The 67,119-nt window shown below is 34.2% G+C and overlaps 2 protein-coding genes and 1 long non-coding RNA gene across 3 annotated transcripts; all 3 read right to left on the reverse strand.

Moving 5' to 3' along the window:
- Window positions 1-1,537: 1,537 nt before the first annotated feature.
- Window positions 1,538-22,340, reverse strand: LOC128553154 (sushi, von Willebrand factor type A, EGF and pentraxin domain-containing protein 1-like; the record flags this gene model as incomplete). Its single annotated transcript, XM_053534274.1, has 10 exons — window positions 22,193-22,340; window positions 16,344-16,490; window positions 13,875-14,125; window positions 12,246-12,345; window positions 11,636-11,803; window positions 11,120-11,293; window positions 10,537-10,704; window positions 9,756-9,929; window positions 9,176-9,343; window positions 1,538-1,628 (listed from the first exon to the last, which is right to left on the reverse strand). Coding segments are annotated over exons 1-10 (1,502 nt in total), but the record flags the coding sequence as incomplete, so codon positions are not given.
- A 4,726-nt stretch (window positions 22,341-27,066) lies between these two features.
- LOC128553156 (uncharacterized) lies at window positions 27,067-29,218 on the reverse strand. The gene is made up of 3 exons (XR_008369277.1): window positions 28,190-29,218; window positions 27,834-27,936; window positions 27,067-27,629 (listed from the first exon to the last, which is right to left on the reverse strand). It is a non-coding gene; the product is annotated as an uncharacterized LOC128553156 (long non-coding RNA).
- A 14,350-nt stretch (window positions 29,219-43,568) lies between these two features.
- On the reverse strand, window positions 43,569-48,783 carry LOC128553155 (uncharacterized). Its single transcript, XM_053534275.1, has 2 exons — window positions 48,577-48,783; window positions 43,569-45,756 (listed from the first exon to the last, which is right to left on the reverse strand). The coding sequence occupies exons 1-2, from the start codon at window positions 48,762-48,764 to the stop codon at window positions 45,321-45,323; spliced, it is 624 nt and encodes a 207-aa protein (XP_053390250.1). The 5' UTR covers window positions 48,765-48,783; the 3' UTR covers window positions 43,569-45,320.
- Between the last annotated feature and the right edge of the window lie 18,336 nt (window positions 48,784-67,119).

The raw sequence follows: 67,119 nt of genomic DNA on the forward strand, positions 1-67,119 counted from the left end.
GATCACATTTGATACGGGGTCACTTAAGACTGGTAAATGACTGGTATAATTATTGATTTGAGGCCAGTACGTCAATCGTCCAATGCAGTGACCAAATAATTTCTGTTTCTAGTGCTGTTACTGAATGCACCAAGGGGGGCATTTCGTAATAACGAGTTCTTGTTATATTACTTATTACGATAAACTGTATATCATAGATGAAATAATTGAATATTACCGGTATGCTAACTTAACAAAGCACGATTTGTGTCATCAGACTTTCACTTAGAAAAAGATGCAAAGTGTTTGACAAAGTGTTGAGAGTAGAATATGACCGCAGTCCTAAGAATTACCTTACTTAGATGCAAATAGTGGTTGCTCAATTAGGGAGTTGTATTCAAACTTAACGATAATTGGAAAGGACCTTCTCTACAATTGATGTAAATAAATGAAAACGTTTGGGCAAATGTTGTCACTACTGGTTCGAGTCGTAATTTCGGCCACTTTTTGCGGTTTTTCATAAATATTTCTTTCGTTTTACAATCGATTTGTACAAAATTTTTACCATATGTGCTTTGATACAAGCAACATTAATTATTATCATTAACGGCCGTTTACATATGGTAAACAATACAACCGTGCTTAAAATAACAGACAGGTTTAGCCTCCACATTTTACCTTCTAGAGGTTGTAAATATTCGGCCACTTTTTAAACATTAAGTTGGTTGTATTTTCAACATTTTCTTGGAAATGAATCGATGCTACAGCCAAAATTGTTCCTTTCTCAACAAACTGCAATCAATTTCCAATAGCATACCTCGTGGGAAATATTTGCCAACAGAGATTTAAAAAGCACCTGTCACACCAGCATGACGTAGTTTAATTTTTACGTCACTGTTTATCATACATTCCAGCATAAAACTGCTGTTCTAGTCACTTTTCGTTTAGATTTGAATTAACCCTTGCCGGGACTCAGCACAAACGAGCGCGTGCAATGACGTCACGCGACCCGCGAGACAAACTATTTGCTATTTAGAGTACACAACTTTAGGGAAGGACAATTTTTTTTCTACTCACCTCAACTTGTTGTTTTTTGCCGACTTTGTTGCTAACGCAAGTGCTTGTGATGCGTTCTCAAGCATCTGGCTCGAAAACAAGCTTTAAAGTGGGTGGCCGAATATTTACGACCTGGCCGAATTTACGACTCGAACCAGTACTTGTTGATGTAAAAACGCTAAAAGCATTAATTTACGTCAGTTGGGACCTTTGGAGTTTTCCAGATAAAATATTACATCAAGAAATAAAAGAATATGCTGAACATTGATTACATTACGTATATCTAATTTTAGAACAATCGAATTCTAACGTATTGACGAACCAATAGATTTTAAACGACTTGACTGAGAAATATTGATTTATTGTTGTTTCTGCTAAAATGTTGAAAATGTCAGCTTAACTGAAGATGTTAAAATGTGTTAAAGTACAAAATATAGCCTGTGAAAGGTTTTAAACAATAATAAAATATGATAGCGTATACTAAGTAAACATGACAACCTACCTCAAAATATTTACTGTTAGCAGGACAGCAAGAACAACTACAATGAGTGGAATCGTAACATAAACAGCAACCATGGCGCTGGTTTCTGAGTCTGTAAAATGAAAATCAAAAGCAAACTGGTTTGATATAAAATAACTTATCAGTTTATTTTTTACCTTCTTCTGAAATACAGTGAGCAGAGAATAGTTGTGTCTTTCTTTTTTCACGATTTCCCGCTTAGCGATTTGCATTATTAAGGCTTTGCGATTAATACATGGTTATTTACTTAGACATAGTACTGTTTTTTTAATGTGTGCGTTGCAAAAGTCATAAAATTATCAAATATCAGTAGTATGTTTATTTAGGTATATCTCTTATCTAGTACTGACACTGTTCTTTTTAATGTGTACGTTGCACAAGTCATAAAATTAACAAATATCAGTAGCATGTCTATTTAGGTGTATCTCTTATCTAGTACTGATACTATTATTTAAAAGCATGTAGATTAATAACATTTGAAAATTTCTTTGTGAGAATTTTATATATACTTATTTAAAAGCTAAAAGAAATCTTCCATATTCATTTATTTAAATGAACTCGCGCAAAAATAAACGACCATTCTTTATTTGTTCATTTTCATTCCAGGGTTTTTATATAGATACTTTTTAACATTTAATTGATCAGGTGGGATAACTGAATCTTAACGTCGTTTTATTCATGTTTTTTTTTTATTTCTTTCGACATCTTGTTGTGATAATAAATACCAGTTAAATTTGCCCCTAGTTCTAGTGAGCGTTTCAGTATAACTTCTCACTGAATTTATGTACCTTTCCGAGATAATATTTGGTATGCTTCTTTCATTTAAACACAATGGCTACAGTAAGGTCATAAATGATGTTAGCCCGCCCGCTTAGCTCAGTAGATAGAGTGCAGATCTAAGGATCGCGGGGTCGTGGGTTCGATCCCCGGGCGAGGCGTATGTTCTCCATGACAATTTGAAATAAGCATTGTGTCTGACGTAATTCATATAGGGAAATTGGCAGTTACTTGCAGGTTTGTACTGGTACAGGGTTAGGTTAACTGCCTGCCGTTGCATAACTGAAATAATGCTGAAACACGGCGTTAAACCCGAATCAAACAAACAAAAATAATGATGTTAAACATACCTACGGGATATTGTTTCCACCATCGACTTTTCGACCAGACAGATACGCAAAATCTTGAAATTAAGCATTAACTTTTCGCGTTAAAAATTTACCGCGGAAAGTCGAAAACTTGAAGCTTTTGACGTGACAATTGTTATGCAAACGTCAAGTTTACGATCTAGAATCAAGCGCGAAAAGTAGAAATTTAAAAGCCTTAACTTCAACTTCTCACACAAAGATGTCCCGCCAAAAGTAGAAATCTTGAAATTTTTGACCAGAGAATTGTCATGCAAACATCAACTTGTCGACCCATAATCTAGCGCACGATGTTGAAATTAATTGGCCTCTTCAACTTTTCCACCAAGACTTTGGCCGATATTTTCGTGATATTATCGCTTAAATTTCGACTTTTCGCTCTAGGACTAATTTACCGGGTTTGATGTCACTACACTACAACCGGGATTATGGCTAATTCCCGGACACTGGACCCGGACCCGGAACCTACGAATGGTCACGGAAATACAAGATTCTATACGGAAACGTTTGGCTTTTTAGGTGGGCCTGAAACTACATTTTCGGATAATAGGCACTTAAAAAGGCTGTCAATGGGATTGTCAAGGGAAGTGTTCAAACACCACAGACGTACTGAATTTTATATTATTATAATAATAATGTTTGTTCGTTGAGATAAAAACCTACCTAAACTTCATTTAAGGTATTGGACCCTTAATAGTAATGTTTAAAAAATGGCATTTGCTTGGTATATTTTTAAAGTTGACCATGTTTCGCACTGTGTTGCAAATTTTAAATAATTTTTACCGTGCCGTTTTTTTGTAAATTTTGTATAATTTATGGTATTTCCTCAAGCTCAAGTGGAGACAAATTTCAATGTGATGGCCATTATCTAAAACGTTTTTAGAGAATTCATTACAGCATTATTTTTTATTAAAGAAACATCAAACTACTGTTTAACAATAATAAAATACAAAATAAAACTGTAAATATCATTTTTTCTAGGGTGCGTCAAGTAAACAGATTTGATGAGACAGATTCTAACTCCAACATTGAAAAATTAAGGTCGAATCCTGTGGGTCTGTTTTGATTTTTGCTCACTTCATTCAAAAATAATCTTGGGGCATAAGCAAAACCTACCTGCATTTCTTCCATAATATGTAGTCTAAAGAATGAAGGCAAAATAGAAAACTTTTACCGCATGTTACTCAGTATTTTTAAAGATTTCTAACTCTACCCCTCCTGATTCAGAGGTAATTCCACATTGAACAGCAAGAAATCGCTTATAAAATAAAATGTTTCCACTTTTGTACAATACATCCATAATAAGTATTGAAAGAAGTAAACACTTACTAGAAAAAAACGAAACTATGGAGAAAAAAATTTGGTCCCAGTTTGAACCTACGCGCCCCCCCCCCCCCACCCCCACCTACTGAAAATTGCAGTCAAAGTAGGTTTAAGGTAGGAATTGAATACTCCTCAAAAAGGAGGTACTCTAATACGGGTCCAGTACCTTAAATCCAAGCATCACTTTTGCATTATACATTTCTGTTTTATGTTGATGTGTCAGAATTTGATAAGTTGAAAATACACAGCAAAAGTGTCAACGTACACTAACTAACTAACCTTAACCCTAACCCTAGACCGAAAAGTCGGAATTTAAGCAATAATATCGCGAAATTATAGGCCAAAGAACTGGCACGAAAAGTAGAAGTTAAGACTTAAATATACTTTTCGAACTACAAATTCAGTCGAAAAGTTGACGTTTGTACGACAATTGTCGCGTTACAAACATCGACTTTTGAACTTTTCGAGGAAATATCGTAGCATGAGAAGTTAAATTTAGCTCTCTTAATTTCTACTTTTCGCGCTTGATTCTAGGTCGAAAAGTTAACGTTGACACGACAATTGTCGGGTCAAAAACTTCAAGATTTCGACTTTTCGCGGTAAATTTATAGCACGAAACTTTGAAATTAGATGCTTAATTTCAAGTTTTCGCGTATCTGTCTAGTCGAAAAGTCGATGGTGGAAACAGGATTCCGTACATACCTAAGGACAGAAATGTCTTTTAAGTTAATGGCAGATATATTTAATCGAATGCATGTCGGGAAATCTTGTGGGCCATTTATAAAGGGGCATAATAATTATTCATATAATATTTCTGCCAGAGTAATGAATCATGTATAGGCTAATATAAGATATTGTAATTTATCATATGATGCGAGAAATGATGTACTGCAACTATTTCAAGTTTGAACCAAAATTAATATGTTTTTTTAACTTCATGAATATTTTTAACAGAACTGAATTGTACCATATTATTATTCATATGTATCAGAAAAAATCATTGGAAGCATTGAATGTAACCGAGAAAGTTGACAGCAGCTCGATTTTGTTGAGCTTTAATTAACGACAGGTTATAAGTTATGCAAGCCAATTCCGTCTTGCTTCATAGTTCCGGCCTATTAGAACTTTACAAAAAGGACATAGTCTGAAAGGACCTGAAGTACATTCAATACTGAGAGGTTGGGAATTGAAGATAACAAATTCACAGGTCACTGCTGAGACACATTTGCAGGATGGCTCAGTAAAGGAATTCGATTTGCAAAAATAATATAAAGCTTCAGCCTGTGAATAAAGTTGTTTTGTTATTAAAAGCAAAGTTAATGCAGGGAATTAGGGAATTAACTAATTGAATCACATGCTTAAAACTGAAATGTTTCGGGATATGGCAAAGATTTATACTGTTGATATCGCAAGTTGGTTGCCTTGTCCAGTTCCTATGGAACGCCGCAGCTGTCTTATGTCGGGACATTTCATGTTATCATATCAGAGTGTAGTCTTAACTTGTCAAAACAGTGTCTTATTATGTTACAAAACAATGTTATCATGTCAAAGTATGGTGTTAACTTATCAAAGCAGTGTCTTATTACTTTTATGTTAACTAGTCATGTTATCTTCTCAAAGTGTGATGTTACCCTGTCAAAACATTTTGACATAATAACATGACTAGTTAACATAATAAGATATTATTTGGACAAGTTAACATCACTCTTTGACATGATAGCTTAGCATATCAACATAATAAGACACAGTTTTGACAAGTTAACACAACACTTTGACAAGATAACATAGCTTTTTAACATAACAGCACGCTCGGTAGACAAGATCACATGGTATTTTTACATAATAACATAGCATTTAACATAATAAGACACAGTTTTGACAAGTTAACACAAAACTATGACAAGAAAACATAGCTTTTTAACATAATAGCACGTTCGGTAGACAAGATCACATGGTATTTTGACATAATAACATAGCATTTAACATAATAAGACACTGTTTTGACAAGTAAACACAACACTTTGACAAGATACCATGCCTAATTAATATAATAAGACACTATCTGGACAAGTTAACATCACACTTTGATATAATAATAAAACGTATTAACATAATAAAACACTGTTTTGACAAGTTAACACCGCACTTTGACAAGATAACATGGCTTTTTAACATAATAACCCGCTCGGTAGACAAGATCACACGGTACCTTGACATGATAACATAACGTTTTATAATAACACGCTCTGTAGACAAGATCACATGGTACTTGGACATAACAATATAGCATTTAACATAGTAAGACACTGTTTCGACAAGTTAACACCACATTTTGACATGATAACATCGCACTTTCACATGATAACATAGCATTTTAACATAATAAGACACTGTTTTGACAGGTTAACACAACACTTTGACAAGATAACATAGCTTTTTAACATAATAGCTCGTTCGGTAGACAAAATCACACGGTACTTTAACAAAATAACCAATATTTTTAAAATAACAACACGCTCTGTAGACAAGATCACACGATACTTTAACAAGATATCATAGCTTTTTAACATAATAACACACTCTGCAAACAAGATCATACTTTGACATAATAACATGGCAAGTGAACATAATAAGACACTTTTTGGACAAGTTAACATCAGAACTTGACATAATAACATAGCTTTTCAACATAATAAAACGCTGCTTCGACAAGTTAACACCACGCATTGACAAGATAACATGACTTGTCAGTATAATAAAACACTGTTTCGACAAGTTTACACCATAATTTTACATAATAACAGAACTTTTTAACATAATAAGACACTGTTTAGACAAGTTAACATCACGCTCTGACATGATAACATGAAATGTCCCGACATAAGACAGGTGCGGCGTTCCATAAGTTCCTGTCATCCTGACAAGTCATACAGATCAGCTCACGCGGAAAACCCATTCTACTCGATCCTCGGAGGATGGCCAAAACGAGTACCAAGGCTCCGACTCGAAGTTTCTTCGAGTCAGCCATTTTCCGTCAAGGAATTTTGCTATCTGACTCCGAATATTTATGTGAAGTCACTCGAAGGAAATCCTCGAAGTGACTCGAGATGAAATTCAATTAGCGGAATACACACCTATATTGGTTTCTTTTGTTTCCGAGTCACTTGACGGAATTCCTTCATGTGAGTCCGAGACGAATAATTAGTTACCTATACAAATTTAAATGGGCCTTCGAGTAACTTCGAGGATAGATTTCAAAGATAAGCGAAATAACACAGAATTTGTAAATAAAAATAATACTGAAGTATTTTTTATCGTACTTTAAATAAACCAAATTTTTCTGTTTACTTATGGTATTTTATCACTTTTTGAGTGGATACGGCAATAGTATTTTTATCCTATTTATAATTCCTTCCAAATGAATAAAAGAAATACCATTTTCATAATGAAAATTAATCATTTCTCCTAGTTAGGCAGTTATTTGAAACTGTGTTTAGTTTTATATAATTCTTAATACTTAACATTTTACTTTTCTAGCGGGCGTATTCTAAAAGTTTATCTAGTTATAAATTATTCATAATTTAGTACATTTTCACGACTTTATTTCTAAAATAAATTCGCAAAGTCAGAAATTATTTTTATATCAAAATTTAACAAAGCAGTTTCCTTTAACGGCGCTCATTTGGAACTTTGTTAAATTATATATGATTAATAATTTAGTCCATTCTACATAAATTTACTTCTAAATCTAATTTGCATGTATTTTGAATATCATACTAAACAATTTACTTTTAGCGTGTGTTATTTTAACGTTTATCTATTTATAAATTATTCTTAATTTAGTGCATAAATTATTACAGGACTTTTTTCCTAAATTTAATTTGCAATGTCAGAAATTATCTAAATATCAAAATTTAACAAATCACTTGCCTTTAACTGCGGTGATTTGAAAGTTTGTTTAATTTCGTATGATTAATAATTTAGTTTTTATACACAAATATACTTCTTAATCTAATACGCATGGTCAGAAACTATTTCAATATAAAAAAAAATCACAACAGTTTCATACATTCAATTAAAAGAACAAGCTAATTATACAAAAACAAGCCGTCCAAGTAATGAAATACTGCCTCGAAGTTTCGTCGAATCATCTCGCGGCACTCGAAATGACCGATTTATTGTTTATTACAGACTCGGAGTCGCGCGGAGTGGCCATAAAATACCGGAAATCATTATAGTGTTACCTGTATAATTTCGACTCGGAGTTCCGTCAAGTAATTTCTCGGAGTGACTCGACGAAATTCCGCTTAAGTAATAAAACTATAACAGTCGGTACTCCGAGTCAGAATTAGGCAGTACTCGGAGGAATTCCTCGCTATGCAAGATTTTTCCTTCGAGGAAAAACGGAAAGTGGGTTTTCCGCGTGAGCTGATCTGTATATGCATTGCCAGTCAATGTAAAGCCTTCTGCACAGTCCACTATCAGCGACATGTTATATGAAGTGCCTTCAACTTTTGTTACAACAATTTCACTGAAAGGTTGGTGTCCCGCAGTTTGAAAAAGGACTATGCTTCGTTATACTCTAGTTTATATCTATATACATTATGAACTTCATACACGTAGCGATGTGAATCATTAACAAACAATTGATCGCATTTCATGGTTTGCTTTAGATATGTTCAACTTGTTAACGACCAATTTTCCCCCGGAGTAACTCAAACAGTATGACAAGAGATTATAACAAGTCTTTCAAATGTCGTTGCAGATGATGACATGAAGTGTTCGTTTTTACTGCGAATTAAAGAGCTGTTATAAGTATATTTCTCAATGTATGAGACATCACAAGGGAGGTTGATAAAGGGGGTATACAATTTTGCAGAAGTCGGCCGTAGACTAATCGGTTTCCGGATGATAATCCCAGAACGCATAGGCCTAGGATCTTGAAAAATAAAACAGATTCCATATTATAACTCAAAAATGCTTTGGCCCATGGTCTTGGCATAATGTTTGGGAATGACCAGTAAATGACTGGTATGGAATTTTAGGTCAGTATGTCAAAGGTCAAGGTCACGTTGATCCATAACAGTAGAACATACGGAAGCCACATAGCGATCTTTTTACGATTTAATTCAGCAAAATGAATATAAATACCTACCTATCGGGTCACATACTGGGTTGTCAGTCCATGTAGAATTTGCTTGGCAAAGAATAAGAGATCTTCCAGTGATTTTGTAACCAGGAATGCATGTTACTTTGACAACCGAACCGTACTGAATGTTTGTGCTATTAACTATTCCATATTCTGGACTCGGGTCGCTGCAATCTGAAATATAATGTGAAAATTATTTCAGGACCATAGTACGTAACCAAGAAAGTTGACAGCAGCTCGATTTTGTTAAGCCTTTTCACTATCGGTAATAACATATGCAATCCAATTCCGTCTAGCTTCATTGCATCCGCTTAAAAGGAACTATTTTACAAAAAAAGATATATTCTGAAAAGTCCGTAAGTAAATTCAGCACTGGTTGCGAATTGAAAATTACGGATTAACAGGTCACTGCATACACGTATTTGCAGGACGACTCAGTAAAGGAATTGGATTTGCAACAATTATGTAAAGCTACTGCCTGTGACTAAAGTTGTTTTGTATGGTCAAAGTAAAGTTCATGTAAGGAATTAATAAACTGAACCTCATGTTGAAACTGAAACTTTCGGAAAATGGCAAATATTTATACTGTTGATATGGCAAGTTGGTTGAGTTCTCCAGTTCCCGTCATCCTTACAAGTTATATATGCATTGCCAATCAATGTAAAGCCTTCTGAACAGCCTAATACCAGCAACATGTTATATGTAGTGCCTTCAAACTTTTGTACAATTATTTCACTGTTAAAAGTTGGTATTCCGCAGTCTGAAAAAAAATGATTGTGCATCTTTGCACTCTAGTATATATCTATATACATTATGAACTGCTTACATATAGCGATGTGAGTCATTATCAAACAATTGATCACATTTCATGGTTTGCTTTAGATATGCTCAACTTGTTAACGACCAATTTTCCCCCCGGAGTAACTCAAACAGTATGACAAGAGATTAAAGCAAGTCTTTCAAATGTCGTTGCAGATGATGACATGAAGTGTTTGTTTTACTGCAATTTAAAAAGCTGTTATAAGTATATTTCTAAATGTATGAGACATCACAAGGGAGGTTGATAAAGGGGGTATACAATTTTACAGAAGTCGGTCGTAGAACAATTGGTTTCCGGATGATGATTCCAGAATGCATAGGCCTAAGATCTTGAAAAATAAAACAGATTCCATATTATAACTCAACAATGCTTTGACCCATGATCTTGGCATGATGTTTGGGATAGACCAGTAAATGACTGGTATGGAATTTTAGGTCAGTATGTCAAAGGTCAAGGTCACGTTGATCATAACAGTAGAACATACGGAGGCCACACAGCGATTTTTTACGATTTAATTTTAATTAGCAAAATGAATATAAATACCTACCTATCGGGTCACATACTGGGTTGTCAGTCCATGAAGAATTTGCTTGGCAAAGAATAAGAGATCTTCCAGTGATTTGGTAACCAGGAATGCATGTTACTTTGACAACCGAACCGTACTGAAGGCTTGTGCTATTAACAATTCCGTATTCTGGACTCGGGTCGCTGCAATCTGAAATATAATGTGAAAATAATTTCAGGACCATAGAACGTAACCAAAAAAGTTGACAGCAGCTCGATTTTGTTGAGCCTTTCGACTATCGGTAATTAAATATGCAATCCAATTCCGTCTAGCTACATTGTATCCGCTTAAGAGAAACTCTTTTACAAAAAAGATATATTCTGAAAAGTCCGGAAATAAATTCAGCACTGAAAGGTTTGGAATTTTAGATTACGTATTTACAGGTCACTGTATACACGTATTTGCAGGACGACTCAGTAATGAAATTGGATTTGCAACAATTATGTAAAGCTACTGCCTGTGACTAAAGTTGTTTTGTATGCTCAAAGCAAAGTTCATGTAAGGAATTAATAAACTGAATCACATGTTGAAACTGAAAGTTTCGGAAAATGGCAAAGATTTATACTGTTGATATCGCAAGTTGGCTGCGTTGTCCAGTTCCCGTCATCCTTACAAGTTATATATGCATTGCCAATCAATGTAAAGCCTTCTGAACAGTCCAATACCAACGACATGTTATATGTAGTGCCTTCAAACTTTTGTACAATTATTTCACTGTAAAAGGTTGGTATCCCGCAGTCTGAAAACATGATTGTGCATCTTTGTACTCTAGTATATATCTATATACATTATGAACTGCTTACATATGGCAATGTGAACAAATAACAAACAATTGATTACGGTTGTTTTAGATATGTTCAACTTGTTAACAACCAATTTTCCCCCGGAATGACTCAGACAGTTTGACAAGGGGTTATTGCAAATCTTTCAAATGTCGTTGCAGACGATGACACGAAATGTCCTTTTTTACTGCTAATTACGCACCTGTTTTAAGTCTATTACCAAATGTATGAGATATAACGAAAGCCACTGTAATTAATTTTACCTTATAAATCCTATAAAGTAACCAACTACACCTTACCTACTTGATGACAAACTGGTCTGTCACTCCATGTACCATTTGCCTGGCAAACAATCGATGGATTTCCTGTGATCTTATAACCAGTTTGACATGCTATTTGTACGTTTGATCCTATTGCGATATCTTTTGAGTCAGCAAAACCAAATTCAGGGACTGGATCGCCACAATCTACAGATATTTTCATAAAAATATAATTGATTTTTATACCATTTTAATAAATTTAGGTAACGAAGACGGAAAGAGGTCTAATATTTGAAGATAAAGATATTTGAAGTCGCAAAATGAAAAATATATGTAAAATGTGAAGGTATGGTATTCTTCAGCAATTTTCAGGTGTTATCCTAAGTAACATACGAAGGTGCGGTTAATTCACGCTCGTACTCCATTGAAAACGTAACCTGACAGCAACTACGCATGTCAATAATATGCAAAACATATCGCATTTGTAACTATAATACATAATAATGTGTTTACTATATTTCTTCTAGTATACAACCTCTTTATTCAATGAATGTATTTTGTACAAACACACCCTTGTTAGTAAGTTATAAAGGTATTTTAAATGTATCGGACAAGGCAAATGTTAATTGACATAAAATTGTTTACTGACCTGCTAGACATCTATTACTGGAAAACATCACTATATCGTCAATCGCTATATCACCTAGGTCATGATCTCCGCTTCTTTTTACTCTTCCAATAATAACTATCTGAATTTAAAAAACAGTAGAAAGCAATTACTAGGTCAGGTTGAATCCAAACTACAAATTTATTTATTTATTTATTGGTTTTAACGTAGCATCGACTCAATTTTAGGTCATATTGCAACTTTCCAGCTTAGATCGTGGAGGAAGACCCCAGGTGCATCGAGTGAGGCTCAAACCAACATCGATGAGCGGCAAGTGATAATGAAGTCATCGACCTTAACCACTCGGCCTAGGAGGCCCGAAAATACAAATCTACAAATGTATTGATATCAGATCTAAGAAGAACGATTCTGCACTTATTTTGTTATGTCTTGCAAAACCTACATGCGCTATGTTTGTTTGCATAGTGCTGGTGTAAAAGTAATGTATTGCAAAGATCTCACCAGAAACTATTCCCCCATTGTATTATCAATAACATGTTGTGATCAAGAAAGGTCATATATGTCATATATGTCTAGTATTTCAAAATGGTCAGGGTGTTTTAACAATTAACTATATATAATGTCTACTCGCAACATTTTAGATAGTTAAAATATAATTATTTTGTAAGAATAACAGATGGTAAGCATTTTGCATTATTACGCATTTGGTTGTATTATCGCATCAATGATGGTACAGGTACATACGCATTGTGCAGAACCACTAAACTTTGCAGAAAACCAAATATCATACCGTTTGACTGTGGATGCAAAATGATTATGGTTTTACATTATCCACGTATTGCAGCGAATAAACGTTAGGTTTCTACTTCATATATTCATAAAGATAAGCGTCAGTGAGATTTCTGCGGTCTTAAAATGGCTGTCCGTATTAGATTTTTATTCTTATTTCATATGCGTCTCAGGTGTTGCTTCAGTATATTTCTTTGCTTAAAACATTCTTTGAAAAAACAAGGACAAATATCAAACAGTGAATTCCATGTTCCAACAACGCAGCCTCCCGAAAACGAACCCCAAAGCATGCAGACGTACACACCACAACAAACACACATACCTACATAGAAAGATAACACACGAGGAAAAAACGAACAAATAAGGGAACACAGTAGGGCATCGCCTTGGAACGGTCAGTTGCAAAAACACCACTGGGGATCTGTTTATGGTGCGCACTCAACCTTATTCTTAACCCCTCAATGTTCCAAAGACACGGGGCAGTGTAAATAAAAGTAATCCCCGCTAGGTGAATCTCCAACACACGTTATCGAAACAAAAAGGCATGGCATATAAAACACAAACATATTCCTGTATAAATATATAAAAAGCAAACAACCTTAAGAACCAAAAAGCCATATTTTATTGTATATTAGTTCTGTGCAAAATGTACGTCAAAGTCATCCAGTTATCTTTCAGTGAAACCCACTATGTTCATTTGTAATAAATAAGACCATGTTTCATGTCAGTGCGTCTTCCATTGTTACATGTGAGCGTTAACATTTTGTTAAAAGTAGGTTTTGCAAAGTTCATGTGACTAAACAAAGTTTATATATAGTCTCTAATATATCCCTGTTAGGTATTGAATATAAACACAATTACCTCGAACGGTTCGTCAGTATCAATGAATGTTTGTTGTAAAATCCATTTTTGTCCCTGTTCTCCAGAAACCCTGGATACTCGGTTTCTATCTCCTCCTACTTGTGTAAATAATACGAGTACTCTTACATGTTCACCGTACATGTAGTACCAGAGCGAGAAGCAGTATTGTCCAGGACTCGTCTTTGGGCTAATAAGTATGGCATTTTTATTCCTTTCTTCTTTACTCGTGTCAATATAGACGTAAAATCCCTCTGAAAAAATCATATAGAAGTTCTATCAGCGAAAATCTTCTAAGAATAAGGTGATAAATTACCATATCTACATCATTTAAAATGTTTAATTTCTCACATCGAGGTTAAAACAAATACACAGTGGATGGCAAATACTTCTATTCTAAGAAAGACAAATTAGAATATTAGACAGACTGGTCTTTTTTATATACTGGATCAATTGATAATGCAACTCGCCTTTTTCACCAAAAATATTTAGAATTAGTCGAATCATGTATCACTTCTAGTATAGTAACAATACGGCCTAACGATAAACCATGGTACAACTCTTAAATTCGCCGTACCTCGAGACAACGCGGCCGTTTAAAACAAACCGCATTAAGATCTGGTAAAAATTCCGACTGGTTAAAGTTCAAAACAATACGAAATAAAGTTAATAATATGATAAAGTACTCAAAGGAAATATTCTTTAACAATTTAGAATTCTCGATGAATGAAATCAGTTCTTCTAATCCTCGGCAATACTGGAAATTGGTAAGAATGTTAGTAAAGGAAAACTCGAGCAATATTGACTACATTCCGCCACTTTTAAATGACAATATTATACTAGCTCCAACGAAGATAAAGCAAACCTTCTTAATAACTATTTCGTCTCTATTTCAACGCTTGATAACACACAAACTGGTCTTCCAGAATTCAGTCTTAAAACCAATAGCATTCTCAACAGCATTGTAATAGCAGAACAAGATATAACGGACATTTTATCGAATTCAGCTATTAATAAGGCTAGCGGCCCTGATGAAATAAGCCACCAAATGTTAAGACAGACGTCAAAGTCAGTACGTTTCCCGTTAAAAGTATTATTTAATCGATCACTATCTGAACAAAGTTATTCGAATCCATGGAAACTGGCAAATGTTATGTCAGTCTTTAAATAGGGCGAAAAATCTTCGCCTTCCAACTATAGATTTATTTCCCTAATAAGCTGTTTAGGTAAAGTAATGGAAAGAATATCATGTTCAAGAATATATATAATCATCTCCATTCCATCAACCTTATATACAAACATCAGTCTGGCTTCCTACCTGGCCATTCCACAGTCCACCAACTTATTGATATCTATAATCAAAAATGTAAATCCATTGACGAAACCAACCGGCATGTATGGTATATTGTGACATATCTAAGGCATTTGATAGAGTTTGGCTAAGGAGTTAATATTCAAACTTAGACAGTATAGTATTCCGGGCAATATTCTCAGCTGGATTGATAACTACTTAAAAGGCCGTTCTCAAAAAGTATTCGTCAGACAATCATTTTCCGATACAAAAAAATGCTTGGTCCCTTACTAATTTTAGTTTACGTTAATGATATTGCTGAGCCACTTATAAGTACTACATGTACTCGTCTATTTGCCGACGACAGCTCCCTTGCAGTTTCTACCAACGACATTCCTCTCGTGGAAGAAATGTTAAATTCTGATCTCGAAAAAATGGCAAATGGCATGACCATATCAATAATATTTTGGCATAAGCATCGAAAGTGCTCATATCTATGCATCAATTAAAATATCAACTGAAACGCGTTACACTTAATCAAATTTATATTGCTTACTTAAGACCTCTTATTGAATACGCATCTGTTGTTTGGGACAGTTGCACGGAATATAAAAAGAACTCTCTAGACAAAATTCAATATGAAGCTGCCAGAATAGTGACAGGTCTCACGCGTTCCGTATCAATAGAACGTCTTACACAAGAAATAGGTTGGGTCTCCTTGTCAGATCGTAGAAAAATTCAAAAACTGAATCTGATTTATAAATATCAGAATGATCTCTTGCCAGAATACCTAGGGAAATTTTTCTCAACTCTGTTGAAGATTCGAATACAACTTAAGAAACAACTCTGACTTCGACACGCTATCAAAACGTACTGAAATGTACTCTAAATCTGTCGTCCCGTCATCACTGAATCTATGGAATGAACTCGATAATAGTATCCGTGAATCACAAGCGCTTGCTTCTTTTAAATCCTAGTTAAAAATATGTTCAAACCACCAATCGTACCTAAATACTTTTAATTACATGTAATAAATATAAATTTATTATCAAACACCTCTTACACCAAACCATAAACCAAAGATCGCAATATATCAATTGATATTAAATTTTCAACAGAATTAACTCTTAGCTAGCCCTTTCGCATTTGACTCCTTAAAATATTTATCCGCATTTGATTACCTCCTGATGTGTGATCAGAGTCTGGTCCCGTGTCAGGAGTTGGGGTTTTTCCTGACCAAATAGTCCAGTTAAAGTCATCATGTGTGTCCTGTCTCCAGTTACAAAGCCCATCATCGAAATTACAATCAAGTGAGTCTGTACCAATAACTAAATATTAAAACAAAACAATAAAACTAGAATGCATCATGTAAAAGCAAATGATTGTAGGTTACAATTATATATATTTCCCAGAACACATAGTCCGCAGTAGAGCGGGAACATCCTAAGTAAATTAGAAGTTATGTCAGCATGGGAAATCTGTCAGTTTTCAAGCGCATATAAACAGAGAAAATATGAGGTTTCTAAAGAGTACACTAGATCTGCCATATAACAGGATTTAGAAATATGAAGTTTTCTAACAGATGATAAGTGTATTCTTATACATGCATCAATACTTACAAATTCTATTATCATACTATTTAAAAAGACAGATCTATAGTCAATTAATTGTCGAAAACATATGTATACATTGAAACCTGTGCTAAAGATTACACCTGAAGACAGATAACTCGAGTCTGAATTAGTCTAGTTAACTTTTTTATAAATCTGTGCAAAGAGAACGCTTATTACATTAGAAAAATATATAGATTTGACTGGACACCCTACATATGATTCTGAACTGGGGAATTTTCATATTATTAGCTATGGACAGTGTATTTTAAGCCAATTTCAGTTGTGTTACTGCTCAGCAATCAGAGTTCCTACGTTTTGTACCAGTATTGAATAAAGCATTATCTAATAGTCTTAAATTAAAATTAAAGTATCTTAAATCAACTGTGAAGTATGAATGACATATGACTTAAAGTAATTTAAAGCCCGTGAACTTTTGAGTGATGCGATTTATCCAACAGGCGACTATTGAGTGATAATAAATAAATTTATGTCAAGCGGTCGTTCGTGAGTAATAAAGATTGATCAAGTTTATAGCATTAAAACTTTATTACTATGTTTTGATATTAATTTAAAAATCACATTTAGAAAACAATTTTATGTGGAAAATGGGTAACAGAGCTGCTACACATATAGCAAGATCCATTTAAGATTATAAGTCGAAGAATATAAACTGAAACTGGCATAAAAGACTAGAAAAGAAAGGGTCACATACCTTCGTGATAGACATGTTTCATGTCACATTTGGTCACATTAGAAAAGCTCTAACATTAAAATGAAATGACCTAGTTCTACACTACTCAAACTGAAATTGTCAAATACAACTTTCTCACTTATTTTTTATCAAAATGACTTAGGTACATCCGTAATGGAGTTTAAACAAAACTAACCCTTACACATACCAATCTTGTCATTCTCAAGTGTAACTTGAACTGTCACAGGAGTGACTTATACCCCCACAATACGGTCTTGTCACAGAAGAATGGCAACCATAAGAAATTTTAAAAATACTTAGAATAATCTAAAAAGTAAAAAACTTAATATTAAAAAAAAATGTTTTTACTCGTCTTTGGAGTATTTCATCCTGGGCTTCTGTACGGTGGCATAGAGGTGACATCCGCAACACATTATTTATATTGTGGCCACAACTTAGTAAATTGTGGCCACAAGTTACTAAGTTGTTTCCACAACTTAGTAAATCGTGGCCACAATTTAGTAACTTGTGGCCACAGCTACGTAAATTGTGGCCACAAGTTAGTAAATTATGGCCACAACTTAGTAAAGCGTGGCCTCAACGTAGTAATTTGTGGCCACAATTTGATAAGTTGTGGCCACAATATATTAACTCGTGACCACGACCTTTATCAGCCAATCGAAACTATAAAACGATGGATAGACGGACGGAAAAATGAATAGATTGGATGGTACCTACGTACCTATATAAAAATTTATTTGTAAGCACTTCCGGTCGTCTATAATCCATTCCTGTCTTACCCTTTGCAGAGACGTAGACATTTTTATGCGACCATTTCGTATGGTTGCTGATTTCTGCCATTTTGCGATATCCCCTGCGAACCTTTCGAGCGAAAACACGAGATTTAACGAGTTAAAATGCTGGGACGCAGGCTGAAAACTCCCTATTGAGCGGGGAAGCGGAGCGAAAACACGATAATTACCGGGATCACGGGGTGAGAATTAGTAGCTGGTATGTCACGAGCGGGGAGCGAAAACAAGAGAATTAGCGCTGCTTAAACGAAGTGTTTCCGAACCGCGCCCCGACATCCAGTTACCAAATTTCACCCCGCGATCTTGTTAATCATCATGTATCTGCTCCTTGCCCCACTAAATAGCGAGTTATCACCCCGAACACCCGCCATTTAAACTTGTAAATTTCACGTGTTTTCGCTGGGCGCGGTCACCAGGCGAAAACTCGTTATTAAACGTCTAAGCAGTACTAATTATCGTATTTTTGCCCCGCGCCCAAGACCAAGACCAGTTACTAAATCGCCCTTGCGGGGTTTCGGCCTGCCTGCGTTCTCAACATTTTAACTTGCTAATTATCGTGTTTTCGCTCGACGGGGCCGCGGGGTGAAAATGTAATTTAATTGGGCTAAAACGCGAATTGTAATTTGTAATTATCGTGTTTTCGCTCCGCGTCCCTGCTAAAATAGAGTTTTCAACCTGCGTCCCGACATTTTAACATGTTAAATCTCGTGTTTTCGCTCGACAGGGTTGGTTGCGGGTAGATAACGCAAAATGGCAGAAATCAGCAACCATACGAAAATGAACGCACAAAAATGTCTACGTCACTGCAAAGTGTGATACAGGAATTGAAGATAGATAGACAGACGGAAGTACAGACAAATAAAGTTTTAGGTAGGTACGTAGGTACCATCCAATCTGTTCATCTGCCCGTCCGTCTATCCATTTTTTTATCATTTCGATTGGCGAATATAAGTCGTGGTCACTAAGTTACTAAATTTTGACCACGATTTACTAAGTTGAGGCCACAACTTCGTAAATTGTGGCCTCAAGTTACTAAATTGTGGCCACAATTTACTAAGTTGTGGCCACAATATAAATAAAGTGTTGCGGATGTCATCCCTCTGCCACCGTACTTCTGCGGCACATATAAGTAATACAAGTATATGTGCCCAGGATGAAAGGTGAGGTAAATATAAAAGCCTCTAATATTAGAGATACACTTAAATTAATACAAAAAAGTGTCTTACCGACGCATGTTACCACAGAAAAATGCATTCACTTTTTACATAGGACTAATAATAACTGTACGCCCTATGATGCCTTAAATTTGGAAAAACCAAAAATCTTAAAACAGAAATTCTAAAAATAGACTAATTCTTGGAACTGAAGGGGAAGTAACTCAGTACAAAAGTTTGAAAAGGTTACTTCCCTTTGGCTCTAAGCCAATCAGAATGATATAGTGAAACTTTTTCCTGTCACTTGAGTTTTCCGCGCTTTTAGAATCGGGCGAAATCAACATCCGTATAAGCTTTTCTTTTCAAAACCATACTAAATATAAATATTCTTTCTTGAAATTTGGCACACATACATAGAATTATATTCTTAATAAAAGGTTCAAAGGATTTTAAAAAATATTCATTACTTTAAATTTTATGATTGCGCATTTCAGTAATACCGGTGAAAATGCATCAAAAGTAACCTTAAATTCTAAGTAAAAGGGGTATAATTCATGAAAATTAGGGACAGACCTTGTGTCACATGATATGGATGATACGTTTGAATCAAATCCATTTAGTAATTACTGAGATATAAATTTCGGAACGCGATGCGACGTGACAAAACTGACTCCTATATACATATACCCCACCCCGCCACCTATAAAGAAAAAAACATGTTTGTAGGGGTATAAAAAGTGTGTGCTGTCCGTTACTATACGCCTAACCAAATGATTCCCTTGCTGGTTCCTTTACCATGTTTAGACACATAAAAACTTTTTCATCATAGTCTTCATTTATGCAGTTTTTTTTTCAAGAAAGGAAAGGCACGTCGTTCATTTTATTTGACTTGTTTTCGAAAAATCTAAAGTAATTTCCGTTAGTTAAGTGTTTCTGAGATAAAAATCGGATTTTTAGCTCCAAACGGACGGATAAAATAGTAACAGTTGCCCAAATATAAGGCTAAAATTAAAAAAAATATATATATATCAAATATTCGCGCTTATATGTTCTTATATCATTTGCAATAGATGTATAATTATCAAGACAAACTGTTGTGTTGTCCGGAAAAAGTCATATTTAGCTCTGACATATGTCAATGTAAAATCTAACATTATAATGATGTTACCTGGTACTTCTAATCAAACTAAAATTGAGTTTTACTTCAATACTGACAATCTTCTTTAGTTTCCTTATCAAAATGTCAAAATACACCTAAAATGAAATGTAGACGAAACCGATCTTAATTTTTATCTATATGTCCATCTTTAAGAGAAACAATTGTGTCATTTATAATAAATAAAATAACCGAAAAACAATGAAATCTTGAGACGAAAATGTTATGCCACTGTTGTATTTATCTAGACATAGTAAATGTGTATATATCTAAAGACCTTTACAAAAGATTTCTTTAAACGTGGTATTTTCTACTGATTTTTGCTGCCGGTATAAAATTTAAAATGGGTGAATAAACTACTCTGGTTTCCTCTTCAAAATGCCAATTTTCACTAGGAAAACTGACTGTCCGTATTGTTTTTCTTCTCGAAGGAAGTCTGGCTCGAAGAAAAGTTGGTCTTTTCGCTCTGTACATGTGTTTATGACTAAAAGAACTAAAAGAATAACTTCACTAAAACCTTTTAAATATTGTCTTGTGTATTATTTGTTAAGCATATCTATTTTATTTATAACATCCGAAAAAGGCACTGTAGACATTAAACTAGAACGATCTGAAAAACAGATGATTTCTGTGTGAAACTTGAGGTTTAAATACGGTTTACTTTATCAAGAAGGAAGTAGCACGATGCTTGATATTTTATACGTGTTTATCATAACGAAAATCATAAACAACCGCGTAAACAGTGACCCTATTAAGGGACATCCCTATAGTCACTACATTGATTGTATTGAACATTTTGCAAGTTGCGCGATATACTATATCATTAATGTTACCGTTCTCATTCAAATAGCATACTGTGAAAATTATAGGAGCATTGAATATTTCGCAAAACCGTGTTGACGGTAGTGCGAGCAAAATAATTTGTTAATATATTTTGCATATATCTAGCACATCGACGTTTGTCTTTTTTTCGATTTTAGAACGCTATTTTTTATATAAAAATGTCTAAGATTGCCCACATATCAAAGACTACCAAATATATTCCTGCAATGGATGTATATGTTTATATTATATGAGGCGAGACGTACGTGATTATAGTGAGAAACGTGTCTGTTTTTACCATTTTCGCAAGTTTGAGGTGAATGTACCTTGATGGTTTACCGTTCCAGTTTTGACTGCCTTCACTACATATTTCAACCTCGGCCATCTCTACGAGGTTCAAAAATTTGAATCATGCACTCATTAATTTACATTGTACCTAGTTGAATATAAATGCCTTTAAACTCCTACTCAGTTTTATTCAGAGATACAAAACTGTTTCCTGAATTAAATGCAGAAACAAATTCCATCGTTGGAAGAAAATTCAATGTGTTTGTTAAATCAAAATGGTTCAAGGTCAGAACGTCAATTCAAAATAATTAATAAATATACAGATATAAATATAAAATTATGTTTCAGAATGAAACATATCATGTGAAATTACTACAGATTCATCATTCTAAAGTTTTGTACAAATCTGAACACTAAATAGCGAACAATTACCATTAAGCTGAATATTAAAATAATCACCAAATTGTGAAATATTTGTGAAAGATCGAACTTACCTAGTAATTCATTACAGGTAAATAACAAAATCACAAATTTCATACGCTCTAGATTTTCCATATCACAATTTGCATAAGGAAGTGAAAATATAGCTATCGCATTGTCATATATTTCAATTGACTGCTTTACGGCGTTTTAAATTGTTATTCTTTTATATGGTCGACCTAACTCGAAAGAAAATGTTTAGTTTCGTGCTTGATTTAGTCGAGTTTATTTTGTTCGGGTAGTCAGGTATTAACGTACAACATAACGTATTTTTCGCATTAACAGATTGTATTTAATAAAGCCCACGACAAGGTTGTAGACAGAGATTTAAACAAAAAGGTTCGAATATGTCACTGATTTTTTTCTTACATTTTTATTTTCAAATTATTTCATTTACTGCAATTTTATTAGTTTTAATCGTTATACAATTTCATTTATAAATATTTATTTATAACACGTCTGTTCCACTTCGTACTACAATGATAATTCTCGAGACACTCGTATCTGTCTCTGAATCATCGTCGTCTTCCAAGTCTATTAGTCGGGTGATGTTTGGCCGCGGAATATAGTCTGCAGCAATATCCGTAACACATTTGTTTTCTCTCTATGTATTTTATCACTCAGCTACGTTGACTGACTGTTAAACATCTCTTTGCTTCATGTAGATCAATTGATACGTTGATGGTTTATCTATTTTGTTTGCCATTCATTGATCTAAATGAAGCATAAGGATTTCAACATTTTTGTAACTCGTCAAACTCAAAACCGATCAATTTCTAGCTTTCATATCAATAACAAATTTTCTCCGAGGTAAAGCAATGGTTATCATTATGTTTAATAGATCTATTTCCGTGTGGCTTCAAAACTAATCGAAGTCAGTTAATTCTATTTTAATTTTTGTTTCAAAACTATTTAGATTTAGTCTATATTTTCTGATGAAATATTTTGAAATATTGAGGAAATTTAATTAATATTTTCATTGAGATTATTTTCCACTGCAGTAAAACACATTTTTCTATATTTTCACTGCAGTGAGACGTATTTACTGTATTTTTACCGGTTTTTCGGAACTGTTTTATTATTCTTGGGCAGCTAATAAAATCTGGAAAGTAGATCCCTCGGAAGCACCGAGAACAAGGCAAACAGTGAAAATTGCAGACTCGGTTTGATTGAGTCTGTTCATGAGCAGTAATGGAAAATGCAACACTGCCCATGCCCCATAGCACCGGCTTAACCCTTATCCAGCTGAATTTCTCAAATGGACTGGCCTATAATTTAATTTGGGTAGTACCATTAAAATTTGAAAGGACGTTCACAGAAAATTTACAGACTGAATAGAGAACAGTGCAGACCATGATCAAGCCTGCACGCAAGTGCAGACTGATCTTGGTCTGCACTGGTCGCAAAGGCAGAATCACTTGCTGCAAGCAGGCTAAAGGTTAATTTGGCATCCTTTGCAGTGAAAAAAAATATATATATGGATAGTTAAGCAAACTATTTCAAGTCAAAGCATGAATTTGCAATAATCACAACAACCTAAGGTACATTTTAAACTGTATATATACGAGTACACCGTTATAAAGGCTCATAGTGCCTTTACTTAAAATGTGACTGCCATATTTTCAGTAATGAAGATAAAATACATTAATTTCTTGTTAAATCCTATTTCTGATAATTACTCTCTTTAACATTTGTCAAATGTTTGAATAATGCTTAATACACGAGAATGTTTTGTAGAATCTATTGTTTCTTATTACCTCCCTTTATGACTCTAACTTGATAAGTGCAATATTAAAAGTAGTGCTTTTTTATCCATGTAAGTACGCATAACATCTAATTGGAAAGCTGATTCGTCCGTTTTAAGAAAATAAAATAAAGCATTATGGACCTATATCCTTCCACAAAGGGACATTACCGATCATTTGAAACGCCAGAAAATAAAATCGCAACAAATAAATCGAAATTATCGGGACTTACAACACTTTCATTTCTGATATCTTTGCGGATGCTAAAAGAGGGAAAGTTTTTCCCGCTGAATTCCAAAATAAGACTAAATTTCGGCTCTACGGAAAATGTATTGTTGTTTTAAATTTAAACAAGACGTCTCTTATCATTTGTGTAGAACTCTATATAATAAACTCAAAATTAAAGTTTTCACCATGAATAAGGTTTTATGTTTTCATCTCGTCGTGTGAAAAAAAAAGTTCATTGGTGGCTAGGTCACTCAAGCATATTTCATTTTTATACCATTCGATGAAAATAAAAAAACATATTCATGGCAAAGAATTTGAATATCCTCTTTTCATTTCATTTATTTTTTCTTGCCTACCTAGCAGAGAAAGCATGCCACCTTGGCCAGGTCCATAAACTTGAATATTCGCCTCGTCTGCATTCAGTGACTGTTAATTACTGACCTCGTTATGCCACTGTATTACATGTAAAGCACACAATATTTACACCATTCACCATCGACACGTTGTACCCAATACACGTGCATACAACGTATAATATTTACCTGGAATTTTATTCTTATAGATACTTATGCACAAATGGTAGGGTAGGAAAAAGAAGTGTGAAAGCGAATGGAAAAAGTGGTTATATAAGAACCGTTGTCAATGAAAATTTTCAGGAATCGTGTAATGCATATTGGCAGAGTGAACTATCATATATGACAGTAACAAGGTGAGCGGAGAAATTCAAATGTTGGGCTGACTCAGTAAAAGATGCCCCAAATCAGGGCGACATTCCAAAAACAACGTCTGCAAAATGTCATGAATAAAGTTGTTGATGTAACACGGGTTACAGTTGTTGAAACAGTAAGGATTGTTTGTATACCACCCATAAGTGCTTTTTGCACTTGAAGGCGTAAAGTAAAAAAAGACACATTTCTACAAGATATGATTCTTCATTTATTGACAGACGAGCAAAAGCAAATAGGCTCCGTACCGCTAAACAATTATGAAACTGTAGCCTACATTTGATAAAAAAACAATTTTCTAGTTTTGTTACTGGGGATTAAATATGGATTTACAAACTCGTAAAGTAAACAAAAATCTGGGCAGCGACATTTCGTCGTAGTATTGCAAAAAGAACCACAAGTTTGAACAAAGTAATTTACGTGGCATTTTAGGCATACATGATTCAGCTCATCAAGTAGTGGGCACAAAGGAAAATCAGTAAATGGAAAATTTAACTGGAGTCGCATGCTTAAGAAACCTCACAAATAGTACGTTAAGCGCCATCCAAGACAGGACATTAAAACTATCTCTGTTGAATGGCAACGCCCCTTCCTTAGAGTCATATCATATGTACCTTAGTCACCAGACATGTTGTCATGCGACTAAATTTTTATTCTTTGAGTAGAATATAATTTATCTGGTAGACACTTTGTCTGATGGCAATCGATATGATCTGCTCTTCACCAGTGTATCGATAACATTACATATGAAAAACCACATGCTCTTAAACAACACACGCATCTGTACAATTAACATAACAACGCATTCCTGTGCAACTGCTTGTAGTAGCATAAACTCGTTCCTGTATAGATGTAATGTTTATGTAGTTGTTTTACGCATCAATCTATTTTCTCCAAAATGAAATAGTCATGATTATCATCCGTGTTATATTCCGTGTAATCATCTTGTAATGCGAACTGAAAATGGATTTGATTCAAACTTAAAATAGATGTTCCACCTCATCACCCACATCATGTGACACAAGGTGCATAACTCTGACACCAATTTTTTATGAATTATGCCCCTTTTTACTTAGAATTTAAGGTTGATTTTGATGTATTTTCACTATATCTCAGTTACTACTGAATGGATTTGATTCAAACTGTAAATAGATGTTCCACTTCATCACCCACATCATGTGCCCACATCATGTGACACAAGGTGCATAACTCTGACACCAAGTTTTCATGAATTATGTCCCCTTTTACTTAGAATTTAAGGTTAATTTTGTTGTATTTTCACTATATCTCAGTTATTACTAAATGGATTTGATTCAAACTTAAAATAGTTGTTCCACTCATCACCCAGATCATGTGACATAAGGTGCATAACTCTGACATAATTTTTTATGAATTATGTCCCCTTTTACTTTAAATTTAGGTTGATTTTGATGTATTTTCACTCTATCTCAGTTATTACAAAATGAATTTGATGCAAACTTAAAATAGATGTTCCACCCCATCACCCACATCATGTGACACAAGGTGCATAACTCTGACACCAATTTTTCATGAATTATGCCCCTTTTTACTTAGAATTTAAGGTAAATTTTGATGTATTTTCACTATATCTCAGTTACTACTGAATGGATTTGATTCAGACTTAAAATAGATGTTCCACCTCATCACCCACATCATGTGACACAAGGTGCATAACTCTGACACTATTTTTTTCTTGAATTGTGTCCCCTTTTACCTAGAATTTAATGTTAATTTTGATGTATTTTCACTATATCTCATTCTGATTGACTTAGAGCCAAAGGGAAGTAACCTTTTTTTAACTTTTGTACTGAGTTTCTTCCCCTTAAATTCCAAGAATTAGTCTATTTTTAGAAATCCTATTTTTAGATTTTCAATATTTTAGGTATTTTATAACTTTTTTATTATAAGTCCTATGTAAAAAGTAAATACATTTTTCTGTGGTAACATGGGTCGGTAAGACACTTTTTTGTATTCACTTTTAGTGTATCTCTAATATTAGAGATTTAATATATTTACTAGTATTACTATACTAGTATTATACTAGTATTACTTATATGTGGAAGCCCAGGATGAAGTACTCCAAAGACTAAGTATTTTTAAGATTTCTTATGGTTGCCATTCTTCTGTGACAAGACCGTATGGTGGTGGTATGAGTCACTCCTGTGACAGTTCTAGTTCTATGTCGTTGCTCCTTTTTACTTTTTTCAGATGAGAATAAGTGTCTGTTTTCTTAACATGAGATTTTCCACCGGCGACAATACTGTCGTATGCAGACTCGTTGTCGATCTCTATATCCTCTTGCTTTAATGCTTCTTTGTCTGAATTCAATTGTGATGTCTGCAATTTGTTATAGGTGTCATCACATTCATGATGTTGTGCAGACAGAAAAGCTTGGTTTTGAGTTGTGTTATTTGCAGCATATAAATTAGTTATATTTGAATCGCTATATGATTTAGTTGCCGTGGCTACAGGACTAGAGTATAAATGCGAATAAGAACTGTCCATAAAGGAATCAGTTACGTTCTTCATATGATTATAAACATGCATATCTTCACACAATACATATTCTTGTTGATCAGTGTGACTGTGAATATTATCTGTATCATCTTTACAAAACACGTTTTCTAAAATCACTTCCGTCGGTATAATCACTTTCGTGTGGTAGCGTAGCGTCAGGTGAGAGTTGGACAGGTAAGTCATCATCACTGATACTTTCTTTTTGCCTTCTCCATCTGCCAACATGTAAACTAAGAATTTAAACGTACATCGAATAACATTTAGACATTCAATTTTTATATGTTTTGCTTATTCAAACCAACCAAAATTATATTTTCAACACAGTAGATTATTGCAAACAGTTTAAGTATGATTTTAGTTTTACTTTGATGACCTCAAATTACAACAAAAAGAATACGAATGCGAACGACGTATCTTACCTCCGTATCAAAATACACAGAATAATTATTATCAGAATTGCCAAAATGATGATGGTATCTATTATTGGAATGTAGACTACTCTATGTGAGCTCTTCTTCATTTCTGGAAAGAAAATCAGTTTTCATTAGACATACGACTTAAACACAGAAACGTTGTTACGACGATTTTAACGCTAATATCGTGTAATATACAACAGTAATATTAAATTACCATAACCAAGTTGCTACTTCAATAAGTCTTTGCTTTTTAAAGCTCAATTCTCAAGATCAAAAGCCTTGACTTTAATATATGATTTTTTCCTATTTAAAATTCAATGTTCTGTCTTCATAAAGTTTCTACTGTTATACACTTGTACCTGATTCTTTGGTCCGTACTTATGTGGTATTTGGCATATCGGTCGTTATATTGGCATTGTCCGTCTCTCGTATTGATGTTACAGTTACATCCAATTTTGTATTCAATAACTGTGTGGTGTTCAAATAAATATCCTTCGTAGTATTGAAATGTTCCGCTTCAGTTACTGGCTTAACAGTTGAACCCGAGTTTGTATTAAAACGTTCTGCCGTCGTTAAAGCGTAGTATTCCGTCTCAGTTACTGGCTTAGCAGTTGAACTAGTGTCTGTATTCCATACTCGTGTGGTGTTTATCTTATTGGCTGTATCTGAGTGCTCCGCCTTAGTTATTGGGTTAATAGTTGAACTTGAGTTTGTATTCAATACCGATGTGATGTTGAAGATTTCGGTCGTTTTATCGGAGTGGCCCATGTTAGTTATTGGCTTAACAGTTAAACTTGAGTTATTCAATACCGATGTGGTGATGAAGAGTTCGGTCGTTTTATCGGAGTGACCCATCTCAGTTATTGGCTTAACAGTTGAACTCGAGTTTGATTTCCATAGCAATGTGGTCGTTGTATCGGAATGGTCCGCCACAGTTATTGGCTTAACAGTTGAACTCGAGCTCGAATTCTATAGCAGTTTTGTGTTTAAAATTTCGGTCGATGTATCGGAGTGTTCCGCAATAGTTACTGACTCAGTAGTTAAACCGGAGTTTGTTTTCCAAGTTCCTGTGAAATTTGAAACGTCAGTCAATGTTGCATTATTTAAGTGTCCTGTCTCACTTGTTGACTTTCCAGTTGAACTGTGTCTTATTGTTGGTGAACTTATTTTATGTGTTAGCGTTGATGACAGGTTTCCTCCTGGCACTGCCGTAGGCATTACAAACGTAGTTACAGTTTTGTTTGTTGCAATCGTTGTGTCATTCGTTTGACTGGTAGTTGAATAAATTATTGTAGATAGTCTTGCTTCACCTGTCTTTGCCGTTGTTTCTAATGTAAAATTTCTATTAGGTGTCTGTGTTTGACATGATGATAGTGTCACAATTCTAATTGCTGTGTCTAAAAAGTAAAACAAGTTAGTACTAAACGTGCTTTTATCAGAACAAATATATAAAGATAAACTGTCATTTATAATATGAGAAACAGATCCATTTACATATTACAGTAAATTATATTACAGTTATCTAAGAATAAAACATTTATACCGGCACAAACTATCATACATATAATGTGATTTTAAATTAAATTACTGGAATTTAAAGTGAACAAATATTGCCACATATCGAATTCGCTTACCGGTGTGGCACAATTCAGCTTGCAATAAAAAACATCATCGATTTGCAATGTCACCTTGGTAGCCATTTCCGGAGACGCCCTCAATAATGATCTGTTTTGGACTTAAAAATGATGAAAGTTTAAGAAATTTTGGAAAACATTTATAAATGCTGCATTTGGATAAGCCATCAAATTAATATGTACTCAGGATTGTGAATACCAAATAAATCATTTCACTATACCATGCATTTCCAATACCTTGAATAGAGTCAATCAAACAAGGCTGTAGCATTTTCATTTTTGCCGTGTTGGGCGACCTTTTTTGTCGTGTTGGGCGACCTGTGCAGTTTCCACGTTTTTCATCTTAACATTTATATCTATCGTCCTCCCGTTAATGTACTTTTTAACACCAAAAACACAATTTTGAAGCAGGTATGAAGAAACATGAAGTTGAAGATATAACTAGTTAAATAATACAACAAGTGCAATAACAGAAGCATATTCAATAGAAGTATTGCCTGTGGGTGATAAACACTGTATGTTTTACATGGATCGCAGACACTAAAACTATTTATTGATGATATGAAAATAATAATCGCAAGCTCTGGAAACAAAAATGGCTCATCGGCGAGAGTTAAATTTGAACTTTATTCATTTGTTTGCAATAGACTAATGCAACTTAAGATATATCAATGATACAATTTATGCCAATTTCAAAACAATACTGAAACATTTAAACATTATCATTATTTCATTAATGATTTTAAAACGTGACGCACAAGGTGGAAATTTAAAGCAAAAGAAACCTGATATTCAAAAGCAGAATGAACGCTTATTTCAGAGTTTCTCCAATCCATACTTTCCGTATCATTTTCTTTGGAAAACAGAAGTGTTTCCGCACAAGCATCTGTCTTTATATACACATTTAGTTTGTTTATATGAAGTCCGTACGTACAATACCAGAATGTCAGACAATATGGACCAGGTTCCTGCATCGGACTGATAAGTCTCGCTTTATGTCCATACTCCTGTGGATAGCTTGTATCAATGTATATGTAATAACCATCTAAAATGAAACGTTTGTATCATAAGATTAGTGCATGAACTAATGGTATTGATATAGTCTCTAATTTTAGGGTATTTGTAATTTCAATATTTGACTTCAAAAGTGTCAAAACTAGACTTTACCGACGGACTTTTCAAAGGTTTTGCTAGCAGGGCTTTCTTGGTCCTTTCAATTGACATGTCGTTACTACTTTTTTTATTGTTCCTACAGCAATGATATAAGCCACTATCAAAATTATTACATTAATTCCAAACCATAAACTATAATACAAAACATGGAGTAGAGGACCGACGGACTTTTCAAAGGTTTTGCTAGCAGGGCTTTCTTGGTCCTTTCAATTGGCATGTCGTTGTATTTAATATTTTTATTGTTCCTACAGCAATGATATAAGCCACTATCAAAATTATTACATTCACTCCAAACCATAAACTATAATACAAAATTAGAGGACAGTAAAGTATTTTATCATCTGATAAGGATTTAAGTCAAGAAAGTCCTTATCAAATGTGTTTAACTTGGCTACCTGTGTACGTAGAGCTGCCATTTCAAGTTAATGTCACATCCAATAACAGCATTCGTAAAACAGCACTTCCTGTTTTAATGGCATTGCATATTCAGACTGTGTTTAGCCTATATATATATTTATAAGTAGGTAGTATTTTAAACCTAGCTAACCGTATTGTTATACACATAAATATGTTTTATTTTAACAGATAGGGTGCAGTAATTGTTATATATTCAAGTACATTTGCATGATATTTAGGAATAACATATCTTTAAATATATATCAATATTGACCTTGATCTCCTGTAGTATGATCTGCTAACGGCCCTGTATAAGGTGTTTGCGTTTCACCTGCCTGTCTTGACCAGTTAAAATTGTCTTTTCTGTCTTGGTTCCAGTTACAGTATCCAGTCTCAAAAGTGCAGTCTACATCAAATACAATATAGTTATTATTTCGAAAAATATTCATTTCAACTGACTTCTATAACATTCTTAAAGAATTAAAGGGCGATATTTGACATTTTTCAATAACGAGTAGTACCATAATTTGTTAATGTAGACCACATTGTTATTAACATAGATTTAAAAAAGGGGAAACACTCTTTTCCACATGAAATATTCCATACAGTAGGTACACACCACTTAAATATACTGACTAAAGATTATGGTTAGGTTAACTTAGACCCCTAAAATTTAATTGTGTCATACTTACTGTATGGCCTGTACCTGTATGTAAAAGTGACACTCTCTTAAAAAGATATAAGTACAGAAGTATTTCACACTAAAAAGTAAATAACACGACCAACTTGAGCAACACGTATTCACCAATTGTTCAAATACATTTACAAATAACCGAACATTTAAGTTGTCTTTGAAAAAACAAATCTCCTTTTAAGAGTTTGTAAGAAGTCCATTTAGTCCATATGTCAAATATAGTTGGTTTATCCATATAAAGAGCTGATGAATTGTTTTCATACCTGCAGAACACATTCCTGCATTCAAAGAAATATCACCCTTAACACCGCTACCTACCATTCCTTCAAAGACAATCTTTATAGTAAGGAAATGAAACGTTCGTTATATTTTTACATTTGCTAGACTATATTCAGTTTCCGAAAGTTGGCACTTGTTCTTCCGTATGATGCTTTTATATACCATGCTGTTTTCTCCTTTTACGTTCTTGTTTTTGAAAATGAAGAGTAGAAAATTATAATTACCAATAACATAATAGTGAAATAGGCTGACGGTAAGTAGTTTTAGTAAGAGTTATCCTTTAGGATCAGGGGTACAACACAGTGTTGATGTATGTTTACAGATACGTGTGTGTGTTCGGGTTTAACGTCTTTTTTCAACACTTTTTCAGTCATATAAACGACGGTGTCTACTTGTAGCAGTAAGCAGAATGCCCAACTTTATAGTGCTTCCTCATTGAATATTACGCCGTAGACACGTGGCATGATACCCCGCCCAGTCACATTATACTGACACAGGGCTGACCAGTCCTAGCACTATCCCCTTAATGCTGAGTACCATTTTTTACGTCTTTGGTATGACGCGGCCGGGGATCCAACCCCCGACCTCCCGCACTCGAAGCGGACGCACTACCACTAGGCTACCGAGGTGGTTTGTTTATAGATATATAAATTTACATTGGAATTGGCTGCCAAACAACTTTGTATAGATAGATAATCATATTTTATCCTTGAGTGAAACTTCGTCTCAGATGTCGAAAATTATACTAATGGGATAAAATCGTACCATTTAGCATCGCAATATTTTTCATTCAGTGTCTATGTTAAGAATGATAATGCTAGTGACACTATAGATCATTATAAATGTTATTTACAGAACGCGATTGTAAGCACTCCTATTCTGTTTGCATCTGGAGTAGCTTTAAAGTGTTTTGTTTTACCTCCCGAAAGATTCTAGCATTTTCACTTGACAAAGGGTGACCTCGTGGTGACCCCTACATTTCTATGGAGGGTCAGTAGATTTTCAAGTCGTTCAAGGATACAAATAAGTGGCCAATAACACTAATCAATTATAGGATTTGTTAGTAGCTCTTCACGTAAATATGTGGGGGCAGTATGATAAATTTGGGATCTCGGCTAACGCCCTCTCCCCCATTTAATTATCCCACATATTTGCATGTAGGGTCACTTACAAACCCAAATATTAATAATATCATGGTGTAGTTTGGTTCACATAAACTAAATTGACTCATACTTTTATTTTCCTGTAAACATTTCCTTATCTAGACCAGGGCAATATTATTCATCTTCTGTTGAAATTTCATAGTTATTAACTTTTAAAACATTACCAGTTTTTTTAATGATAGTCTTCGTTCTGCTTTGTAGACGTTATAGAAATGTGAAGACATCATTTATTATTCAATATGTGAATATACGAACAGATTAGATGAATAAGAGTAAATATTTACTCAGTCATGTGTAAATTAACAAAAATCAAAAGGGATCATCTACTGACTGAGGCTGATGGTCCTGTCTAGATGGTTCTGAAATTATTGAGGTGACACGGTTTTCAGAGTTCAAGACCTATTGCATAGATCTTTGACTTAATGTCCTCAAAAACAACAGCGGTCATCTTCTCCCTAACCCATATACCCTTGCAAGTTTGAAGGTTGTAGGAGAAATACAAACATTAGTAATTATTAATCGGAAACCGTTTTCAATGATCAGACCTCTGTGACTTTGACCTTAGACTTATTGACCACCAATATGTCGCCTATAATTTCTCGTAATAACGAGATAATTTCTCGTTAGACGAAATGTTTTGTCGACATATTTTCACGGTAGTTTATGCAAGATCTTTTCTCGCTGTCTCAAAATGATGTGATCTTTCTTCGTTTCTAGTAAAGCAAGAAGTTACGAGATAATATATTCAATAAATATTTTTCAATTGATTCATCTTTCGTAGAAATAGCTTCACATAATGCACATTATATATAAAGCTAAAAATCTATTGCTTTGGGAAAAGAGTTAAGATTATGAGAGCTCAATGCCAAATTGGGCCAAATAATGCAAATACATATCTTTCGGAAGTTATTGACTTAGTAGGATTTTCATGGATGTGAATGAATCATAGTGTAGGTGAATGTCGATTAATTTTCGATTTACTTTTAGATGTGTCGTCTTTAAACTGTAATAACGTCATTTATTACACTCACTGTTTCTGTTTTATTTCTGGAAAATCGTACATATAGCAATTTGTAATTGAGGAAGCAACACATACCTGGTAATCAACTGGTGCAAGCTATGATTCTTGGCGAAGAGCGGTATATCAACACTCGTGTTTGTCCTCATATAAACATGCAAACTACCAATGTTTTGTCCATACATACTATACCAGAATATAAGGCAGAAGGGACCGGATTCTTGCGCTGGACTGATTAGCCTAGCTTTTTCTTCATATCCTCGCGTGTCACTTGCTTCTATGTAGATATAATGACCATCTGATGAAAGAATATTTAAACAATTTAAAGTTGATACACCCAAAATCGTTTTGATGATAACATTTCATTTTATGTTCTTTTACAAGAACTTATCAAATATTTATAACAAAGCTAGTAGTAGAAAATATTTGCAATTTTCTGAAAAGAAAACTCTGTATCAGAATCTTAGCCTTACTTAATTTACTATACACTCAACAAAAATGTTGTTGAACAGCAATAAGGAATTCGAAAAATGTACTTCATGATTTCGTGACGTTTATCAATCCTTCTTTAATGGTAAGAAAATGAAGAAATGAATTAAAAAATAATCAGGTTTATATTCTAAACATATTACAATGACCCTTAATTAGTTTTGTTGAGTAATAAAAGTTGAAAATATCTCCGAGTCAACAATTACATGGATTAATATGTCAGTAATCTAGTGTAAAGAAATGCTCATAATTGGCACAAAGGATATTTAGGAGTATTTGACTACCAGTACGTAAAATGAAAATCTTACTTTCGGTTGTATGATCTAATTCAGGTCCGGTGTAACCGGACGGTGTTCTTCTTTTTTGTCAGGTCCAGGTAAGGTTGCATGTTTCGTCAATGCTCCAATTACAAAAATCATCGTCAAAATCGCAATCTAGACACAGCAACACTGTAATAAATTGAGTGAACAAACGTATAGTATTGTTATATCACAGGGATTGCCAACAAAAGACATTTGATTAATTAACGTCCTTTTTATAACTGTAACCGAATAATTTCGATTTTTTTTTTAAATAATAATAACAAAAACAAATGAATAAAGTACTGCCACTGAATAGGGGTCCCCTTCTGGAAGGTAACTGATTACCCCAACTTACAATATCGTGCTATAGGTACAAAATGTTATTACACGAAATGTACGGACTGAAATTTGTTTAGATAAAAATCTAACGTTTTTGATGGCTCACAACATCTATGAATATCAAAACGTTTTTAATGACATTTCATTTTTAAATAAGAGGAAGAATATTATAGAATAAAAAACATATTAAAAGGAAACATTTCTGAAGAATAATACACCAACATTTCTTTTATGTTATCTATATGGCACGTGAACTTGTTACGTCGAACATCTATTCAAAGATGAAAAAGCTAGAGACAGGCAAGAAAAGTGAACTAAAATATTTTAAATCTACTGGTCTGATTTCTTTATTATGGTAAACATTTATGTTGTTTTTTTTCTCTAAAAAATCCGTTAATGGATAAATGAGTTATAGACTGGGTAGGTGAAAGACCCTATTGACCTTTGACCTCCAATATGACGTTTGAGCTAGGGGTCAGGGTTTTGCGTATGACAAGTAGTCTTATCATGGGGAATATTTTTGCCAAATATTGTTAAAATCGCTTGATTGAAGACATGGTTATGTACCGGACGCAAAAGTGAGGACGACATAATGACGATAATAAGATAGACAGACGGACGGAAAAGCGCTGTCTTTGAGTCCCCGAAATTGCTTTTCAACCATTAGCGGACTAATGATAACAGAACACTCAACTATCAAGATGAATTTCAGTTAAAATGAATAACAATAATTGTTTTTATACAAACAAGATACCGCATGCATTGGTGTCTATATAATCGACATTCCCGTTCTAGTGTTGGGCAGTTTCACCAATGTGATAGAGTGTGTTTGTCTGTTTTTCTATGTTAGTTAGTTGGGTGTAGTTGTGCGTTTATCTTTTGTACATGAATGTCTGCGCTATTGTGTTTAACGTTGTAATGTAACTGTGATAAAGGAACGTAGCATTCCCTTTGTATATTCATCCTTGTTCTAACTTCCCCTTCAACCCTCACCCCATTTTACCCCCTTATCACTTCCTCCCCCTCTATCTATATTTGGTATAATTTATATGTACTTGTTAGATTTTTGAAGCAACCCGTCTGTAATATTTTTCCGTTACAGCTTCTTTTTGTTGTGGGTCTACATTGCAAATGCGTGGCTCTGAGACTGTGTTTTTATTGCTCAGTGCTTCCGAGAAATATACCCTTACCTATTATCTTTTGAATACACATGAGAAACATGCAATTGGTCAGTTTAATTATAGACTTTTCAACAGGAAAATGTTTGGCAGGAATTTCCAAACGCATGGACTTGCATTTGTTACACCAACAAAGATAATAGCAATTGTTAGTTCAAAAAATGAAGCATCACGAAAACGAAGCTTTAAAGCATTCTGTGTACAGATGAGAAAATGAGTCATCTAAACAAAATACACTTACAAGGTAAAGAACTCGAGAACGAGAACAAAACAAACAAAATAAGAAAAACAGCTGGCGTGACCTAAAACGTTGAAATTCAACTCTATGGCATAGGTAAGTCTTATTAGCAGAATAAACTTAAAGAATAAGTTGTATTACATATTAGACATAACAAATCACATTTTCCAAAACAAAACAAAAAAAAAAAGAGTTTTATTTGACGACATTTTTCGTATCAATGTTTATTCATAAGAAGGCGTGAGCGTAGACGATAATTACTTTATTGAAAAGTTACCTTTTTGCTAATGACTGATAATAGCACTTATGTAAGACTTACCTTTGAAGTCATAGAAAACTAAAAAAGATATAATCCCATATCTGATAATGTTCCAATTTTCCATGTCCCATGTCGTATATACGTAAAGTTTCATTCGTCACTATTAGGAAGTAAACCTTCATTTAATCCTACTCCAAATAATACTCCAAAGAGCACTCGTCCAAAGAAACGCTTCAACGATTAAGCTACCAAATAAATATATTTATAAAACACCTCAGGTAAAGATGTTAAAAGAGAGTCATTCGATGAATTATTAGATTATCAAAATAAATAATTACCGATTTCCTGATTTATAAATCTGATTTGTTACGTAACAGGTACATGAAACATGCCTTGCAGGTCCTGTCTTTTTTCTTTTTCTTTTTTTTTTTTTTGAATTGTGTCACATTAATGTGTTCTTTATGATTATAAAGGCACAATGTTTTTGGCCTTAATCTTAAAAGATGCATTTAAGTGCGCTTGGCAATTGTCAAACTCTAACCCTATAACTTTAGGGTTGCACATATATAAAGCTGATTTACCATTCTCATATTTCGAAGATGATTAAATCTTACACGAGGTTAATTTCTTTTCTGTAGAAACTAAGCTCGGATTTCATTACTCACAATCCAACGAGTGTGGTACCGCTTAGTTGTGCATTAAGAGAGAAACACAATTTATTAAAAAAGGTCGGTTTCAGATGTGAGGTAATAGGTGATCTATCAACGATATAATCAAGGCCTTCGAGTGGTTTGTCGTCTAATTTGTCACGATTCAGAGCTCAGGTGCACTGGAAGTTAAAAACGAGAGCGTCAGCCCGAGTGGTGACGGCCGAGAGTTTTAATATCTAAGCACCTGAACAATTAACCGTGGTAAATTTGACGACAAACCACAAGGAGACCTTGATTGTTTTCATTCTTACAGTCATGTTCCTATATTATCAAATATTTTTTTATAATAAATATGGTGGACTTCATTTATCTGAATAGTAAAGAACCGGAGGTCATGCGGCAATTTGTCGTCATAATTTACGCCAGAATGCTCTCTTACCGGTCCGAGCATCAACCATTGCTTATCGCTTTTCTGAAATAAAAAGGTAAACGTATTTTCTTTGTTTTGTGTTTAATGTCGTTTTTCAACAGTATTTTAGTTAAGTAACTTAACCAGAATTCCTGGATTCTGTAGCAGTACAAACCTGTTCTCAGCAAGTAACTGCAAACTTCTCTACATGAATCAGACGTGGAGGACGGATGATTTCGGATACCATATCAAATCGTCACAGACATCATATTTCTCGACCAGGGATCGAACTCACGGCGCTACGATCCATAGATTTGTGTAAAAAAATGGAGGCTTTAATCGATTCTCCTAGCTCAATGTACTCGGCCGGATCTAACATATTACAAAAGTACCTGATCAGTTTATTCATGATAATGATATTTCAACTACAATAATTTGATCAGATTGAAGAATTATATTCCCATAATCATATGAAGTTATGCTACTTTTTCTAATTTCAAAATATGTTTTATCGTTGATATGCTCCTGTTTAGGACAGCGTAAGCATAAACGTATGTCTAAATGTAACTTTTTACTGATTAAAATGTTTCGATGATTTTACTAGTGTTAGATAACATTATAATTAAAACTTACCTTTTAAGCAGCGGTAAACTAAAATAAATGATATCCAGTATTTATTAATGACAGAATATTTCATTTTTTGCCCTTATTTAACTTTTACTTAATTCTTTAAGGAAGTAAAAATCTTTGCCCAAAAGAAACGCTTTAGTGATTTAACTACCAGCTTGAATCATTTAATCATACGTTATCATACACCTAAGGCATCTTTAAAAGATATGAAAATGCGAGCTATCCATCCGGTGCCACCCCATACATTTTGTGTTACTAAAATGAATAATTTCTTCGTTTTACTTAATAAATGTTCACTATTTTACTTAAGCTATTGTATCTGTACCTAGCATTTATTATTTCTTAAATAGTATGTGTGTAAAAATAATGAAAGGTTTTAACAGTTGCACCTATTTAAAGAAATGCATTCAAATATAAAGAACTAACTGAGTTTCTGTATTGATATTCATTATGATATACGGGCATCCTGATTTAAATAGAAAGGCAGCTTTCAAGAACAAAGCTTTGAATTCATGTCGTTAGACGTTCCTTAACTCTGTTTCAATATAACAGGTGAAATTTGACAATGTTTTCTCCCTTAGATTTAAAGACTATGATATTTATGATGTGCTACCTGTGTATTTTACTGTATGCAGAGATTTGAAAATGTCTCGTGTATTCCACAATATAACGGAGGTTAAAGTGCACGGGTACAGTTCATTCACGAAATTATTTCATCCATATTCAATGTAGTTTTGGAGGGGGCGGGATTGCGCTAAGTTTTTCATATTGCAAAAGAAACAATTATATGCTGTAACAAGTTCTTGTTTCATATAGAATATGTATTAAACTTTAATTTGTATAAAATAACCAATTTAAAGCATCGAACATTGCTATCTTGATAATAACACTGTTGTTTCATCATATCTATCATTAGACCTACGGTTCTATCACAAAGTACACTGGGGTACAGCCAATAGCTTCCTCATATCCGTCGGCACGAGTTCCTCGTGCTAATGGGTCTAATGGATTTCTCCTTTGTTATATTTACATATATATGTCCGGGTGAAACTGAGCTATTTTCGTTCCCTTTTTCTTGATTCAAATGCGCATATTCCAGTGTTTTATAGGCATAGGGTATTGTCCGTCTGCTTCAGCATGGTCATAATTATGGCCGGTACTGTTTCTCTCACTGGATATAAATTCATGTTCATTTGCCTTTGTAACATTAACATAGCTATGCCGTTGGGCGTTATTTCTCTTTTTATGTTCTTTTGTTTCATTTAGATGATAATATTCATCTGCTGTATTAACATCTGGATCCTGTCCTCTTGCTACAGCACGGTCGTTAACTGAACTTTGAACTTCGGAATGTCTAGGTACATTCTCATAAATTTTTGCATTTAACACTTGCTTTGAGTCACTGTCATTGAACACGCCACCTGCCTCATTATAAGATTTTTTCTTTTGACTTTCAAGATCAGAATATGCACTACATATCATTAATTGTAAATCCGTCAGGGTCATTCGTCACATATGAATAGGATGCAGTGTTTAAGCCTATTGTGCTAATCACTAAATGATTATTTGCACATCCATCTTCTGGTATATCTTCCGTCTGTACATTGGTGTTTTTTGTAATTATTCATATTAGGTGACAGTTGTACAATTTTACTCGAGGAAGTTGTACTATACTGCCCGCTACGAGGAGTGGCTTTATCGCCAATTGGTTTACTTCTATTTTCAAAAATGTGAGTACAGTACGCATGTTTTCTATTCCTGGAACTGAACGCTTGTTTCTTCGCGAATCGCTTCCGCTATTACATATGGCGTCTGATTCGGTTCTGATTCTGAGTTTTCTTTTTTTGTCTAATCCTCCATGACCATGAAGGAGCTTCATTTTTGAAAAAGAAAATAGTTTAACGAATCGCTGTAAGATATATCATAATAATTTGTTTAACTATTTCATTCTCTGTACCTATGTGTTTATCTGTATGTGTATATGTAATAAATACACACTTTGTCTATTGATCGGACTATGTGCCTTTCAAAACAGCCATTTTCTTGGGTTCAGGTATATAGAAAATATCTAAATACAATATATCAAATAAAGGCTTTGCAGACTGTACACATTTGCAAACATTTTCCTCACCTTATTGCTAGGAATATAGTCAATGCTATTAGTAATGCAGTAATCATCGAAACTGGAACTGAAATGTACATGTTCTGCTGTTCTCGTCCACGTCTGTAAAAAGTATATTAACTAAATTAGATTAAGAAAGTTTTTTACCATGTGTTAAGGCCGTGACTGTCTTCCTGTTGCAACTTCCGACGCAAACACTGCTTCACTCGTAATTTGAGAAGCATTGTTTGTTTCTGTAAGCTTGTTTATTGCTTTTATTATCTCAATTTCTTCCTTGTCCTCCCATAGAAATTCTTCGATCAAACTAGAAAAACAAAGAAAAATATCAAACAGGGAATGCCACGCACCAAAAGCGCAGCCTCCTCAAAACGAATCCCCCAGCACGCAAACGCGTGCACCACACACACACACACACACACACACACTCAAAGCTTACACATCAGGACAAAACGAACAACACACACACACCCACTCAAAGCTAACACATAAGGACAAGACGAACAATAAGCATAGACACACGCGCGCACACAAAGTCAACACACAAGGACAAAACGAACAAACAAAGGAACACAGTGGGGCACCGCCTTGGAACGGTCAGTGGCAAAAACACCACTGGGGAGCTTAAACCGGTTTATGGTGCGCACCCAACCTCACTCTTACCCCCACCATGTTCCAAAGACATGGGACAGTGTAAATAAAAGTAATCCCCTCCAGGTGAGCTCTAACACACGTAATGGAAACAAAAAGGCATGGCATGTAAAACACAAAAAATGCTCGTGTATAAATATACAAAAAACAAACCTTAAGAACCAAAAACGTATGTACTCAATGCCTTTTCAGAAAACAGAGCAACAAGAGAAACACCCTTAAGGGCCCGACGAAACAGGCTAGAAGACAAATATCAAAACAGTTCAGTCCTGGTAGGATTTAAAAATTGCTCATCATAGAGTCCTTCCCTTCTTCCGTCAGACGCAATCAAAGAGGGAAGCGTAGTGTCCAACTGTAAACGGGTTGAACACTAAACATGCGGTATGTCTCAAAACAGTTGGGTCGTAACCTCTTTTAATAAAACGTTTGATAATCTTTCCAAATACATTTGGAAAATTACCATGACCCAAGATCTTACGAAGTTTGTAATCCACATCCCCACGGGTTTAGAAATACCTTCTCGCAGAAGTGTCTTTAAATTACTATTGAATTTTAAAACTAAATCAGAATTATATAAAATATTTACGCAATTTGTAATAACGGTAGCCTTGCTGAAGAAGTTTACTTGTAATATATTGATTACGTTCATTGAAATGCATGACATGACTACACGCTCTGGCAAACCGAATTAATTGAGAAATATATACCCCATAAGATGTAGCCTGAGGTACATCCCCATCCAAATGGGGAAAATTTACAATACTAAAATTAAAATCATCCCTCTTGTCATAAATTTTGGTATGTATAATATTAGAAGACGAAAACCCTGCTTCTGTTTTCGCAGGATCAATATTTGATTGTCTGATACATGAAGCTCAGGACGGTTTGTTGTCAGATTATGCGCCCCCACCAACAGAAAAGCAGATGATCATTATGTTTGCCGTCCGAAAGGGCATGATTTCGCAACATGCCTCTGAAGTTTGACATACCGTCAACGCTGCGTACTACGCAAAAGTAAGCTTTAGGTAGTTATTATCAAGACGTTTTACTAATAAATATTTAGAACTGATCTGTTCTTCTTAATTATGCTAAACCGGTCTTAGAAATGCAGAATATTTAATCATAAAATCTGTAAAAAGATTTTTTAGAAGCAAATACTGCAACTAAGAAGAATAATAGCAGACTCGGTTTGAATGAGTCTACTTTTACGTCAATACATGTGGAATAAATAGATTGTGCTACAGGCTTTGCGAAGTGACTACTCACGAGCGTTACTGGAGAAGAGCCACGGAGTTAATCTTGAAGATGTTCTTCTCCGTCAGGACAACGTGCCTGCGCACACTGCGCAGACCACATTGCTTCAGATAGAACTTCTCGGATAACATCTCATTGAGCACCCAGCTTATTCACCTGACCATGCTCCCAATGGATTTTCTGGTGATTCCCGCGGTCAAGTCGGCTCTGAAGGGTTACAGGCTACAGGATATAAAGGCTGTTACTGAACTTCTTCCGTTAAAACTGTTAATAAAATGAGTGTGCTGTAATTATTAAACTGTCCCATTTTCTGTTTTGCTTTGTTCACTATATACCAGGACAATTGCCGTTAAAGTTCTAGTACGTCATTTGTAGCACAACTGCTATTTTTCAAAGTTGTATTAATACCTTTTGTCCTTTGTAGCACATTTGGTATGTCGTTTGCTGAAATTCGTTCATTTTCTTTAAATAATAATAATATGGTGTATATGTTCACTGAACCGCATTCAAATCCTGAATGTGTATGAAGTTCCAGCACATCATTTTTCTAGAATGTAAAATTACATATTTCTTCTTTGATATATAAAGACTGCTACTGATATAAATCGGTAGCTTTTCGGATTTTTAAGAAAGCGTCATAAAGTTTTCCCTAAGTTGTTCTATTAATATACTTATTCATGATTTTTCAGTTTAGATAGATATATATATATATCACTATACACGAATAAAATTTCAGTTTATTCGCTCTTATTATAATGTCGACATAAGAAATCCATTATATATATAAGTAGATATAGAGTAATACTACATATATTTTCATATTTGGTATTTCTTAACTGCAGGAAATGAAACAAAAACATTACTTATTTCACAAAGAAGATGTATTGTTAATATATAAACTACTTTACAAAATTAGACTAAGTAATAACATTCACATTTTTTAAAAGCAAAGTGTGCGTTAGTCTTACAAGGCATACTAAAAACATAATTGCAATGCATACTGATGTCCTGCTTCCCCACGTGGAAAAACGACATTCAAACTTGTTCACTTAAAGGAGCGAAAAGGATTTTCATCGACTGAAGAGTTGCGCTACAATAGTGCAGATACTGTAACATATATTATTAAAAAGTGACTTCAATGAATAACACAAAGAAAGAAATAACATGAAAAATAGTCAAACATCATTTTCGACTTCTAATTGCAGATTAAGATGTTATGCAATTTTATTGATAGTAGAATAAAAGCAAATACATTATGTGTCCTGTACGTTACATTAGAAATAGTGTGGTAATCTGTGATTCGAATTTGAACCTTGTGTATTTGTTTAAGAATTTGACTCTACTGGTATTGTTTTGGTTTCAAGATATCCTGCTTTTACCTTTCAGTTACTTTTTATTTGATGCTCCCTTGGTAAGCTGTATTGGGAGAGTGCAGATCTACGGATCATAAGGTAGTGAATTCGATCTCTAAGCAAGATATATGTTCTTCCTGACTATTTGATAAAATGCGTCTAAGGTCGTTTTATCCCCCATATCTGATTCTTTTGGAGAAGTTGGCAATTACTTGCGGAAAACAGGTACATACTGATACAGAATCCTGGAATACTGGTTAGAGTAACTGTCCAACGTTACATAAAAGAAATACTGTTGAAAAGTGGCGCTTAACCCGAAACAAACAAACAAATATTTCATTGGATGAAATCAGAGTTAGATCCGTGTCTCGTTAACAATGTTAAAGAATCAAACCATTAGACAACTAGAGTTTGAAACGTATAGCAATCGGACAATGAGTTTAAAGAACATAGTATGTTAAATATTATTTTGTATCTAGCTTTGAGGTAAAAAAGATATCTTCTATGCCATAGGAAAAATGTAATATAAACAAAACATGACATCATTTATAAGACATAAAAGTATGTAATTATAAATGGATGAACTAGTAATGACATCCTATTTCATTAAACAATTTCTGATTATTCGGAATCGTAATTTACTTTAAGTTACACTGTGCCTCTGATGTTAATGCAATTATGGTAGGTATGTTTTCGCTTATTGGATACCATTTAATTTTATTTTACAAAAGTTTTCATCTAAACTTATTAGTTTGAAAGTTTAGTGAGATATTTTGTTAAAAATGTTCACAAACTGACCGAATCAACAAACAAATCACTTCGTTCAAAACAATTACCAGTTCAATAGCAACCAAAGAAAAAGGTTCTATATAAGGATGAAATCGTAAGCCGCATACTTTAAACAATCAATTAAACAGATCATCAATTATAACCTCTTTGAAAGCGAAACAGAAGTTAGATTGTCAAATGTTATTTGCAAGAACGCAAAAGCACTTTTATAATAATATACCACATCACTCTTCTCTTTTCTTTCAAACATACAAAGTGCATATAAATTCTACAATATCACTTTTATTTCATATTATTTCTTTTAAATTGAAGTAAAATGTGCGTTCGTATTGAGCCACAGTTTTGGCACACGTCCTCTTGTTTCTTTCTCTGAAAAGGCCGATGGCGATTGATTATTCAACAAAAAATAAAGTTTCATTTTCACACTGTCAATCGTTAACATTACATTGTGATAGTCCTACATTATAAATGAACTTAGTTTTTATTTAAAAGATCATAACAATCATTTTCATTGTGTGTGTCCGTTTTCAGACATTCATATAGCTGAATCGGTGTTTCATCACCATTTGGCTCACACTTGGCTCCAATTGTGTTTTCAGACATACCTCCAAAGGGCGATGCAAAGCTCTTTACATTCTCATAGCCAAGCTTGTCATCACTTTTATCTATAAATTTTGGTACAACAGTGCTAGAGTACACATGTACTACCTCGTCGTTTTCAGTATCTGATAAAACAGCATATTCATTGCCCGGAAGTGCCGATCCGCCTGTTCCAGTTTGCATCGTATTGCTGTTCAAGTGTTCATATTCATTCACCACGATATTGGTTTCCATGGTTTCTTGGATGACAGGATTCATGTTTTCTGCTTGTTGGGCCCATGATGCTTTCGAGCATTTCAGTGGCCTTTTCCTGTAAAATACAGCAAAGATCTTTACAACAAGCACCCGTCTGTCGTTTCTCTCTCCACTAGTTCTTTGATTAAACATGATGCACATGGACGTTGGCAATGGCATGTCTCAGATGTATATCAACGTTTCAAATGTTTCTTATATAGATAACAATATGTATTATGTATTGGAATAAGTAAAACGGTATTTTCATGTAGATATTTTAAATGTATGTAGTATAACTAATAGCTAAATTCCTTCTATATATTTTATATCATATTTCAATAGTGTTACTTACGCTTTACTTAAACGTTTATAGATAAAAACGTCTTGAAACGGAATCAAATTAAAACGTATGAACATCGTTGAAGGTAAAAAGACAAAATATGTAGTCTTAATGATATTGCAATGTTGCTGTTAACTTGTTGAAAATAAATATTGCAATACTTAGTTTTACTGGTATGGTTCATGTGCGTACTTTTTGCCCTCTAATTGTTGTTAATGATTACTTCATGTTATTAAATTAGCAGCAAAACTGCGACGGAAGGTTTCCACTTTGCCCGGCCCTTGCCTCCGACCAGTCTGTCATAACTCCGAGTTTCATTAAATTCCATTACGTAGTTTCAATGTTATTGTTGAAATTTATAAACAAACTAGAGCACAATCATTAAATATATGCACGAAAGACCAGTGGTGACATATCAATTTCAAGAATACACGATTTCTAAGTGTGAAAAAAGATAACAGGCAAGCGTCTTGAATTCCACTATCTACCAATTTAATGTTTAGTAGTAGTAGTTTCGTATATTTGCTTCAGCTCGCGTTACTTTTATTTCTTTTGTTCGGAATTCGCGCTTTGATATTTGCTATTTTGTTGGGGATAATACTCCTTTATATTCACGAGTGCTTTGAGTTCGAGTGTGACACTGTTCAAGAATACGCTCGAAAATAAACTGAAATCGCAAAAATTATGTTACCCGCAGTAGAAGAAATTTTTGTAGTAACTTAACATACAGTAATTGTCTCGTATACTATTATCACTTAATCTAAATGCACATATTATACCTCCGTGGTATACAATGTAGTTTTGTCAAATTTTGAATGATTTAGTCTGATAGAAAATATATACTTTTGCTTCCAGTGCCATGTAAGTATTAACAGTTGTTTTTAATTAAACTAATACCGTAATTAAACAACAGGGCAGTAGGTTAGACAATTCTTGGCAATAAAAAAAACCCTAAATGCATGTGCATGAGATAAGCATTATGCCGTGCTATATTAAAATCTATTTTGTTAAAACAATCGGGAGAGGAGGCAATAAGTTACGGACGAAATATGTCCAATAGTTTAGACAAACTATACCATATAGAACAATAAAAAAGGCTCTTGCCTTCTATCTTTAATATTATACTGGTTGTAGGTGCAGATGGGAATTTCCGGTCTCGAGGGTAACTGTTTAGGCGGTAACGAGGCTCCTGCCAGTGATAGAATCTTTTTCCTACATACCGTATTCAACAAATAATAGTGAAAAATAAATTCAAACAAAAGATTTTCTTACAGCACTTAGTAGCGTATTAACAAAGCACGGGAACTTTACATCCGCATACAGGAAGTATGTCATGACGTTACAAAGACGAAAACAACATATTAGTTCATGTTTTGTTCTATCATCTGCATGGAAACGGTATGTTATTTCCGAAAAATGACTTTTTTTGAGGAGGCAATAAGTTACGGACGAGCACACAGAGGAACGCCTACGTAAATGTAACATTAAAATTGTATTGCTATATAAAACTGTTGTGAATTTCTGTTTTTATAGCTTTTTTTACTGAATAAGTTTAAGATAAATACACTTCGCCTTTAGAAGTTCTTCAATCCGTGCAAAGCATACAATGAGAGAAAATTTGTTTGTTTGTTTTGGGTTTAACGCCGTTTTTCAACAGTATTTCAGTCATGTAACGGCGGGCAGTTAACCTAACCAGTGTTCCTGGATTCTGTACCAGTACAAACCTGTTCTCCGCAAGTAACTGCCAACTTCCCCACATGAATTATCAGAGGTGGAGGACGAATGATTTCAGACACAATGTCTTTCATCAAATCGTCACGGAGAACATACGCCCCGCCCGAGGATCGAACTCGCGACTCTGCGATCCGTAGACCAACGCTCTCCCTACTGAGCTAAGCAGGCGGGTCACAAGGAGAGAAAAAAGCTATCATTGGTACATCAGGGATATTCAGTCAAAGCTTTCTGTAAAGCCTGCACATGATGGAAATGGAAAAGTGGCCTTTGATAACAGGTCGTCTCTCAACCGAGGTAAATTTACAACATCTATTATTTAACGGAAAGAGATCATAGTGGCCTTAATATGAAGATGTTCAGCAGTTGTCAGCACAGGTATGACTGTATTCTTATTTTGTTTGAAATTAGCTTAGATAGGCGGTGTATTTGAAAGTAAAGATAGACATATTTGAGGCTCAGTCATACCATACCTTATGTTTGTTAGCTAAACGTAATAATTAAGATGTAAGAATTAAGTGATTCGACGAGTTAAAGGCAATAGTTATTTATAAACATTCGTTGTGGTCGAAATACATAGAAAGAGTTGCCATTACCATTTGACACTCAGTGAAATAGATATGATACATAGCAGCAATTTGGTATGTGCATTTCATATCTTACTAAAATATTTACTTGAATATCAATCTTATTTACGATTCTAGATACATTGCAAACATTTGATATCTTTTTAAAAAGTATAATAGTCAGAAGGCATTTGGATGCCATAGATAAAATATGTGTACGTTATCTCGATAAACGTGGTTATTTGTCCATGAATCTTACCTGCAAACAACGAGTGTTAACATGATGGTAACAAATACAACTAGTGGAACAGTTACATAAACCGCAATCAGAGCACTGCTTTCGGGATCTATAAAAGAAAACAGTAAAACGCAATCGTATTTTGATATTACAATTGATTTTTCATGTTTTGTGTTAAAACACTTGATTATTTTCCATAAATGTGACATATGAATGTCGTTTTAAGTATTGAGTATATTAAAAGAGTTGAATAAAGCAGTATTAATCTTGAGCAGCATCTTGAGTAGTAAATGTACTAAACGACTTGAATAAAACATTGAATATACATCTTCAGTATAATTTTTTTTTACCGAGATGAGTATAAACTGGTAAAGAGAGTCTATAAACTAAATATTAAGCAACTGTTACAAGATTTCATTATTCTACTCATTAACATTAAATGTATGGAGAATCATTAATACGGATACATAATTAGTGACATAATGTTAAAATATATTAATATGCCTAGAAAAGATCCGTGAACAGCCATACTATGTTGAAATATGCAAACGATCTTACATGACCGAAATAGTTGGTTATGCATTCGAGTTGAGTATAATGAGTGAACATGAAAGTAACACGCACGAAGATTGACCCCCACGCCCATATGTGTTGACTTTTGATCTGTGTATGAAACTGAAAGAGAATCTATGTTATATTTACATGCGGTTATTTCAATTGTGTATGCTGCGAAATTATGAGCTAACTACATTTTAAAATCGAAATATTACGAAAGTTTACGAAATTTTAGAAAACATCCGACGTAGGTTACGGTTCGAGGGTATTCTGTCAGATCTTATGTCTGATGTTTTCGGCGATACTATCTATTTTCCTTAGTTAACTTTATCTAATAATATTGCTTCCCCCTGATGAAATTTGAACCGCATATACACTTTATCGCCGTAAATACAATATAAAATTCGATTCTAACACGATTCGATTCATTTTCTTATTAAACAAAGAAGGCTGAAAACAGTGAATTATACAACAATTCACTGTTCTGACGTCATAATTATTACGTCATAGCGTCAAACGGCATAGCAGCGCGCTGGAAAAGAAACCAATTGAAAACAGGCAAGTATTCAATGAATGCCGTCAAGGATGTACTTTAAAGTCCTTGGTAACGTGTCTGAATCGAAATAATATATCTCATTTAGTGATTTGCTGTTGAATATAATCATTGTTTGTCGTTCAGATGCGTATTATTATGTTACTCGGGCTGCGCCCTCGTGATATAATTCCTTCGCATCTGAACTCCAAACAAAGATTTATTCAGCGACAAATCACTAAATGAGATATGTAATTTCTAAAACAACTACAGGCCCAATGAATGCTGAAACAACCGCATATACTGTTAACTAAGCACTGTATAAAGAATAGAAAGTAAAATTTAACACTTAAAGCTCAAATCACCGCATATGCACATGAAACTACCGCATGAAAATGTAAAAGCATTCCTTATATACTATACAATTGAGAAAGCACATAATCTGTAGTTTTAAGTTTCGTATATAACGTTAAAAGTTCAGATCACCATATTTACTGTTTATAGCACCCCGTATACAATTAATGATGTACAAGCGTATTTTCAAGATATCCGCCATTTTGAAAAACGTTTCTTTCAATATTTCTTCTTATTAATAACAAAATTTATGCCAAAACAATTGCTAAATCACCAAAATATGGCTAACAATGTATCCCTTAACAAAACAGAATCTACTTAAAGCGAAAAAACTCACACTTACTTTTGACCGACCTTAATCTGATGTACAATGCACAATGCGGGTAGGGGTCGGAAATTACAGTTATCTATTTTAGTAGATCGGGTTAGGTTCTCACATTTTTCTGATTGATATATATAATGAGAATCTTCAACTGAAACAAAAGATTTCATCATAACACTTTACATGATCTTGTAAGTATAGATTGCAACAAAAATAACTAAAAATTACCGTCTCTGTTACCATGAAAATTAAGCTCGAAACCGAACTTGAAACCTTCCAGAAGATATTGTTTAATTATCCTGTCATAGCCATGTAATAGGATTTCCAGCTTGTGCCATTTAACAGGAGTGGTTAAATTAACTTCATCTATTGACTTTGTTTTGTGGATTTGACCTTTTGGGTTGTGACTGACCTGTGTTAGAATTTGCATTTTTGGGGGCAGTGTCGGATGTTCGCTTCCAGCGCAGTGTGAGTGATTTCTGAAGCATATCTTACATTTGTGTTGGTAGATGCAGCCTGTGCATCTTTCTCCACGAAGAATTTATTAAACATTGTTTTAGTTCGGCCTGTTTGTTGGCTATTTGACCGAAAGGGCTGTTTTTGACTGAGGGCTTTGACATACAGCTCATGGTGAATGGAGTCCCAAGAAAATGGGTGACTCTGACGAAGTTGTCTGAACTGCATATCATAATAATGCCAGTTACCCCTAGCTTTGGCAATTGCACAACCAGAATTACCAGTAACTTGACATTGTGCCCGGACATACGGTGATTCGTGTTGTTTTAGCTGCTGAGCTTGAACTGTTTCTGGAGCCTGTATCTGTTGTGGACGTACTTGTCCATTTTGTCCCAAAAATTGCCGAATTTTATTTTCAACTATGGACTGTAGTTCATCTGTTAAAGTATCCACAATATGCTGTGTTTGCATGGAAACATTTTCCATGGCAGGAACTGGTATTGGTATAGAGGTTGTTATTCTTCTCGAGTTTTTATACCTAGTGTTATCACTAACAGCATTAATGGCCTCCACATTTGTATCTGATGTGGTAATGGCTGTGTGTGAGACTGCCCTAATTTAACTTGGCCCCTTCATTGCTGCTAGCACTACTTCTCTTTCTAGAAGGCATTTCGCTGAAACAATGACAAATGCCTCCATATAATACACCATATTTAGCAATACAGCAAATGAAGACCGACTAAATGTTAAGTTATGTCCATGACTAATATATTCGACAAGGAAACATAGCTTTGTTAGTTCCATAGCTAAATTTGTCTTTGGTATGTCTATCTTGTAAAGTATTATAATCACTGAAACAAAGCGGTGGCTGTTGTGAGTTTCCGGCGTAACTTTTCAATAATTCAATTATATTTACACTGACTATTCAATCCTATTAACCCTTTATTTCTTAAAAGAAAAAACACAAACCACATCCAAATGTTCACTGACAATGCATCTTACATTCACAAATAGTGCTTGTGGTGGAATCAGAAAAACAGAAAATGATAAATTATAAATTCTATAAGCTATTCCTGATTATATGCGATTGTGGAAAATATATTATGAAGAGACTCACGGGAAGTGGAATATGTACACATATTCATCAATCACATGTTAATGATCGTGAAAAATATATCACAAATTCACAACGTGTGCCTGTGGTAAAGTCACGACTCAAGAGACTCACAGAAAGTGATATATGTATAATTATTTGTAAATAACATATTTGTGATTGTTGAAATTGTATCACAAATTAACAAAGTGTGCCTGTGGTAAAGACAAAATCTTAAATGACTCACATAAAGTGATATAACGTATGCGTAGATAGTCACAAATCACATGTCAGTGACTGTGGTAAACAGATCTCAAAAATTCACGAAGTGCGCATGTGGTAAAGTCATAAGACTCATTGAAAGTAATATAATTTGTGCGCAGATAATCATAAATCACATGCAAGTGATTGTGGAAAGCAAAGACTCGCAGAAAGTGATATATGTATGCTCACGAATTGTGTAAAACATCACAAATACACGATGTGACTCACCGAAAGCAACTCTATATTATTCAAAAATTTACTTCAATAAAATGTTGATAAGTGATTTTTGGAAGTAATGGCTCTTATACATTTGTGACATAATTATTAGGACTTACAGAAGTGAAAAAATATCACTCAAAGTATTAGACCCGTAATTAAGTACATCCTTTTTGACGAGTATTCAATTCCTACCATAAACCTACTTCGACTGCAATTTTAAGGGGGCGGGGTGGGGGTGAGGAGGCGTAGGATCAAGCCCAACTGGGACCAATTTTTTTCCTTATTTTCCTTTTTTCTAGTAAGTTTTTACTCCTTTCAAGACCTCTGATCAAATTGTCACACCAAATCTTTTACATGTACATGTAAATGTTGTTTTAGTTTGTGGATTAAGTTTATATAAATACCACATTTCATGAACTAATGATGAGGGTTTTTCCGCAAAACTTTATATAGATATAAAAATAATTATGTGGTTTGCAATTTGTTCCATTCTTAGTGTATTGGATCCCTTATGGTAATGTTTAAAAAATTGCATTTGCCTGGTATATTCTTTAAGCTGACCGGGTTTCGCACTGTGTTGAAATTTTTAAACAACTTTTGTAAATTTTGTTTAACCTATGGTATTTCCTCAAGTGGAGACAAATTTCAAAGTGTTGGCCACTTTCCACAACAGTTGCAAAGAATTCATTAAACCATTAATTTTGATAAAAGAAACATAAAACTATTGGTAAACTATTGGTAAACAATTATAAAACACAAAATTAAACTGTAAATATAATTTTTCCAAGGGCGCCTCAAGTAAACAGATTTAATGAGACAGAATTCTGACTCCAACATTGAAAAATTAAGGTCGAATCCTGCGGGTCTATTTTGACTTTTGCACACTTCATTCAAAAATAACCTTGTGAAAGAAGTAAAACCTACCTACGTTTCTTCCATAACATGTAATCCAAAGAGTGAAGGCAAAATAGAGACTTTTTACCGCATGTAACTCAGTATTTTCATAGATGTCTAACTCTACCACTTCTAATTCCGAGGTAAATTCACTTTGAACAGCAGGAAATCGCTTATCAGATGAAATTTTTCCGCTTTTGTACATTAATTCAATAATAAGTCTTGAAAGGAGTAAAAACTTACTAGAAAAAAAGGAAAATAAGGAAAAAAATTGATCCCAGTTGGGCTTGATCCTACGTCTCCTCACCCCCACCCCCACCCCGCCCCCTTAAAATTGCAGTCGAAGTAGGTTTATGGTAGGAATTGAAAACTCTTCAAAAAGGATGTACTCAATTACGGGTCTAATACTTTAAGTGATATTTTTTCACTTCTGTAAGTCCTAATGATTATGTCACAAATGTATAAGAGCCATTACTTCCAAAAATCAACATTTTATTGAAGTAAGTTTTTGAATAATATAGAGTTGCTTTCGGTGAGTCACATCGTGTATTTGTGATGTTTTACACAATTCGTGAGCATACATATATCACTTTCTGCGAGTCTTTTGACTTTACCACTGTCAGGAAAACTCTTTGACTTTGTGATATGTTTTCCACAATCACTTGCATGTGATTTATGATTATCTGCGCACAAATTATATTACTTTCAATGAGTCTTATGACTTTACCACATGCGCACTTCGTGAATGTTTGAGATCTGTTTACCACAGTCACTGACATGTGATTTGTGACTATCTACGCATACGTTATATCACTTTCTGTGAGTCATTTAAGATTTTGACTTTACCACAGGCACACTTTGTGAATTTGTGATACAATTACAACAATCACAACTATGTTATTTACAGATAATTATACATATATCACTTTCTGTGAGTCTCTTGAGTCGTGACTTTACCACAGGCACACGTTGTGAATTTGTGATATATTTTTCACGATCATTAACATGTGATTGATGAATATGTGTACATATTCCACTTCCCGTGAGTCTCTTCATCATATATTTTCCGCAATCGCATATAATCAGGAATAGCTTATAGAATTTATAATTTATCATTTTCTGTTTTTCTGATTCCACCACAAGCACTATTTGTGAATGTAAGACGCATTGTCAGTGAACATTTGGATGTGGTTTGTGTTTTTTCTTTTAAGAAAAAAGGGTTAATAGGATTGAATAGTTAGTGTAAATATAATTGAATTATTGATAAGCTACGACGGAAACTCACAACAGCCACCGCTTTGTTTCAGTGTAATACGTTACAGGATAGACATACCAAAGACAAATTTAGCTATGGAACTAACAAAGCTATGTTTCCTTGTCGAATATATTAGTCATGGACATAACTTAACATTTAGTCGGTCTTCATTTGCTGTATTGCTAAATATGGTGTATTATATGGAGGCATTTGTCATTGTTTCAGCGAAATGCCTTCTAGAAAGAGAAGTAGTGCTAGCAGCAATGAAGGGGCCAAGTTAAATTAGGGCAGTCTCACACACAGCCATTACCACATCAGCCACAAATGACGTGGCCATTAATGCTGTTATTGAGAACACTAGGTATAGAAACTCGAGAAGAATGACACCTTCTATACCTATACCAGTTCCTGCCATGGAAAGTGTTTCCATGCAAACACAGCATATTGTGGATACTTTAACAGATGAACTACAGTCCATAGTTGAAAAAAAAATTTAGCAATTTTTGGGACAAAATGGACAAGTACGTCCACAACAGATACAGGCTCCAGAAAAAGTTCAAGCTCAGCAGCTAAAACAACACGAATCGCCGTATGTCCGGGCACAATGTCAAGTTACTGCTAATTCTGGTTGTGCAATTGCCAAAGCTAGGCAAAGCTAGGGGTAACTGGCATTATTATGATATGCAGTTCAGACAACTTCGTCAGAGTCACCCATTTTCTTGGGACTCCATTCACCATGAGCTGTACATCAAAGCCCTCAGTCAAAAACAGCCCTTTCGGTCAAATGGCCAACAAACGGGCCGAACTAAAACAATGTTTAATAAATTCTTCGTGGAGAAAGATGCACAGGCTGCATCTACCAACACAAATGTAAGATATGCTTCAGAAATCACCCACTCTGCGCTGGAAGCGAACATCCGACACATCCCCCAAAAATGCAAATTCTAACACAGGTCAGTCACAACCCAAAAGGTCAAATCCACAAAACAAAGTCAATAGATGAAGTTAATTTAACCACTCCTGTTAAATGGCACAAGCTGGAAATCCTATTACATGACTATGGCACGATAATTAAACAATATCTTCTGGAAGGTTTCAAGTTCGGTTTCGAGCTTAATTTTCATGGTAATAGAGACGGTACAGACGGTCCAAACTTAAAATCTGCCGATGAACATCATAAAATCGTGCATGCAAAAATAGTCAAAGAAATAAAAGCAAATCGCGTTAGCGATCTATTTTAGTAAAAGCCCTTTAAGGAACTTAAAATTTCACCAATAGGTGCTGTTCCGAAAAATGAACTTCGGGAATATAAAATGATTCACCATCTGTCATATCCCCGCAATACTGGAACCTCTGTGAACGATCAAATCCCTGCTGACTTTTTAGAGGTCTCCTATGCAAATGTTGACCACGCAATAACAAAAATTAAAAGGATCGATAGGAATGCCTTTATGGCAAAAACAGACATATGCTCTGCTTTCAGAATTATTCCAATACGTCAGTCAGATTATAGTTTACTGGGTTTCAAATGGGAAAACAAATATTAGTATGATAAATGCCTCCCTATGGGAGCTGCATCAAGTTGTCAAATTTTTTAGACTTTCGGTACAGCATTAAAATGGATAGCGCAAAACAAGTTTGTTATACGTCATATAGTCAAAATCCTTGATGACTTTTTGTTTCTTGCGCCAAATTCGGTGAAGCTAAGTCAGCACTTGATTCTTTCTGTCACATTTGCACAGTATTAGGGGTGCCGCTAAATGAGCAAATAAACTTTCACTCCTTTACCTGTCATGTCTTTAATGGATATAACATTAAATTCAGTACGTATGGAAGCAAGACTATCACAGGACAAGTTAGCTAAAGCTGTTTTGCTATTGCGCGAGCTTAGTTCAAAACAAACCTGTCAACTCCATACTCTCTTATCACTCATAGGCTTTTTGAATTTTGCTTGTTCGGTCATGAGACCAGGAAGGGCTTCCTAAGACGCCTGATAAACCGGTTGATTGACGTCAATAGGGTTTATTACAAAGTTAAACTAAGATCCCCAGCCAAACATGATAAGAATTTATGGCTTGACTTCCTAGCAAACTTTAATGGTAAATCGTTTTTCATCAACAAGCAGCGGCTTTCTAGTGATAACATTTGTCTGCATACAGATGCATCAGGGTCAAGAGGCTATCGGGCGATTTGTAATAGTAACTGGTTTTACGGGTCTTTCCAATACTCTTGGCAAATATCAAACATTGCATTCTAAGAACTATACCCAATTGTTTCGGCAGAATTTACATGGGGTCATTTATTGAGGAATCACGCGGTAGTTTTTCACACAGATAATAAATCTCTGGTGTCTGATATTAATAAACAGACATCAAAAGTTCATTGTATAATGTACCTTATCGGACAGATAGTTCCACACTGTCCTAAACAAAACATAGTAATTTTAGCCTGCAGCGTTAAGGGAAAAGACAATAGTATAGCAGACACTCTTTCTCGTTTTAATATACAGCGGTTCAGGGAGCTAGCGCCATTCTGCAAACAAAATCAAACTATAGTAAGCCCACATCTTCAACCGGAGATATTTTGCAAGGGTTTGAAACTTTATTAAATGCTCCACTAACTCCGTCAACACTAGAGACATACATGTACAGAAGGGCATGGAAGATTTTTCATGATTTCAGTCTGGCTTACTGTAACGGTTCAGTATCTTTGCCTATTTCATCATCAGTGTTAGCCTTATTTGCCGCCTTTCTTTATGAAAAGGCTATGTCTTCCAAGTCCATAACCACATATCTGTCTGTAAAAAACTATGTCCACAAACATTCAAACGCACCTGACCCTACTACTCATTTCCTCATATCGAGTCTGTTAAAAGGTGCTCAACGTCTGTCTTCGTCATATGAGTTACGTTTGCCCATCACAGTGTAACTACTAGATAAGTTAGTTTCTGCATTAAGACATGTATGTCAATCTCACTATCATGAAAAACCTTTTATCCGCCATGTTTCTAATTGCATTTAATGCATTTTCCCGGTGCAGTGAGATAACTAGCTGCAAACCTGCAACAGGGCCATTTATTTTGCAAACAACGGATACAGAATTCAATCACGAAGCTTCAAACCGGTATTTGTCACAGTTACCTACCGCTTTTTCAAACACAATAATGGTAAACCACACACAGTTACCTTCTCACACGGTTACACAGAACTCTCATGTTCAAGCACTTAATGGCTACCTATTAATTCGAGGGAGATCTGCTAGCCTCCTTTTCACACTACCTTCAGGCTTGCCGATTCCTCGTAAAATGTTTGACAAACAACTAACTTCTACAGTACTCTGAAGTTTTGCGGGCTAGATAGTAAAAGATACAAGTTCCACAGTTTTAGGATAAGTGACTGATTGTGCACAGATGGGATTCTTAGATGCCAACATCAGGCTGCTAGGAAGATGGAATAGTGACGCCTTTCAAAAGTACATTAGAAATACAGATTTTAGCAGACTAAAATTTGTTTCGTCTACACTATGACATTTTGTGGCCGTCTAAAGTGATTTACCACGAAATTTTTACTTCTCGATAACATAGCTAATTTTTACAATAAACACTTCTTTAACAGCCACAAGCTTGGGCTTATGACTTGCGTACCTACTCAAAAACTCGAATATGAATACACACATACTTACACACACACGAATTTACGTACAATAAGTATGTCTGTTTAGTGTGCTTTATTTCCTAGTCACTTTGTTAAATATACTTCCTGTTTATGACAGACTTATTTTTCTTTAGCATAATATTATACATGCACATATATTTACCTTGTTTTTGTAAGGCATACTTTGTTCACAGTATAATTATATCATAGCTAAATGGCTAAATGTAAAAGATATACATTATATACTAGGATCTTTTATATCATTTTCTTTTTAGAAATATGTAAGGCGCTTGTATGCCATTGGTATACAGGAGAGTTAGTTAATGTATATTTTACACATATGTGTTACAATGGGTGCCTCTCTCACTTCCTTCTTTTTCCATAATTCCCTAGATAATGTGGGGGTCTCTTTCAGGTCCTATCTTTTTTGGCCATTTCTAAAGAAACCTCCACATTTTATTTACTTAAGATTTATCAATTTATTTTGCTTGGTAAAAAAATTCAGAAACCTGCTTCTGTCATGCAATAAATATGTTACATGTTTTTCCTACTTTTCTATGTAAAAATAAATAAGGTCATTTCATGACCGTTAAACCACATTTTATGTTTGTTGATTTCTCCCATAACTGGCCATAAATATAAGCTATGCTCACGTAGCATCAGCAAAATTTATGACGGGCAATGGGAGGAACGGCATCACGGAATTTATACCATTCTGGAACCGGTTTGATTCAGTTCTCTTAAGCGTGGGTTGCAAAAAATGGAATTTTTTATTTTACCCACCAACTACCCCAGCTCCACACTTGTTCAGTTTCAGGTAGAGAGGTATATCAAGTTTTCATTTGGCCAGTGCCATTTCAAAGGCCATTTTATAAAGAAACCTCCACATTTTATTTACTTTATTTACTTTTATAAACTTATATTGCTTGGTAAAAATTTCGAAAACCTGTTTCTGTCATACAATAAACATGTTATATGTTTTTACTACTTTTCTATGTAAAAATAAACAAGGTCCACCACCACAGCACAAGTGCTTTATGATACAGTTTCTCCCAAACATTGGTCTTCAACATCAGGATGTAATTAATTTGCAAGACGATTACAAATCATGTTTTAAATTAATTATCATCTTTCAATCTGTATCTTTCAGAAACAATTCTGTGTTTTTCCTGTGAACAGAACAATTTATGTCTTTTAGTGTTAAAGTTCAGTCTTCAGGACTTTTATGCAGCCTTGCTTAAAGAATCCCAGGATACCCTAGGATAATACTGGGATTTCTTGAGAAAAGCAAAATATTTCTGCACGGGGTTCAAGTCCCATTGGGAACAAATGTTTTTCCCTTCTTTTCCTGTTTTCCTAGTAAGATTTTAATTTTTCAAGACTTATTAGAGATTTATTGTATAAAAATGGAACTGTTTTTCATTTGATAATCAATTTCTTGCTGTTCAAAGTTTATTTACTTCTGAAACAGAAGAAGGCAGAGTTAGACATCATTAAAAATACTGTGTAACATGTGGTAAAAAATCTCAATTTTACCTTTATTCTTTAGATTACATACTGTGGAAGAAATGTAGGTAGGGCTTATTTCTGCTCCAAGATTATTTTCGAATGAAGTGAGCAAAATAAAAAAAACAGTCCAACAGGACTTGACCATAATTATTCAATGTTGGAGTTAGAATTCTGTCTCATTAACTCCATAAAGAGACACCCCAGAAACAATGATATTGACAGTTTTATTTTGTGTTTTATTATTTTTTACTAATAGTTTGATGTTTTTTATTTGTTTATTTTTTTGGATAAAGATTAATGGTATAATGAATTCTCTGCAAACGCTTTGGACAGTGGCTATCACTTTCTAATTTGTCTCTACTTGAGCTAAAGGAAATACCATAAATTACATAAAATTTATAAAAAAAAAACCGGCAAAATTTGCAACACAATACAAAACACAGTCGACTTTAAGAATATACCTAGCAACTATCATTTTTTAAACAATACTTATACGGGTCCAAAATGGTGGACGGATAGCTCAGTGGTTTCCAATCCTGAGGTCGGGGGTTCGATCCCCGGCAGCTACACGGGAATTTTCAGAAACGCTTTTCAGTGTTTCCCACCCAACTAGAGGTGTACTGGTAAGGAACCCAGGCAATCCTTGCGTGTATCAGTGCTATACACTGGGCACGTTAAAGAACCAGGCTGTCTATTCGCAACGAGCTAGGCTAAGTTAGCCGGACAAGCCTGTATCTGATTTCTGATCTCTCTGTCGTGGGGGCTTTGTCTCAATCTGTCCCTCTGGTCAGATCGCTCTGTGTCTGTACTAGTAGAGGATGAAGTATGCGCCCTGTGTGGCTGCATTTGAACTATGTAAAGCGCCTTTGAACGTGAAATTGATCATGAAAAGGGCGCTATATAAAGCCGTGGCTACCTGAAATTTGACCATAACTGTAGTAAAAGGCCCGAAATACTAGTACTTAGCTGGCGTTTGGTATTCTCTATAACTTTGGAATAATTTCATTCAGCCAGTTTGAATTGCTGCAACCTTTTTTAAAGACTTATACTTTCAGATTTGCATTCCTACTGATTTTCTCATGCGCTTGTAATTATTTCTTGAAAGTTTTTTCCTTGTATCAGCTTTTGCACATATTTTCATAATTGCTGCTCCACAGTTTGCAAGAACGCGGGCCGCAGTTTATTTATTTTTGTTGGGTTTAACGTCGCACCGACACAATTATAGGCCATATGGTGACTTTCCAGCTTTGATGGTAGAGGAAGACTCCATGTGCCCCGGGCATTATTTCATCACGGGCAGGCAGCTGCGTAGAAACACCGACCTTCCGTAAGGCAGTTGGACGGCTTCCTGACATGAAGAATTCAACGAGCCGAGTAAGGCCTGAACCCACGTCTGTGAAACGCAAGTGATTCGAAGTCAGGGATCTTAAGCACTTGGCCACGGAGGCCCAGGACCATAGTTTAAGCCGAATGAATTTTGGATGCAGATATATTTAACGTTTTAGTCGAAAATTTCTTTATGTTGTTTTCTTTCTTTCAGACATGAGGAAAATGATTTTTTTTAATTATTAGAGGCTCTTCAGATCTTCCGAAAATGTGAATATAGTAATATGGAGGTAGGGAAACATCAACCCCTACGATTTACATTTAATTCGGTATGTTATAAATAATGTATCATTTTAAGATATTTAAAGAATAATACTAATCATATTAATCACTTTTTATGACATTTTGGCGTGTGCATTTTTCGCCATCTTACATAGGTGGCGAAAATTTGCCCGAAAATTTCATCAAAATCCAACAACATTATCGGCATTTTTGAAGAGTATCCGAGGAAGGTTACTTTTCTGCGATTATCCAACAACACAAACTGCGTACATTGGACTTTATTATTTAGAGGTTAATACACGACAGAGCCGGGCCGGGAGGTGATAATCGGCCCTGAAAATAAATAATGGCCAGACGGCTTTAGCCCGAGGGCCATTATGAATTCCGAGCCGATTATCACCTCCCGGCTAGGCTCTAGTGTGTATTAATGTCTTTAATAGATATGTTTTGTTGCACTACTCAAGGGGATTAGAACTACAACCCCTGTCGCTAGCATTCAATGGCTAAGTAGTTTGGGGTACTTTTGTCTCAAAATTGGCGTTTATTCTTGCACATTTAGACAAATTAGATTTATAGAATTTCTGATTTACAAAATTTCTTGTCGGTAAGGAGGTAAGTAGATCTAAATTCGCAATGTATCTATCAAACTCATCAAATGGTTCGCCATTCTAAAAAAATGTGGAAAAACACATAATTTGAGCCAGGTCATGAAAAAAACCACAAAAAAAACCCTACAATTCATTAACAATAGCTAGATATCTAGATTTATGTTCATGAATAGCAATCATAACTTTTTCACTTAGAAGAATCCCGCAACTTCGTCGAAATTGGTGCGAATCATGTTGTTTTACAACGCATACTCGAACACTGTTGAAACTCGGAACTCTGGCTCCAAAGTAAATATGTGCATGTCCTGTTTTATTACTAATTTTAAGCCAAGCATTGTAATTCTGCGATAAACCACGGTTTACCGTGTAGACCAGTGACGGACCATTATGACGTGCATGATGACGTTTTTTGTAGCTACTGGTTTCACGCGCACGTGTTCACCGGGCGGATTATAATTATGAGTTTTCGGCCCGGGCCGATAAGTGATAATCAGTGCGTGAAAGCAATAACCTACTGAAAACACATTCATTTTTGTTACTATATATAGTAACATATGTATTAAATCTGGTATATACATAATGAAATTTATTGCAAACTGTATTAAAATATTAAAGCAATAAAATTCATTAAAATGCTCACGTATATCTGGGGATAAAATGTTGTACTTCCCACGTTTGCGGCCGGGTGTTTCATTGTATATTTCTCGTAATTCATGTTTGTTTTTACACTGTGATAACTATGTACAGTAAGTGTATCAAAATTCTAACTGCCAATTATCAACTACACAATATTCAATAGATTCAATAAATATTAGTCAAGGTGAGAAAATCTCGGGTTTCTCGGGTCTCGGATTTTTGTAACAATACAGGTAATACAAAAGCAATTATCATTTCATACCCGACGTCAGTTATTCTAGTGTTAAGAATCATATGGTTTCAAATTTTGGACATAGGTATATTTTCATCGTGATACAGCTCAACCTTTGCCTATTTTCTGGGTTACGTCTTTAATTTTTTTGGCCTTTGCTGACCGGCTAATACATGCGCTATGAAATAGCTTTTTCTTATTTCACAAAAGGCATTAATGTAGTGGATACAAAACCAAACACGCAGTCTATTTACAATTTACTTATATTCCAACGTTTCGGCTGCATGCCTTCTTCAAGGAATAATAATAATAATAAACAACGGATATAACGTCATAGTAGGTTACGTGAAAATTGCGGGAAACAGACAGCAGTATAATAGATGCAACGTTAAACACTACTGGATGCACATACCATTAAACATGGTTTAAAACCCTGTAAAATATCCATTAAAATAGGAAAACCCGTTAATTAACCCCATTGATTCTTGCATCACTTTATTTAACAGGTTTCACAATATTAATGGGTTGCATGTTAAAATACCATTAAAACACCCATTTTTGATCATGAATCATGCCGTTAAAAATTGTGTTTGGTAGCTAAAAAAGTTAATGGCATTGAAAAAAAATAGTGAAATTCTGTATATTTTGAATTTAACAGGATTATTCATAGCCCTTAAATTTGATTTAATGTCCATTAAATGTTCAGGTTCTGTGCGATTTCATTTAAGAGTAAACTTAATGACCTTTAATAGCAATATGATACCCATTAAATCCTACATTCTGTAAAATGTGATTCGTTTATTTTCAGAAGCACAAAAAATATTTTTTGTTTGTTTTTGGCTTGCACTCGTCCCATTGAATGCTTATAATTCCAGTCCCATATTGTTCTAAAATGGACTTTAATCACAATAAATACATACTACACACACATCGTCTATAATATATCATGATGTTATATTTAGTTGCATTAAAGTTATTTCCCCTTGTTGCAGTTACGCCATTTTTTCAAATGTTTGCATAAATTGTGTTCCTACAAAAAATCAGATTTATTTCAATGAAAGTCGAATGAAAACATATTAATTTATTTGATAACATCAATCTACAATAATTTGGTATAGGTAAATACATATTGATGCAAGCCACTTTTTCTGTTTTTTATTTTTCCTGTCCAAAAAAGTCAGCATTTGTATCAGAAAGTGGGTGGGGTAAGGAATTTACATTATAAAATGTGTCTAGACCAGTTTAGATTTTCAAATTTTCCAATCCTTGAGAAGAAACAAAGGTTTATAGAGAAGTGAACAGTACACATGATTGTGAAGATTTACAGTCAGAGTTTCATTTGGGGCATGGGCAGATCAATGGCTTCTTCGTTTCAATGAATCAAAGAGTGTGGTACGCTTGATTGGGGGGAGCTATTTGTGATGCAATCCCTCAAACATTTGGTCTTAGCTGTATAAGTGCATGCACTTGAGCACAAAGTGCTGAAGGAGAGCTAAATTGTGATCGCCAATTGTGTGCCTACATTGTCATCAACGGTTGCTTTCGAATACACCTGACGCCTAATGTCTGTACCAATAAAAACTTCGTCAGAATGTTTGTCAATATAAAAGTGTTGAATAGTTAAAACTATCCACATAGTCACTTGATCTATTAAACCGGTACCTGTAAACCCTTCTCAGTACAACACAATACAATACAATATCCATTTATTTTCTGATTTCATATGAACATATGACAGAATGAGGATACAATATGACAAATGTTTGTACGAGGCTGTTACATGTGTTTGCATTACAAAATAATGAGAGAGAAAAGACGATTCAAATATTCTTCTAGCATGTTACAAAACAGTACATATGTATAGATACTATTACATGTGTAGTAATACGTAGTTTAAATCAGTACGGCAAATATCAATATGAAGTTGATTATCTTAAGATGTCTAATTCTGATGGCAATTTTTCATGGCCCTTAATTTGATATACCATTAAAATATTACGAACTCATTAAAATTGAATCTGACATATTTAATAAGACCATTAATTAATTTTTGATAATTAACTGTCATTAACAGTATTAAAAAACTTAATGGCCCCATCAGTATTTTCTCATTAATTTGGAATTAAGGGGTACTATTTTAATAGCACATTAATTTCATGCCAATGAAAAATTTTCATAGAGTTTTAAGGAGCCAATTAACTTATTTTAATGGTTTATTTTAAGCAGCTTTTCATGGCCATCAAAGTCATTTTAACAAGGTATATTTTACCAGGGTTTTAATATACTTATTTCATGGCTTTTTAATATATGGCATTAAAACTATGGTAATGAAAATCCCATTAAATAGTAAAAAGTAATGGGTGAATTTTAATGGTGACCTGTTAAAACTCTGTTAAAAACGTTTGAAAAAATTAAGGCTAATTTCATGACCCTTTTAATGGCATGTGCATCCAGTTGTGAAAGCTGATATATGCATTTAGTACATTTGAATAAGAAAGAATTTAAATATCAAAACATAAATCAGCAATAACATGACGTATAATGTAAAGAAGCAAAATGATACAAATGTTCCTATGAAAATTAAGAAAAAAAGACGAATAGGAACAAACGATACTAATAAAATGAATGGTGTCATATAATAATTTTGTATTGTGTCCCTTTGGATACATAGTTTTTAATTTATGTATCCAAAAAGTTTCTTTACACAAACGACCAAATTCGTCTTTATCAATATCAATTGGTACAAACAAAAAATCGTAAACTGAATGTGATGGGCCATCGAAATGCGCCGCAACGTAAGAAGAGTAACTTGGATCTGAGAAGTTTCTAATATCAAAACGATGGCTATTCATACGTTTTAACACATTTTGACTTGTCTGACCAACATATTGTTTCTGACACTTTTTGCATGTAACAAGGTAAAAAACATTTGTAGATGTACAGTCAGTCATATTTCTCACCGGGGACAGAACTGGTAGTAAATAAATCCTCTACAATATTACAATGGGAGTATCTACGCTTATTACATTTAACAGAACTGAAATTGCTTTTGTTGTGTTCCGAAAATTTAGATTTCACTAATATGTCTTTTATGTTCTGCGGACGTTTGAACGCAACCATTGGTTTGTACGAATGCAAATTTTTGACACTGCTGGTATTTGATAATTGTAAAATGTACCAGTGCTTATGCAATATACCACCTATGATTGACAATGATGGATTGTAACTCACAGTGAACGTTATCACAGCACTGTCTTCTTTATTACAACAATGGGAGCATCTACGCCTATTACATTTAATAGAACTAAAGTTGCTTTTGTTTTAAATAATAATATAATCCGAAGAAGAAATAACAATAGTTGCAATCCAAAGTGTAAAACATTTGTACATTAGAAATTAATGATATATTATATAAGGACGATGCTCTGGTGATACTATTCCGCAGATGTTTGACATTTTTATATAAAATGTTAAATATATTAAAAGTATTATTTCTTAAATGTGTTTTTTTAGAATAACGTGTATTTGTATGTTGAGATATTTAGAAATCAAGGGAAGTTTCAATATGATAAACTTAAAAAGATATAATTTATAAACAAACATTGCAATATCGAATTAGATACATCGTCACCTAGGAGCAAAATGTCATGTAACTGACATTTTTGGGAAATCACTTTTTGGCAATTTTAGGTTACAAATATCAATATTCATTATTCATAAAAGTTTGGAAGCTGTATTTTGATGAAAACTACCCTTTTTTGCAAAAAAATAAAAAAATAAACACTTAACTGCACTTCAAAATTTGTTGATGCCAAAAAAAAGGTAAGTGCACTTACTACAGTTTTTGCACCAAAGATCTTTCAATAAGCTGCAAATCATTCGGTGCAAAAAGGTATTGTAACTGCACTTACCATACTTCTTGCATCAAAGTTTTTTTAAAAAAATAGTATTATTAAATAACATCTAAGCTTTTTTAAAAAAGACACTGCCAGAAGCATACACTGTCTGAATCTGATTTTTTAATGTAAGCTTTTTTATTCTTCATTATTTATTTATTGCAACTGTAAATACTCACTGATGATGTCACTGATGACATCATAATGACAAGATATTTATTGATTATCATGGTTAAGCATCTTCATAAAACTTTGTGTTATGGACCTTGAACAGATGTAAAAAAGGGCCAGGAGAAAAACAATAAATGTAAGTAGTCTTTAGTATCTGAATTAGTTTTATATCTTACCAAAATAAGTAGATATAACTTTAATACATTCTTATAGAAAATAATAATATTGATAATAATTATAAGTTAAATTACCTGTTTTTTAACTAAAACCTGGACAGTATAATATCAGTGTATTAAATGTAAGACCA

The sequence above is a fragment of the Mercenaria mercenaria genome, unplaced genomic scaffold (assembly GCF_021730395.1).
Source record: "Mercenaria mercenaria strain notata unplaced genomic scaffold, MADL_Memer_1 contig_3537, whole genome shotgun sequence".
In the NCBI taxonomy this organism is placed as follows: domain Eukaryota; kingdom Metazoa; phylum Mollusca; class Bivalvia; order Venerida; family Veneridae; genus Mercenaria; species Mercenaria mercenaria.

Excerpts from the sequence above, each read along its gene's own strand:
- LOC128553155 (XM_053534275.1), bottom strand. The coding sequence starts at position 48,764 with ATGTCACATTTATGGAAAATAATCAAGTGTTTTAACACAAAACATGAA. Across the intron at positions 45,757-48,576 it reads TTAACACTCGTTGTTTGCAG|GAAAAGGCCACTGAAATGCT; the intron begins GTAAGATTCATG and ends TGTATTTTACAG.